The sequence below is a fragment of the Dipteris shenzhenensis genome, chromosome 7, assembly GCF_047967505.1.
Source record: "Dipteris shenzhenensis isolate YYH24624 ecotype China chromosome 7, Dip_SZ_1.0, whole genome shotgun sequence".
NCBI classification, from domain to species: domain Eukaryota; kingdom Viridiplantae; phylum Streptophyta; class Polypodiopsida; order Gleicheniales; family Dipteridaceae; genus Dipteris; species Dipteris shenzhenensis.
The window spans coordinates 30,060,345-30,132,433 of record NC_141602.1 but is presented as its reverse complement, the minus strand read 5'-3'; the positions used below and the strand labels follow the sequence as shown (position 1 = coordinate 30,132,433).

The window sequence follows — 72,089 nt, the reverse complement described above, 5'->3', positions numbered from 1 at the left end:
TTGGCATGCAGGTATGACCTTTGTGCGTGTTTGTGAGATCCTTTTTTTTAATTATACATGCTTTGAGAGTGTGGAATGAAAGTGTGTGGCACAATTATTCATGCAATCATCTATGTGTCTAAGCGAAAGCGTGTGAGTCCACGTGACCTAGTAGCTAGGTAGGGACTAACTATATGCTTTTTGTTTTTGCTAGGATTTCATAGGGTAGCTAGAACTCAGGCATCACTTCTGAGCCCCAAGTTAAAATCGATTGATGCTACCTATATGTACGAAGACGTACATATGCAAGTGAGTGCTGTAGGAACAAAATGGAGACACGTTGTGAACACAAGTGAGCAAGAGTGCACACACAAGAAAGCTCCAATAGAAATGTTCAAATGAAACAATACAAGTACTTAGTATATATAGTACCCAAGTACCATAGGGTTGACTTTATTCCTACAACACCATATCTTTGTAATCTCTTACAAATCCCCCCTCAAAGATATGGCTGAAAGTACCCTGGAAACATCTCAGGTGTACCCTGCAGTACCTAAATTACCATGGTCGCACAAATTCATCCAAATGGATATGCAACCTATGGGAGTACATGAAAACAATGTCATTGTGAATCACTTCACAACCCCCCTTGACATTGTGAGAATGTCTCTGATCCCCAAGCCATGTCGATGTCGTAAGAAAAGATCTGTTAACAGGACTTTGGTGAAGATATCCACCACATTGTCCTCAAATGGACAATAGTAGATGAGATCAATGAAGCCATCAAAAATACAATCCCATACATAATGATAATGATTTTCAATGTGTTTCATGCAAGCATGAAAGACAGGATTGTTGGCTATGGCAATGCAACTCTAGCTATCACAAAAGATAGAATTTGCTCTGCCATCCTGTGCGCATGATGCAAGTCATGCAAAAGCTTTCTTAACCACATTAACTCCGTAGTGGCTAAATTTGCAGCTTTGTACTCTGCTTCACTAGAGGAAAGAGAGACTCACTCTTGCTTCTTACTGAGCCATGAGATACAGGCTGAACCCAATGAGAAGCAATACCCAGTAGTGGACCGTCTGTTGTCAATGTCCCCTGACCAATCTGAGTCGGTGAAACCACTGAGCTTTAGATCACAATCTAAAGCATAATGCAAGCCAAGAGAGTGTGTTCCATGGACATATCTGAGAACCCTCTTTACTACATTCCAATGTGTGATCGTGGTGGGGGACAATGCATGAACTGGTGCAAAAGCCATGTGGCGTAGGCAATATCAGGCCATGTGGAGCATAGATATATCAAACTACCAACCAACTACCTATACAAAGTGCCATCAAACTTTTCAGCAGCATCATGCTTACTAAGCTTGAGTCCCTTTTCCAATGGAGTAGCCACAGCTTACAATTCTCCATTTTAAATTTCTACAACCCCCAATGAAGGCTTCATTGGGGGTTGCAGGGTTTAGGAGGAGTTTAAGGGTTAGAAGAAGGTTCCAGAGTTTAGAAGGAGGTTCCAAGGTTTACAAGGAGGTTTCAAGGGTTAGAAGGAGATTCCAAGGTTTAGAGAGAGGTTCTAGAGTTTAGAAGAGGTTCAAGGGTTAGAAGGAGGTCCAAGGTTTAGACCCGGTTTAGAAGGAGGTTCCATAGTTTAGAAGGAGGTTCCAGAATTTAGAAGAGGTTCCCAGGTTCAAGGTAGAGTACATGGTGGAGAGAACTCATCTCCCTCGTAGATCATGCAAGTTAAGGGTTTAGGGGGAACATAGGAGTGGGAGAGGAAGAAGGTGTAAAAGCAAGGGAGGAGGAGAAGGGAGGAGGAGAAGGGAGGAGGAGGAGGGAGGAGGAGAAGGGAGGAGGAGAAGGGAGGAGGAGGGAGGAGGAGGAGGAGGAGATGGAGAGGATGGGTTACAAGGTTGGAGGAGAAGGGAGGAGGAGTTGCAAGGTTAGGACATGCTTTTGGACGTGGAGTGAGGCTGGCATTTCTTGCTATCTTGCATGCATGTTGGATGTGATTGCACCCGTATCATTGAGCTTGTAGAGATAAGTTTGTATGCAAGTCTGATATTTTTGCATTTAGGAGACGGATGTGATGTTTGGCAGGGGTCTTGTTGCTGAGGCTACATACTCTTTTGCCAATTCATCTTGAGTTTTGGCATAGCTTCTTGTCTTGCTTGTGAATTCATTGCATGCTTTAAGAGTATGGAATGAAAGTGTGTGATACTATTATTGATGCAAACTATTATGTGCCTATGCAAAATTGTGTGAATGCATGTGTTGATTAGGTAGGGACTAACTATATGCTTATTTGTGGGATTTAATAGGGAAACTAAGACTCAAAATTGATTAGGTCTTCCTAAATGTGCAAAAACATGCATATGCTAGTGAGTGTGTCTGTAATAATCTAGTGCAAACTATATGTGCAAAAACGTGCATATGCTAGTGAGTGCGCATGTAACAATCTAGTGCAAACTATATGTGCAAAAACGTGCATATGCTAGTGAGTGCACGTGTAAAAATCTAGTGCAAACTATTGAAGGCTTGAAGTTACCAAAACTTCATTATTGTCGGGGATGGCTTGCATGATGATGTTGTATCGCTTCAATCGGCTCCTGTTTATGGTTGTGTTGAATTGGACTCCGTCCAATGTTTCTAGCAGCACAGCTTGAACTTCAGATTCTTGTAGTAGTTTTGGCATTGCTATGGGAACACTGCCACTTGTGTAATTCTTGAAGTACTCCGACACTTCTTGAAGATCAGCCTTTGATGGTGTTGAACTAGCCTGACATGTGCCATGTGTATGGGGTGGCATAGTATTATAACCAATTTGTTTGGCTCTTGGAGACTTTTCTTTTCTTTTCTTTTTTTTCTTTTCTTTTTTTGGTGAATTCTCTTTATCGATTTTCATACGCACATGTGGCTTATGCTTTCTAAACTTCTTATGCTAGGAACTGTGGGGTAACTTTTCCACTGGTAAGGTGTTTCCCAATAAGGGTTCATTTGTTGCGCATGCTCCTTCCAGTCCCTCAGGGGACCATTCAAGAGGTGGTGGTTCTAATTTTAAGGGAGTTGGCTTTGCAAGATACATTTCAACGATCCTTGTTTGTACTCGTTTGAATTCATTGAAGTGTGCGGACTTGGCTTTTTTGCGATTTCCTCCAACTTTCTTGCGGGATCTTTAGCTGTTATTCAACTTTGGAGGTTCAATTTTTGGGAGCTCGATTGCCATTAGGGCATGCAAAATGGCTAAGTCATTATCAAAGATTTGATCTTCAGTTTCAGCATTCTCAGCCTCAGTTTCATGGTCCCAAGGAAAGTTTGAGTCATCATTGGTATGGGTACCTTCTTCAGGTTCATTATCCCACTCGAGGTCAGCCATAAAGAATGGCATCTCTAGATCGATTAGTTCTTCATGTGTGAGTGGAGGATCTACCTATAGCACCTTAGCATCTATATGTGAGAAGATGGGGTCTAATGAATGGCAGTTGTCGATGGTTGTTGCCAATGTTCGTATCCAGTTGTTGCCAATGTTTGTATCTAGTTATTGACATTGCTTTATGAATCGCCTGCTATGGCATGCTGTTGCAGGGGAGCTAGTTTGCTTGATATTGTCATTGAAGATATGTCATCCAACGCTCTAGGCACAATTGGTTTTATAGCTTCTATCCCCACATTCACCCTGACTGCGGTGTCGCGATTCTAGATTGCCAGTCTATCAGTTCCCCAGTCATGGAGGACTAATGCTTCCCGTAACCAAGGACATCCCAATAAGATTTGATAGGATTTTTTTGGGAGATCCAAGATTGTGAATTGAAGGGAAAAGCGAACTCTTGCGACCTTTGTGGACATGCTATTTACTATTCCCAAGGGTTTAGCCCATGAATCATCGGCAAGGTGTATGTTAAAATTAGACTTTTGCATTGGTGGGAGACCCCATTCATTGTAGAGATCCTTTGATATGACATTTACACCTACTCCACCATCCACTATGGCTTGGACTTCATTATATGCCTTGTGGATCAAAGGCACAGTAATGTTGCAGATGTTATCTCTCTCACCCATCCGCATGAGGATATCTTCAATGTCGTTCATAGGTGGAGAGGGATTTGTGAGTTTAATCCATCCTTTAAAACTCTCCCAGAGATTGGGACAATTCCGTAGGAGGATTCCGATGGGAATTGACACAGGGCAACTTAAAATGCTAGAGAGTGCGGCTCCTTCAAGTTGATGTGGCGGTACATTATGTTGTGGATTCTATTGTTGGAACAGAGGCTCGAGTACAATATCAATACTTTGTGGGGCCAAGTCATGGATTGGTTCTGAGCTTGTTTCTTAGCCTCAAATTGAGCTTGTTCCTTTTGTACCCATTGTTGAAGTGCCTAAAAATGAGCCTTCTCCACCTCTGCATTTGGGTATAGAGCTTCTTTTATTTGAGGCTCGGGAGTTGATGTGGAGAGACAGACTTTTGGGGAGATGTGATCTTGTATGTTTTCCAACATGACTCTATAAACTGATCTATTTGGTGGCAATTGCATTGGTGCTAGTATTGATAAGACAAACAAAATACAGCAACTACCTTATAGTCTTCTATGCAAGATGTTGGTTGTCTCAGCCAACTTAAGTATCCCATGAAGTAAATTACCATGTTGGATGGAAGCCCATTGCAAAGTGTGTGCCCATGGACCAAGATGCTAGTATAAATGAGGTGTTCAACTTGAAGTTTGAAAAATGATACCATGGTCCACCTTCAAACAAAAGGAGAAATACTTTCATTAAGAGAAATCCTAAGCAAAGAGAGCCTCAATCATCCATGTTCAAAATATCATAATATTGGAATGGTTCAACAAGTTTTCTCCATTGATTGTTCCAAGAGTAGAGGTGTTGCCAACATGCTAATTGATACATGTTGCTGAGAATAACAAAGAATGTTAGTAGTTGTATTCTTCCTATGAGGCTATGGAGAACGACACTAGTGCCATTCTCCCTATAAAGGCATGGATGGCACTACTTCAGTTCTCCATAATCTCATAGGGAGGATGACACTTGTGCCATTCTCCATAGGAATTCTCCATCACCTCATAGAGAGGATGGCAGTAGTGCCACTCTCATATCACAAGAGGATGGCACAAGTGCCATTTTCATATCACAAGGGATCTCTATGAAGCACTTAAACACACTCTTTGGAAGGCTATTTTAAGAATACATTGTAAAGCTCCTTGAAATAGTTGGCATTAGCCATGATATATAAAGGCAAGAAAGGTCCACAAAATATCTAGCACAAAGTACATATTCCTTTGACATATGGAAAATAGTTTTATTTTCCCTATGAGGTTATTGGTTATGGAGAATAAAATGCTATCATTATACCTATGAGGTTTTGGGTTATAGAAATATTTTCATTCTCCTCTTTGGATTATGGAGAATGGAAGTTGTACCATTCTTCCAATCCAAAAAGGAGATCAAAACCTATAGTGAAAGTGTGAACAGCCAAATTCCCCACATGAAGTTACGAAGGGTGGCGTTAGTATCACTTTTCATATCCCAAAGGGGAGCATCGAACTAGTGTCATTCCCCTCTTTGGGTCCATAACCCTTTAGAGAGAATGTCGCTAGTGCCACTTCCCTTGGGGATATAACCGAATGTCAATAATGGCACCTTTGCCATTATCCTAAAACCCAAAGAGGAGAATGGCTAATCCAATCCCTAAAGGGGAGAATGGCAGTATTGCCATTCTCTACTCCCCATTGTGGGTTAAGGAGAATGGTAGTTCTGCCATTCTCCATTACTCCAAGTGTGGGTTAAGGAGAATGGTAATTCCGCCATTCTCCATTACTCCAAATGTGAGAATGGCACTACTACCAGTCTCCATAACCCCATTGTTGAGAAGGAAACTAGTTTCATTTAACATATTCCGTCTAGTGTTATGGAGAATGACACAATTACCTTTATCCTTGGGAGCATGACACGCTATACTTGTTTTTGTGTGTAAGGGTTTTGCACTTGTCTATTGAAACTCTTTGGGCTTGTCTAATGAAGTTCTTGGCACTAATCTTTTTGTAGCTTTATTTTCCAAAATTGAAAGGATAGGGATGGCCACTAGAGGTGGGGACAAGGTCAAGATGTTGGTGGGAAATGAAGTGGTTGCAATTGATGAAATTTTTGTAATAGACCTAGATGGCTATTGTAGTGGTATGAAGTTTGGGGTGTATCAATGGTAGTGGAGAAGTTTATCAATAATGACATGATCCTCCCATTATGGGATTCAATGAATATTGGTGAAGCACTTTGGAGTGTTGTTAGGTGGCCTAAGACCTCTATAACATGTTGGTGTTGCTTTAAAAGAGCCAATAGCTCAAGGGCTACACCAAGTGAGCTTGACCAACCTTATGTTTGAGGCAATGCTAGCTTCTTCATTGGAAAATAACAACCGTAATTGTGAATCTTGAAAGGAGGAAATGGTTATCTTGTGGGATGAGGTCATGAGACAAACTTTTGGGGAGATGTGATCTTGTATGTTTTCCAACATGACTCTATAGACTAATCTATTTGGTGACAATTGCATTGGCACCAGTATTGATAAGACAAACAAAATACAGCAACTACCTTATAGTCTTCTATGCAAGATGTTGGTTGTCTCAGCCAACTTAAGTATCCCATGAAGTAAATTACCATGTTGGATGGAAGCCCATTACAAAAGTGTGTGCCCATGCACCAAGATGCTAGTATAAATGAGGTGTTCAACTTGAAGTTTGAAAAATGATGCCACGGTCCACCTTCAAACAAAAGGAGAAACACTTTCATCATTAAGAGAAATCCTAAGCAAAGAGAGCCTCAAACATCCTTGTTCAAAATATCATAATATTGGAATGGGTTCAACAAGTTTTCTCCATTGATCGTTCTAAAACTAGGTGTTGCCAACATGCTAATTGAGACATGTTAATGAGAATAAGGAAGAATGTTTTAGGAAGCTCCTTGGGATCTCGTACAAACTTTATATGTGATATATTTTAATGTCTTAGAATCATGACCTAGCTAGGAGGGTATTCTACAACTTCAGGGTGAATGAAGTGGTGATAGTGTGTTGTAGCTCATGGTATAAGATACCCAAAATACCCAAAAATTCATTTTATCTATATAGAGAGAAGTTATAAAATGGTATGCATGTATAGCAATATGTCTATGGGAATACAAGGATTGTGAGGAGTAGGCTGTAGACAAGTGTGGGTAGGGCCCCTATGCAAGACTTTGTGGATAATAATGTATAACATATACTTCATAAGAGTAGAACAAATACCTCACAAGAGTAGAATATATGCCTCACAAGAGTAGATCCATGTTGGATTGTTTTAGAGATGCACAATTGGTCATACTAGAAGTCCATAAGTAGATAGACATTTTATGGAAGGTCAAAACTTTGCTTAACCCCAATAGGACTATGAGAGCCTATCCACATTTACGCTTGGTAGCATTTGAATCACTGACTTTAAGCATGTATCCCTTGCCAAGACTAGCAAGTTCTCTAAATGAAGTTTGTGCAATGGGATCAAGGCTCAATTTGGTAGCCACAAAAAGTGAAGAAGAGGGAAATATGTTGATAGAGGAAACAAAGAAGCATATGATATAGCAGTAGAGTTGCAAAAACTTATATTATGCATGGCATAGGTACTCTGAGATGGATCTAGGTAAATACCCATGCCTAATCCATGATAAGATGGACCAGAAGAAGACAACGATCATGAGACTTTGGATTGAGCTCAAAAGACACCAATTCCCCATGGCAATTACAAGTATCACTCACTGGAATGGTCCTTATGGGCGCTTCACCCTCCATTGTTTAGGGCCATCTTATCCCAACCTCACAATTAGATCACTCTCATTTTGTTTACGTAACTTGAAGAAAATGGAAAATACATGACTTGGAGACCTTTCTTCTATTGATGGGATTCCAAGAAGCAATGTAGGGATACCATGCCATCACATCAAAGTGAAAAATAAACGACTGCCTCGACACCTTCTCTAGCAGTGCCACAAATGACCTCCACCATATGGGCAGCTCAAGCTCCACGACCCTTCTCCTAAACGAGCTCAAGGGCTCACATGCAATCCGAAATGCCACCATAGCTCCTCCACCCAGCAGACGGCCAAGCCACACATCTTTGAGTGAAACGACCTACTCCTCACAAGACCCCATTGAAAGATTGTAGCTCCCTCCGCCTTCAACAACCATCGACGATCAACGGCTTCAATGATAACCACTTCCATGTCCAATGACTTCACCATAGCAACCACAACAGCTCCCATCTTCTCCATCAACTTGGCCAAAACCGAGCTTCTAGGCCTCCACACAACAGTATAGCGAGTGTATGGCTTTGAAAGTTGGGGCTAGAGGCCTACAACAACCTGCACTGGTGGCACTGGCAAATGAATTTGCAAGCGGATGCTCAGTTTGAATAGCCCAAGAAGACAAATGGGATGATAGCTGGGGAGTCTAATTGATAATCGAGCTGATGGCAGAAGTTTTTAAGCTGCCATTGTTTCCAGATGCCTCAAAAAAGCCAAGTTTTAAATGTAGCACACCTATGCTTTTAGCTGAATTTGGAATGCCGCAAACATCTCATGCCTATTTTATGCTGAAGAAATGCAAGAGCGAAACCCGATAGGGAAAATTTCTTTGCTTTATGGAAAGAATCTTGTTTTAAACAAAATATGGGAAGAATCTTGTTTTTAACCAAAGAATCTTCTTTGGTTTATGGAAAGAATCTTATTTTTAACAAAATATGACTACATGTCATATACCAACTACTCAACATTGTATTTAGTAGAGAGAGGGTACAAGTATAATTGGGCTCAGATCATATGTAATAGAATTTATGACAAGATAACATGAAAATACAAGAGGAGGAGTGTAACTCAATCTAAACTCTGACAGATTTTGGTAGCCCTATTCTCAAATGCCAATGTGTTGCTAGCATGGAGACTAGTTATGGAAGCATAGCAGAAAGCTCAAGAGGAGCTAAGGATGCCTTTGTTAGATGAAGATCTCCTCAAGGTCCCCTCACAGGTAGTGAGTGTTCTTGATGAGGTAATTAATCTTGCATCTCTAGAGGAATGAAGTAGGGTATGCTACCTGGACTACAAGAGAAGCTTGGTACTACTGATGTCCAAAGTCCTATTTTTCAAAGCCCTGATGATTCAAAGGTGACAGTATCCTAAGCTAACTATGCCTTATCTATGTTATTCAAGTATATTAAGCAACAGGGCAAGCATCAAGCAGAATTAGATCAATTGTGGGATCAACATTCTGGTAAGAGAGAGGTCCATAAAACCCATATACATTCATATGTGAAGTTTAGAAATCATAGGCATAGAAGGCACAGTGGGAGTAGGAACATGCTAGTTTGATCAAAGAAAGTGAGTTAATTAAAAAGGAATCTCAGAAGACCATGAACAAAGCTAAAGGAGAGGTACAGGAAACAGAAGAGAAGCAACAACATATGGAGGACAAGACCAAGCAACTGCAGGAAGTTCTCGCAGCCCTAATAGCACTATGGTGGATGATGTTAGATCTTGGTTGTCAAACCTCATTAATGCAATATCACTGATAGGGTGAATACATTAAGAGCTGTGGAGAATCAGATAGAATCTATGGTTGAAGAAGACACGGTTGAGATTGAGGGAAAATTTGTAAGTGGTATGGACTTTCAAGAAATGCAAGATCAACTGAAGCTCTATATGAGAACAATGTGGACTGACATAAAAATGTAAATTTCATGAAGTATTGCATATACTTTCTAGCATTACCTTACACTATTGTAGGAGTAGTTGGAAACTCTACAAATAGAATTTTACAAGAATAAAATGATTAAAGAAGCTATTAGAATGGGGGGAGACTCCACATATAGAGGATGAGCAACTTGACATTGTAAGTACCCCACCTGCTGAAATTATTACTCTTGAATTTAGTGTTTTTATTCTTGTAGAATAGAGGGTACAAGAGAAGAGCATAGAAGGATATACTGATGTAGAGAATAGACTTGTGAAAAAGGAAGACACTACAGAAAAAGTTGCTACTGAAGAGATTTTATAGACAGCCAACTAGAAATGCATACTTGATGAGGAGGGTACCTCTGTGGATTTGAGAGCATCTAAGCAAGTATTAACCCATCAGATTGATAAACTCTATCATGATTATCAGGAGCACTTAGAAAAAGATACCCAAGCTACTAGTCCCATTAAGGTAGCAGTTGATAAAGAAAACAATTCTACAATTGTACATGTTCCAAAATCAAATGATGAGTTATTAAAAGCAAAAGACAATCAAGGAATAATTCTTGTTCCTAAAACATAGTTCTCTTTATTTGTTGAGCACAACCTTTGAGTCACACCACATATACTGACTTCAAACTATGTTTTTCAACAATCACTCATCTTATCATAATAACAGTTCTTAGTTTTCTTTTTACTAGTTATAATGATAATAAATGTTGGGTTTGGGAGTCTCTGATGAAAGGTGGTATCAATGTGTGATTGCTACAGTTTACCCTTAACCCGTGTACTTCTTCCAACCCCCATCTCTCTCCCTATCCTCGAACACCCCACCCTACTTCTCAAATCTACTCTCACCCTTGTCTCTAAGGCCCATTCTACTTATATAATCCTTCTATCCCATGCCCAATTCACCCTTGCAACCCTAAAACTTTTAGATTGAACTTCTCCATTCTTTGTCCCCTCTGATCTATGAAGAAGACTATCAACTTTGGCCCAAGGCCCATTCTACTTATACAATCCTTCTATCCCATGCCCAATTCACCCTTGCAACCCTGGACTTGTCCATTCTTTGTCCCCTCTGATGTGTGAAGAAGACTAGCTCTCCCATTTCTCAACCTTGTCCCCTTTTTGAATCTTGCAGCTTTTTCTTGAACCCTACAACTTTTTCTTACCTTAATACTCTTGAAGGAGGTGAAAACCTCCATCAATCTCCATGAACATTCTTATGTACCAAAGTTGATGCTTGAGCCTACATCTCTTATGATCCAAGGCCCATGCTATAGCTATGATCAATTTACGATAAGAAACAACTAAACATATTTGTAGGTGACCAAGTCCTTGAAATTTAGAAATAAAAATAATGGCAACACTTTGGCCTTATTTTAGCACCTTTTTTAGGAGACTCGTAGCTTAAGAGAAAGTAGGTGATGCATAAGCATGCATGAGGAAGAGATGTCTATGAAAACATCACTGAACAAGTCACTCAAGGGCAAGGAGTAGGTATTGCTAGATTTGGTGTAATTCTAGCATAAACACTTACTAGAATCCTTATAACACCATAATATTACTTCAAGCAATACCTTTAGGCCAAGGCTTGGGTATAGCATGGAAGAGCTCAAAATTTGAAGATATCAAATTTATTGGCCAAGCAATCACCTTGTTCTTGAGGTTCTGCCTCTAGCAAATCCCTTTCCCATAGATTGTGTGCTTCCAAGGAGTGTTGACACCCAATGTTTATGTTGAATTATCTTTCTAGCTCACATGCTTGAAAGCTTGCGTATGAAGAATATGTATACACCATATCATACAATGAGAACTCAAGAAAAGGGTATGTTCACCATGAAGTGTTCCTTGTTGCCCACTTGCATACGTTCCTCAGCTCTATCTTTTGGTGTAAGGAGATGGCTCTTGCAATTTGCCTTACATGCTTGGAACCATAAGTTTGATTGAGTTCTTGGTGTAAATCGAGCATCATCTTTCTTATTACATCCTTCAACCTCCCACTTTAGCACAAGGTGAGGTTTGTTGGTGAGCATGACCTCTTTATCGTAGCCATCCTTAGAGATACTCTCATCCACTAAGGTCCTACGTGCAATTTGTGGAAGCTTAAAAAACGAGGAGATCTGACAAGAGACTCCAAGTTTCACCTCCCACCACCAACAAATAGCTTGTGCGTGCGGCCCAGAGCACTGCACCGTGGGACTGATGAACCGGCAATTTGCTCATCGAAGAGCCGGCAATGCTGCACGAAGAGCTCACACACACCGCTCCTTTAACGGTGGAGATAGGAAGGAGCATGGTGCTACTAGAGTGCATACACACCTATCCTCGCAACGGTGCACAGGCTATAGAAGAGCATAACGGTGCTAGTGCTCTTCCCCTCTATAGAAGAGCAACTCTTCCCCGCGATCGAAGAGCCACGAAGAGCGGATACACACGTGTCCTCGCAAAGGGGCACAGACTATGGAAGAGGAGAGAGGAGGGCTAGTGGTAGGGATGTTCCCAATGGTGTCAAATGTGGAATCGGGAGAAGTGAGTGTGGTAAGGTGGTGGTTGACCGAAAGGAAGGCAGTGTGAACCAAGGTTTGAACTTTGACCGTGAGAGTGAGAAAAAGTTAAAGCCAACTACTGAAGCGCGTTGTTCTACTGTAGAATAGGCCGCTCTTCTAAAACATTTCTTCTCCTCTTCCTTCTTCATCCATCGATCGATCGAGTCTCCTCCCCATCGATCTCCATCTCCTCTCCTACCCCCCCTTCTCCCACCATGCTTCCTTCCACCCGCAACGATCTCGTCTATGATAACAATAAAGTTCGGCGCCGTTCCCATCTCCAGGTACCCTTCCTTCCTTTGCTCCTTTCATTTCCCCGCCAAATCGGCCCTTTTCGTTTGGATCAGACTTTACTTTCGCGCATCTTGCAGCTAAATTTTCTGTCGTCTGCTCTCCGGGATAGGCACGCGTCGTGAGAAAAGACTGTTCTGCTGTGACAGAGTGACTTGCCTATCGTCGCATACCCGAAATAAAATCTGATGATTTGTGGGTAAACAAAATAAAGTCTTGCTGTCAGAATGCCGGTGTTATTGGCTTAGAGGACTGCTTCTTGACGGTTCTCTGTAAAAAAAAGGATGACCGTGTTAAGTAGCGAGGGTGGGCAAGCATACATTAGGGCTGGTCATCCATAACTTCACGCGTAGGAACGAAGGGTTAGCTGTGTGAACTAGAAGGGGGCATGATTTTATTCTGTAAATCTTGCTGCAGATGATGATTCGATCAGTGCTTACCAGCGGCATTCGATGGAAATGCGGATCTTTTGGTGTTGGACAGATTTTGGCACTTCTAATGGTAGTGGGATTGCTCTATCTCACGTATTTGCATTCCTCAGCTTCAACAAAAACGTTCAAAGCGTTGCCAAATCGCGGTTTGCACGGATCAGATGGGAAGGAGAGTTTGATCACAGAGGGAATCCAGGAGAAGCCATCATTGTTAAGTTCCTTAAGGAAACCACCCCGGCTTCCTCCGCGCTGGAAGTTTTTTGATGGCGATTCTTCTCTGAAAGCGTCATCAAATAAGACTCTTGGCATAGATCATACGGATATTATAAAAAAGAGAATACCGGAAGATTTTTTGTGGGAGAACAGGCAAGTCAAGGTGGCTGAGGCTTTTAGACACGCTTGGAATGGCTATAAAAAGTTTGCGATGGGTCATGATGAGCTGATGCCAGTCAGACAGGCAGGAAGAGACGATTTGGGGGGCTTGGGTGCCACAATTGTTGATGCACTTGATACGGCTATGATAATGGGTCTTGATGATGTGGTAGATGAGGCCAGAGACTGGATAGAGAAAGAACTACCTGCTCGCATTAAGACAAAAGGCCAAGTAAATCTCTTTGAGACCACAATTCGTGTTTTAGGTGGGCTGTTGAGCGCTTATCATTTGAGTGGTGGCAATGGAACAAATACTGAGCGGGAGGAGAACATCAAGCTACAAGTGGCCGGTGTTCACAATTCCGGAGTATACTTAGAGATAGCAAAAGATCTTGCTGATCGCCTTATGTCTGCCTTCACATCCAGCCCTACCGCAATTCCTTACTCAGATGTAGTGCTCAGCTCAGCGACAGCTCACCCTGCGGGCAGTGACGGAGGGGCAAGTAGCACATCAGAGGTCACGACGTTGCAACTGGAATTCGGTTATCTGAGTGAGGTTTCTGGTGATCCCAAGTATGGAGCTGCAGCCATGCATGTGCTGGAGCATTTTAAAGACCTACCTAAAACTGATGGGCTGGTTCCCATCTACATAAGGTATATGGAGGGACTTTTTGGCTTTGATATTATGTGCTTGTCCAGTCTGAGATTCTGTGCTTTGTTAACTTTTGAAAAGAATTGGTTTCAGGTCTTATCTTGCCAGCCAGAGATTAGACCCATGTGACCGTAATGTTTTGCCCCCTTTATGATTAGAGTTAGCTCTACAAACCTGGATAGGACTCTTAGCAAAGAGAGAAGTGGCCCCTTTTTGGCAAAAGGCCCTTAAAATTTGCAACATTTTTAAATTTGCAGAAAACCACTGCATTGAAAGTGCCTTAGACTCACACCATGTTTGAAATTGCAGGAAAACAAGCTTGGGTGGCACATCATGCCACAGTTCTGCATGACATGACCTCATACACGTGCCGTGGCACTGGGATTGCAATTTATTTTACTTCATTTGCTGGTCTAATGCCTTGCACTATCTCCCTTTTAAAGTACCCATTTCCCTGTCCCTGACTGTGGCCACCTGCTGAAGGCATACTAATTGCTGTTGCATCTACAGGGCTGTCAAATTGCGATATAGATTTGGGTCCCATTTAATGCTAATATTCTTTAAGACATCTGCCTAATGTCTCTAAATCCCACAGTTCATTGGCCTCATCCTTCCCAATTGTCATGCTTTCGCATAGTGGGTTCCACAAGGCCTACTTGCATCAGCTAGTAGTTTAGAGAGAGAGAGAGAGAGAGAGAGAGAGAGAGAGAGATGGGAGTTTTTTACTTCGTAGCAACAATGCCAGGAAGCCAATTTTGGCTTATCCAAAGCAATCCGTAGGGATCGAACACACACACACTTACGACACAAACCAGAGCCTCAACCACCAAGACCCACGCGTGTTTTACAAAACTTGGTGGGGAAGGATGGCTTATACAGAGAGGGAGATGGGAGTTTTTTACTTCGTAGCAACAATGCCAAGAAGCCAATTTTGGCTTATCCGAAGCGATCTGCACACACAGAGAGAGAGAGAGAGAGAGAGAGAGAGAGAGAGAGAGAGAGAGAGAGAGATGGCAAAGCTAGCCTGCAGGAGTGGATAATACTGAGCGTTGACGAGCAGTACACTACGGATCCTTGTTGGTTAGTCGACGACCGCAGTAAGCTTTCGCATGGCCGCTCAGCATAGCAGCACACGTGTGTGACAGCTGCTTTCACAATGACTCAGACCTCATAGTGGCTCCCTTCACAAGCGAGGAGGTCGGAGTTTATGACTGCATGCAGAGGGCTACTGTGCCGTCACGGGACTTGCGTGTGTTATTTGGAGGCCTTGGTTATTGGCGAGTGCTATGCAGATAGTAGACAATAACTTTTGAAGGCTTAGTCATAGGTATTGTGAACGCACGTAGGAATCATACGTTGACGTCTCATTGGAGAAAGCCTTGGAGTATAGAGCTCGTTCACTTTGATGGTGATATGAATGACGGTTGCAAGTAACGAGAAGATTGTACAAGGGTTACGTATAGGTTTACATGTGTTTCCTTGCTCACAGTTGGTTGGACCAAGAACTTAACTGGGTTTTGGAGAAGCACTGCGCGTGCTTTGTTTTGTTGGTGCGTGAGCTCGTGGGAAGGGGTAGACAATCCCGCATGTTCGTGGTCACAAGGCAGGTCATAAATACGTATTGGTGTGGCTTGTAGGGACAAATTGATCTCTCCATGCAACATGAATCACCAGGGAGTTTTCTATGCTTTTTAATATCAGTTTTGGTATATGTTAATTCATTTTGCCTTAGGATTTGAGGTTTCTGAGATTGCAGGAGTTTCCCTAGCATAGGGAAAAGCGGTTTTGGTTTGTAGTTTGATATATGCCTGACTAGCTGTACTTTTGGGAGTTGGACTTTCGATTGTAGATACAATTCAGGTGTGTTAAAAAAAAAACAAACCAATTGACCTAAATGTTAGTTAAAGAAGAAGCTTCTAGGGTGGATCCCGTAGAGTTGGGAGTTCGGCTGACCCTGCAGGTGTCGTGCCTAGCAAACTATACACTGTTTGGTAGAATTGCATTATTGAAAGATGCCTTGCAACAAATTTAGGCGCAACAACTGCAAGCAAATGAAGGGCAATCCGAGCTTGGGAAAAATGGTTCACAGTATGTCTACTAGACAATCTCATGAGAAGAAAGGTAAAGCTCTAATGGAGCTTGAAACCAGTGTTCATACGGTCGAGCCTCGGAGGGCTAAGGTGCCTAATATTGCCAATTATAGGCAATAAAAGTATTCTGGTCGGATGTCTGACCGTAGTTACGATATCATAGAGACTTGGTTACACAAATGGGATGAGGCTTTCGTCATTTGTGAAATTAGGAATGATATGAAGAAAATCTGTGAGGCCACCGACATGTTTAACGAGACATCAGATAGATGGTGGAAAAAACAGTAGAAGGATGGAGTAGCATCCACTACTTGGGAGGGGTTCAAGCAAGGATTTAGAAAACACTTTTTGCCTTGTGATGAAGCATTCTGAGCTTGGGATCAATATAGAAACCTTCGTCAGAGAAATTTTTCAGTGGCTGAATACACTGATAAGTTTAGAGAAAGTGTAATGAAAGTTTATGAACCTCTACCTCAGTCGGTACAGGTAAAATAATTTATCTTCGGACTGAACGATTGGATGAAGATGGAATTTGGGCTAAGTATGCGAACATGTTAGATGAAGCCATTGCCATAGCCTTGAACTATGAGGATGCCAAAGGAAACAACCCTAGTGGGTTTGTGTAGGTTGGGACTCGGCATGAGTACTCGAAGAAACCTGGGTTTAAGAAGAAATGGGTTAGTCACAACCTAGTGGCCAAGCTAAGCAGGCGAAGCCAGTTGAGACTCCTTCTAAACCAAGTACCACCATTGGAGTGAAAGAAAAGTAACACCAATGACAGCCTGGGCTTGGTCAAAATCTTCTTTGACCCTAGAGCAAAAGTTTGTGTTTTGTATGCCTTCAGTATCATCAGTGGAAAGATTGTCCACGAAACAAGGATTGTCGGATGGTTGAGATGGTGATCTTAGAATGCGACATGGAGATGGAGGAAAGTCCCAGAGTATAACATATGCAAATTCAGCTAGTGGGATCTTCTCAAAGGTCAGTACATGTTTTGTTATGTGTGTTTGTTGCTAGACTAGTAAACAGTGCACTTAATAATATCTTATCAAAGCCCATAGCAACAGGGTATATAGCCTTTAACGACATGGAGTTAATTAAGATGAAGGGACAAGTAGCCAATCATGACGCCATTGTGTTTTTTGACTCAGTGTCAACGCACAATGTAATTAACTCGAAGCTTGTTAAGAGGCTGAAATTAAATTCTAGCCCATCTGACTATGCATATACAGTCAAGATTGAAACTATCGTGAGATTGAATATGCACTATGTTGTGTTTTTAGAGGATGAGTTTGGGAATGTTCCTGGATTCATCTAGGTATATACAGTCAGGATGACAGATAGAAGTTCAACTGAAATATTTGACCAAACGGTTACCCAATTGGATATTCGAATTCAAGACTATGCGGAGAAGCTTGATTTCGAAATGACAAGGCTTGCTCACGTAGATATAGCCCTGGGTAAGGCTTGACATTCTAGTAAGAATCCAGCCATGGATTGGAAAAAGCACATTTATCAGTTCAAGATGAATGATGTGCTGTATGTTTTATGAGGTGAAAGGGATTCTCAGGGACTGTTAGTTTCCGTAACGGAAGTTCGAAAAACTCAAGAAGAGTTTTTGTTTCTTTGTACAGCGTCGGTAGAGCCGATTGATGGTCATCGGCTAGCACTGATGTTACCCAAGATGGGGAGATGGCCAAATTGGTTGGTCAAATGGCAGAGGAGTTCTCTGACTGTTTTAGGGATGAGTTGCCTTATGGGTTATCTCCAGAGCAGAATGTTCAACATAAGATTGAACTTTCTTGTTTTCAGCAAAAGTATTGCTGAGCATCACAAATACTTGAGAATAGTGTTCAGTACTTTGAGGAAAGCCAGTCTGTATGTAAATAAAAAGAAAACTGTGCTGTGCATGGTGAGACTTGAATATTTAGAAATCATTATTACTCTCGAGGGGGTGGAAATGGTTCCAAAGAAAGTGGCCGATGATACTGACTTGGCCTATGCCTTAGCGTTTGACCACTTTGCGATCATTTTTAGGATTTGTCCAATTTTATGGAAGGCAAATCAAAGGATATTCCAAGATAGTATCGCGATTGATTGATTTGACCTCAGATAAAGTACCTTTTATATGGGGACAGAGCTGAGGTTAGAGTCAACAAGGACGTTTTAACACCATAAAACAAGCTGTGGTCTCCGGACCAGTGTTAAAAATAGTCGATCCTTAGAAACCGTTTTTCATAGAAACCGACGCGAGTGGCATTGCAATAGGAGTAGTTCTCCTCCAAGAGGGAAGGCCGGTAGCCTTTGAAAGCAAGAAGCTTTCTCTCTTTTAACGAAATTGGCAAACTCATGAATTAGAGTTGTATGCCGTTGCCCATGCTTTGAAAACATGGAGACATTATTTGTATGGATCAAAGTTTTATGTTGATCTTGATCATGATACTTTGAAACATTTTTGCAAACAACCTGACTTGAGAGGCCGCCAAGCTAGGTAGGAGAACTCGTGCAGGAGTTTAACTTAACGATTCGGTACCAAAGAGGGAAGGAGAACAAAGTTGCTGATGCGTTGTCATGCATTATGCATAATATGAGTTTCACGGTATTAGAAAGTGCTCGCAATTGATAGATACCCACGGTGTTGGTTGCATGGCATGGTTTACCTCTATCTGAGGCTACTTGGGAATACGTGTACCAAATGCGGAGAGCATTCCCAGTTTTTATCATCGAGGACGCTGATGCCTGAAGAGGGAAGGAATGTTATGCTCAAGTTGAGATAACTTGACCTCGGAGGGGTTAGTGGACATTTTCCTTTAGAGGACTAATTGTTGTATTAGCGTTTCATGCATATGGTCAAAGAAATTAATGTCAAGGTCCTTGATGAGGGTGACATGGCACGGACTAGATGGGTCTAAGGCTATGGGTCTTAAATGCATTAAATGACTCATAAGGTTGAAAACCATAAACCCCATCACGCATAGCAAGGACTAGCTACTATAGCATCCCCATTGACGTCATCAACGCCCAACAGTCTGCACTCACACATACAAATCTACACACCCACACATCCATTTATACAAAGTCTTCGTACTCAGTTTCTATCAGCACTCCGGAGGTGAAGGGCAAACTCAACCATGACGAAGGCTAGCACTAAAGGAGAAAGGCTAATCAAAAGGTAGTCCAAAATCTCTTCGTTCAAGCTACAAATGCTTGTGGAGATTAAGATGGTCAAATGGTTAGATGACAAATTGGCACACTAATTACGATCTGTTAGAAAAGTCACTGCCCCACCTGTGAGCCTACGTTTTGAGGGGACAAGGGGACAAGAGACTATAGGGGGATAGGGGAAGAAAAGGGTAGAGAACCACCTAGCTGGAGCCCGGGCAGCACGGAAGATTGGCGCGGCCTTCTACACGACTCATGGAGCAAGTATTGGCAGGGCCTACGGTCTGCATCAGCAGCCCATGTTCTGGGCACATGGGCCTATTTATAGGCCTAGCTCAAGCCAACCAGCCAGCCTAGTCGGTGGAGGGGCCCTTGAAGTCGGTGCTGCAAGCAAGGGGCCGACCCCCTGCTGGTTGGTTTTCTTCAGCCCAGCAATGAGCCTATAAAAGGCCCCCTCTCCCCCCCTCATTTCTCATCACCTGCACAAAAAGCCTTGCATAGGCAAGCACGCAAGGAGAGGAGTAGGCTCAGCATCTTGGACAGCTTCACTTGGCTATTGTATACGCTCATCTTTTGAGCTTTTTTCTACCGACTATTGTGGAGGAATATATCTGAGTTTTTGCTATCTCTCTATCCGTCTCTTTGAGTGTTGTATGAGCTAGATTGAGAGTGAGGTGTGAGTGATTCTATCCTCTAATTCCAACATGGTATCAAAGCAAGGTTTACAGATCTAGATCACCGTACCTCAGCAAGTAGGCGACTCCAATCAACACTCAGGTTTGATGCGTGGTCAAGTTCTCCACTGCAAATTCAGTTTACAGTTTGTTGTTCTTTGTTACAGCAAGGATGGAGGACAAGGATTCTAATGTTGCCTCTTCAGCCCCTTCTCTTCCTTCCTCCTCCTCCAGATTCCTCTCATTCACCATCCCAAACTTCGAAGAGTCAGGGAAACTAGACGGGTCGAACTACCCAATCTGGAAGGTGAAGGCTCAGATGTTGTGCAAGTTGACAACAGGGGTGGAGGCAAAGCCAGAACATATGCTGGACAGCAAGGGGAAGATTTTCATTCCAATAGATGGAGAAGAGCTTGAGAATTGGGAAGAGAAAGATACCCACTCCCTAGCATTAATCATTGGGATCACGGCGGACTCTGTTTTTCCGCACATCCAGATGACTGAGACGTCTATAGAGGCGTGGGCTATCCTGTTTTGATGCTCCAACATTAACTGTACAATCTAGACATGATTGACAATGTTCATGACCATCTGACAAAAGTCAAGGTGGTAAGGGACCAGCTCTGGCAGTTGGTCAGAAGGTAGACTCAAGTCATCTAGCATTGTTGACTTTACACAAGCTACCTCGCAATTTTAAGAGTTTCGTGACGGTCACTATTAGAAATGACCCGACAGAGGATACACACAACGGAAGACTTATAGTAATGCCCAGGAGCTCACACAACGTGGTGTGAGATGTGGAATCACAAACTTCTTAACTTATGTGCATAAAATAGATGTGTAGACTCATCAATAGACAATGAACCAGCCACATAGAGAAACCACCAAAATAATATATTTCCGTCCAAAACTATGGACACAATACAAAAGAGATAGATCCAGAGTCCCACCAATGGTGTGGTCCTCTGATCTTACCACAAGGTCCTTCTCCTGTCAGCCAGTTATCTCTAGACTCGAGCCCGTGTGCTCCACCTCGAGCTTAAGTAGACTTTCCGTCCAGTGTGTTCTTCTCCACCTTACTGCCTGTGAATCAGCCTAGGTGGGCAGCCCCTGCCAAGATTTGTCTGCAGCACACAAGTCCCTGTTCCACTGCTCCAACCTGCTTGTGAATGGCTGCTCCAGAAGGTATGATGATCTCAGCACCTTGCTGCCCTAGAAGACCGCCAAGGTCCAGCCTCTCCCTAGAGCTAAGTCTGCAGCACCTGTTGCACTCTCTCACCTCTTGTAGATAGGCCCAGAGAGTAGGCTTCCTGCTGCTCCTTTCTGCCCTGGAACTGCTGGCTGCTGGATAATGAATGAGGCCAAGAGCCTCTCCTTATATAGGCCCTCAGGCCTGCTGAGAAAACTGACCAGTCTGTCCCAATCTGGGCCAACTGGACAGACCAGGTTGGCTGGCCCAACCCACCTGGTTGGCTCAGCCCAACCAGCCCCAATAGGGCCCTTTACTGGCCCCACAAAATCGCCCTCCTGGGCTCTCTTTTCCAGGGCTTGTTGGCCCTCGATTCTATGCAGGGGCTGAGCCCTTGGCCAGCCCTAGATAGGGCCTGGTTGGCTGTCTTTGCCAGCCAACCAGCCATCCATATGGACTGCCATGTACTGCCCCATCCCCCGCCATGTCAGCACCTGTTCTCCCTGCTGGTTCTGCCCTCTGCCAGGCTCTCTACAGCCATGTATGCAGCGCCATACTGTTCCATACATTACTGATGTCATCGCACCTTTTACCTGGGACACCCTGCCAACCATGAATGCTCCAGATCTGTCCCAGATCCACACATCCAGGTAATCTCTCTTTGGGCAACTTCTGCCGTAGGTCTCCCTCCCCCATGCTCTCCTCATTTGGGGGCTTACAGATGGGGAGGTGACCTTTTCAACACCCCCTCTCACCAACACATCTCAGCCCAATGCCAACACGTCGATGAAGATGCTCCAGTAACTCCATAATCGTAGTCCTCTTGAACCTTTCGGTGTCGAAATCTTTTCCTAACTTTTCATCCAGTGGCTCCTACTCCACCAGGTCCGGTTCCGCTTCCGCACACCATCCTGGTACACAGGTCCATCTCTAGTAGCACCTCCTAACACCACCTCCTTCAGTCACGTTCCCACCTTCGAACTCGAGCAATCCAGCCGTCACAATATTCTAGTTGTCCCCCTCATAATGAGTGAACAACCTGGAGTCTTCCAGGCACCATGCTCTGAGGGTTTGTTTCAACCCATCCTTCCTTTGGCAAGGTCTGTAACAAAAGTACATCTCCAGATAACCTGGACTGCGAACTTTAAACGCTCCTGACTAAACCTAACCTGAGTCACCCTCTTTCTCGCAAGGGCACAATCCTCCAGTCGTGGAAGTCGATTCCCAAGAGCTTCTGAATCAGGGTTGTCCTTCAGCAAGGTCCGTGCCTCCAGGCTCCCACACCTGTGAGCCTCCTACTTGGGCTCTGATACCATGTTAGAAATGACCCAACAGAGGGTACACCCAGCGGAAGACTTATAGTAATGCCCAGGAGCTCACACAGTGTGGTGTGGGATGTGGAATCACAAACTTCTTAACTTATGTGCATAAAATAGATGTGCAGACTCATCAATAGACAATGAACCAGCCAGATAGAGAAACCACCAAAATAATATATTTCCGTCCAAAACTATGGACACGATACAAAAGAGATAGATCCAGAGTCCCACCAATGGTGTGGTCCTCTAATCTTACCACAAGGTCCTTCTCCTATCATCCAGTTATCTCTACGACTAGGAGACGTGCCAGGACCGCACCTTCGAGTGGCCGACAACACTCTATTGCCGACGTCATGCCTCCACTGCCTCATCCATCCTGATATCTTGCTATTGCTGGGGATGATGATGATATTGATGATAATGCTGAGATTGATATATATAGCCAACCATCGACATGGCTATGTTGTACTTAGGACTTAGTACTGCCATTCTGCATTTTTGCATTTTGCATTGATATGGACGCTCGTTTAGTAGCTCCACTACCACAGCTCGTTGTATCAGGATTTTCACAGTCTCATAGACCCATCGGTCTTCCGAAGACTTTAATAACCTTTCTTTCTTTCTTTCTTTCTAGACTCGAGGCCGGGTGCTCCACCTTGAACGTAAGTAGACTTTCCGTCCAGTGTGTTCTTCTCCACCTTACTGCCTGTGAATCAGCCTAGGTGGGCAGCCCCTGCCAAGCTTTGTCTGCAGCACACAGGTCCCTGTTCCACTGCTCCAACCTGCTTGTGAATGGCTGCTCCAGAAGGTATGATGATCTCAGCACCTTGCTGCCCTAGAAGACAGCCACAGCCTCTCCCTAGCGGTAAATCTGCAGCACCTGTTGCACTCTCTCACCTCCTGTAGATAGGCCCAGAGAGTAGGCTTCCTGCTGCTCCTTTCTGCCCTGGAACTGCTGGCTGCTGGATAATGAATGAGGCCAAGAGCCTCTCCTTAGATAGGCCCTCAGGCCTGCTGAGAAAACCGACCAGTCTGTCCCAATCTGGGCCGACTGGACAGACCAGGTTGGCTGGCCCAACCCACCTGGTTGGCTCAGCCCAACCAGCCCCAATAGGGCCCTTTACTGGCCCCACAAAATCGCCCTCCTGGGCTCTCTTTTCCAGGGCTTGCTGGCCCTTGATTCTATGCAGGGGCTGAGCCCTTGGCCAGCCCTAGATAGGGCCTGGTTGGCTGGCTTTGCCCAGCCCAACCAGCCCTCCATATGGACTGCCATGTACTGCCCCATCCCCCGCCATGTCAGCGCCTGTTCTCCCTGCTGGTTCTGCCCTCTGCCAGGCTCTCTCCAGCCACGTATGCAGCGCCGTACTGTTCCGTACTCCGTACATTGTTGATCTCTTTGGGCAACTTCTGCCCTAGGTCTCCCTCCCCCATGCTCTCCTCATTTGGGGGCTTATAGATGGGGAGGTGACCTTTCCAACAGTCACTGCACGACAGGACCAAGTCTCTCACCTTCAAGGAGCTTGGCCCTTCACCATTGCAAGAAGAGGCTCGAGAAAAACTAGTTACTCAATCGGACGAGACCCCAAATGAAGTGCTTCTACTGTGAGAAGCTTAGTCATTCTGCTAAAGAGTGCCGCAAGAAAAAGGCGGATCTCAAGGAGGAGTCCAAGTCCAAGGAGGAGCCAAAGACCAAATTGGTAAACGTCACGACCTAGCTCTCTTCATCATCACTGAGTGCCGCTCCGCTTACACAGTCAGTGAAGGAGAGGAAGGTTGGTATGTGGACAATGGAGCTTCAAAGCACATGTCCAACAAGGAGTGGTTCAAACCCATAGGTACGCATCCCAATTCCAAGGTCACTGTGGGGGATAATCGGTCATGCCCTGTGAAGGGTGTTGGTAGTATTCCCTTCATCACGACTGCAGAAACAAGGAGCTGATTTCCGGTGTACTATATGTGCTAAATTTGTGCAAAAACCTTTTGTTTGTCAATCAGATGGACAAGCACAATATGTCGGTCTTATTCGACAACGGCAAAGTCACTGTCACATCCAAGGCAAATGGACAGGTGGTGGCTCAAGGTGTCCAGGAGCACGGGCTATATCACCTCAACGCTCTGTTGGTGAACGGGGACCATGGCAGATCCAACTTGTGACATGAGCAGTTCGGTCACGTCAACTATGGCACTCTTGCCGAGATGCAAAAGACAAAGATGGTGGATGGACTTCCACCGATTGCAGGCAATGATCATGTTTGCAGGGCTTGCGTGGAAGGCAAGCAACACAGGGACAAGTTTCCACAGGAGGCCTCATCACGGGCCAAGAAGCCGCTCGAGTTGGTTCACGCCGACATCTGCGGCCCAATATCGACAAATTCATTTGCAAGTTCGTAGTATTCTCTTTCATTAGTGGATAATTTCAGTCGCATGATGTGGGTATTCTGCCTGGCTAAGAAGTCTCAGGCTTATGAGAAATTCAAAGATTGGAAGGCCCAGGTAGAGAAGGAGAGCGGGGAGGTAATCAAAGCCTTCTGCACGGACAAAGGGGGGGAGTTCACTTCTACTGAGTTCAATGGATTTTGCAAGAAGCACGGGATCAAGAGACAGCTCGCACATCTCAACAGAATGGAGTTGCTCAGAGGAAGCACAGGACCATCACAGAGATAGGGTTAACCATGTTGCGAGGGAGGAATATCTCGAAAGCCTACTAGGGTGAAGCCGTGAACACTACCGTTCACATCCTCAACAGAACCAAGACCAAGGCTGTTGATGACAACACTCCATATGAAGCTTACTATGGTAAGAAGCCCACAATATCTCATTTACGCGTTTTCGGTTCTAAAGCATATGTGCATGTGCATAAAGATGAGCGGACAAAGCTTGATCCCCATAGCCAAAGATGTGTCTTTGTGGGATACACTAAAGGATCCAAGGCATATCACCTTTTTGACCCGGAAAAGAAGAAGATCCCTCCCCCTCCTCTGGTGCTTTCGTTTTGGTTCTCACACGGATAGTCTTGAGTCTTTTGTGTGCTCTCCCATGGAGACAGCGCGATATATTTATCTCTATTGATATTCTCATCTGGAACGTCAGCACTAGGTGTGCATGCCCGCTTTTGTGGCCCCACCCCTTAGCTTCTATTGTATCACGTTTTTCTTCAGTATCATAGACCCTTTGGTCTTTCACAGATGCTAATTCTCTCTCTCTCTCTCTCTCCATCCCCCCCGCCCCCTCCCTTCCTAACCTGCCCCCCCCCTTCCTCTCTCTCTCTGATGGCGATTTGGACTGCACCAACAGCTCCGAATGGAGGGTAAAACCCCAACGCGGTTGACCGTCAGGATCCTTCTGCGTCCCCCATCTCTAGCCCTGCTGTGTACCCGGTGGCTCCTGTTATTTGCCGCGCGCGGCGATCGCGAAAGAAGTTCCAGGTAGTTGCTCAATTCAGATCAAAAATCTGAGGCCACCATCAGCGCCGAAAGGGGGTAAAACTCCAACGCGGTTGGCCGTCAAGATCCCTTTACGCCCCAGCACATAGCATGCTGTTGTGATATCAGGTGCACCTGTTTTCTATCGCGCGCGTCGCCAGTCTTCATCCTGGCGTCCAACACTCTCAACAAAAGAGTCAACAGGAGTGGTTTGGCAGCAGCCTCCACTCCAATGACGAAGAGCTCTGCAGGAAGTACAAGTATGAAAAACTCTTTTTCTCTAACACCAACTAAAACAGGTACTCTGCAAATGACAGTCGGAGATGAGCCACCCCCCACCATTTTAGATGGACAAGCAGTCCCTTTTATTCCTGTTCAAGGAAACATTTTAGCAGCCCCGCTCATGTCAGTGCAAGGAGCTACAATAGACAATTTTCCTAATGAATCTGGAATTTGGGCGTTTCTAACAGCTTTGCAAAGCACATTGGATCGCCAACAGCAAGAGATACATGCACTCTCTTTGAAGTGCCAACACTTACAGTACAGAAATAAAGATTTGGAGCAAAAGGTGGCCATGCAAGAGAGCTCCATAAACAGTTTGGAGGAAAAAAATATCAGTCAAGAGGAAAAATTATGTGAGCTGGAACAGACTTTGGAAAAGATGAAAGAAAATACGGCACCACAGCCTCAAATAGAATGCAAGCCACAGACAAACACCTCAGTGACATGGGCAAATATAGTAAATGGACATGCCTCGCCAGATGCACATCTAGACAAGGGGAAAAAATCAGAAGATAAGATAGATGTTGATGAGTATAGAGAGAGAGAAAAAAGATCACAGAACATTGTCATACGAGGTCTAGTAGAAAAAGAAAAGGAAACACCCCTCTCACTTGCAAAGGATGTAGGGGACTTTTTTGTGGAGCACTTTGCCATGCAAGAGGTTGTGGTCTTTGGGGCACACAGAGTAGGGAGAAAGAGAGATGAAAATTCGAGTCAGCGAGCAATTGTTTGCACCATGCTTGACCCGTGCAAGAGAGAAATCATTTTGGACAGCAGCAAGATTTACTTAAAGGGAACATCTTTCTACGTGACAGAAGACCGCACCCCCAAGCAGCAAGAAGAAAGGAGACGTATGTATGAGGCCCGAATAAAAAAAAAAGAGCAAGGAGCTGAACAGGCCCTCTAGGAACACGCGGCCTATGGAACCCAAAAGAAGTTGAAGATCATGTTTTGGAATTGTAGAGGTTTCCCTTGGCATAAAGGGGCTGGATTGAATGAAGTTATGCATGATGCAGACATTATTTTTCTCGCAGAGACTTGGGAAAGGGACATATGCAGAATTCCTAAAATTAATGGATACGTGGTGCACTCCATCTGGCAAAAGCAAGTTGGCCTACGAGGGCAAGGAGGGGTAGCATGCATATACAAGGAGCATATACAAGACATGATTTCCATAGCCAAAGATGACATCCACAAACGCTTCATATGGATCATGGTAAAAGGAATGCACTCACCACTTTACATTGCAGGGTGCTACATTCCTCATAGAGAATCTCCCCTCTACCAAAGACATGAGGTTGACCCAACCCAGCCACTTGGAGACCTGTGCTTGGATATAGCTATGTTCAACAAAAAAGGAAATGTTTTGCTCATTGGTGATTTCAATGCACGGATAGGAGATCTACAGTTTCACTATCCCACTCAGCAAGAATACATCAAGGAACATGAGATAGACATTGACCCCATTTGGTGTAGATGCTCGAAGGATAAGGAAGTGAATGCACATGGTAGGGCATTGGAGCAATTGATGAATGGAATGCACATGTTGGTGGTGAATGGCACAGCCCTTTTCCCAAAATCAAATACCCCTACTTGTTTCCCTGCCAGTGGAGGGGCTAGTGTGATCGACTATGCATTGATTGGTTTGGAAGCTTGCCATCTCATTCACAATTTCTCACTTGGCTCAAAGTCCCCTGATTCAGATCACACACCACTATATGTGGAGCTTAATATATTACTTGCCAAGGCAACTTTAGAAGAGCGCAAAACAGTTGAAGGCAACTATCATATAAATGAGGCAAAGAAGGTGGAGTACGCTGAAACTCTAGAGACGTGTCTGCTGGGAAAACAGAAAATTGGGTGGACAGAATTGAAAAATGCTATTCTCACTACAGCCAAGTCAGTTTTGGGGTACAAAAAGAGCAATAAAGAATGCAAGAAAGGGCTACCATACAATGTTTGGTTTGATGCTGAGTGCAAGGCAGCTAGGAATGCACTAAAGGGGATCCCAATGGGGGATGAGAAAAGAGCAGCTGAGAAACAGCTCCATGCACTTACACGTAAAAAAAGACGTGCACATATTGTGAACAAGGAATGGACTGATGCAATTGATTTTATCAAGCATCCTAGAAGAGCATGGAAAGGAATTAAACAAAGGTCAAATGACATTATGGGAGATTTTACAGAAACACAGATGCTGGAATATGCTCAACAGCTCTACACACATCCCAAGGCTCGGCCCATGGTGAGCATACCTCTCAGCAGTAATACTCAGGGTCTTTTCTCATTGAAAGATGTACAAGATGGCCTCAAGAAAATGGTAAATGGAAAGGCAGCAGACACTCTACACCTAGTGGCTGAACTCATTAAGTGGACCAATGAGCACACGCAAAGGCACATAGCAATGGCACTAAATCAGGCTTTGATGAATGGTTTCCCAACAGAATGGCAAGAGAATTGGATCAAACCAATCTACAAAGGGGGTGACCGCAATCAATTAACAAATTACAGAACAATTATGGTATGTTCCACTCTAGCCAAACTATATAGCACAATAGTAGAGGCAAAATTGAGTGCTTGGGCAGAGAAAGAAAATAAAAGAGCAATGGGACAAGCTGGTTTCAGACCAAAACACTGTACAGTGGATCACCTAGTCACTCTTCGAGTTTTGATGGAGGAAAGCCGCCTCAAGGGGAAGCCACTCTTCTGTTGTTTCATTGACTTTAAGAAGGCATTTGATACAGTGCCTAGGGATGTGCTATGGGAGAGAATGGAATGCATAGGGGTGCCCGAGGAAATAAGGTTTGCTGTCTTTAGACTTTATGAGAAAGTAAAATGTCAACTAAAATGTAAGGATGGGATGTCACAAGAGTTCTATAGTAATATGGGGGTAAAACAAGGATGTCCGCTCTCACCCACTTTGTTCGGCCTATGCATTGATAGACTTGAGGAGTTGGTGAATGAAGAAGCATGTAAAGATGAGTTATACAGCCCTCATCTAGCAGGTCTCGTGATTTGGTTGCTTCTTTACGCAGATGATGTGGTTGTTTTCACTGATAGTGAAAGTAAGATGCAAAAAATGATGGATATCTTCAGCATATTTTGTGCAGAGAGTGGGATGGCTATTAATGTCAACAAAACTAAACTCATGATAGTCAAGACTATACAGCCAAGCAGCCCCCTCCAAATCTTATATAAAGGACAACCCATTGAGACAGTGCACTCATTCAAATACTTGGGTATTGAAATCCCCGCCAATAATAGATGGAACAGCTGTGTGCAACGGAGACTTGATGCAGGATGGGCAAAATACTTCCAATTTGAAAATGAGTGCAACAATAGCAATACGAGAAGGTGGCAAGTACGAAATATGATCTTTGGGGCATATGTGATACAGACAGTACTCTACGGAGTAGAGGTATGGGGTGGGAGTATATCTCCATCAACGTGGAATGAGATAGAGAAAATGCAAAAGTCTTTCATTAGGAGGCACCTGGGCATCAAGGCTACTACACCATACTCTTTGTTACTCCTAGAGACAGGATGTATACCCATAGAGCTACATGCTCTGAAGAGAGTACTCAGATACATCACAAAGGTCAAGTGCATGGATAATGAAAGGCTACCAAAGAGAGCATGGAATGAAAGTCAGAAGCTTCAAAAGACAAACAAGGGCAAGATTTTGACATCCGGATGGGCACAGGACCTAAAAAAATGGTTCAAGAAGTGGGAAGTAGAAGAGTATTTAAACTACTCTTCAGAGGAGATTGATGAAGAGGCTTTTCATTATGACCTGCTGAATGCACTACACAGGAAATGGCAAACAGCAGAAAACAAAGATAAATTTGAGTACTATCGCACATATATCAACCCCGAATATTGGTCAATTTATACAGGAAGGGAGACAACAACGCAGAAGTACATATGTACACCTATAGCAGTGCATAAACGGAGGGCTTTAGCCTCACTTCGCACCCGATCACACCAGCTGCAAATAGAAACAGGGGGATGGAAAAAGATGCCAAGGGAGAGTAGAATATGCCAACTATGTGATCAAGGTATGGTTGAAACAGAAGAACACATGGTAATGATATGCCCTCACTATGCACACATTAGGGAAGAGTTCAATCACCTCCTTGAGGGACATAACAAACTGGCTGATTTGCTGCATAAAGGGTCACCTTCAGCTTTAGGAACATTTGTGTATAAGCTCTTCAAGCATAGGAATCCACCTGAATCCTAGAAGGTGGTTTCTCTTTCCACCCTCCCATCTTCGGGAGGAGCTTTCATGTACTTGTGATATTGTATTGCTCAGGTCCCATAGGCCGGTTTTGGTCTTCAGAGGACGATAATATATTCTTCTTCTTCTTCTTCTCCCCCCCCCACCTATGAGCCCCCATATGGGGAGGACATGGGGGGCATATGACTGGGGGGACTAATATTGGGGACCACTTCTGCGCTGCAGGACAGCAGCAAATAGGGACTGGAGAAAGGCCAGAGAAGGCAGGGCAGCAAGCCCTAGTGAACCCCCTAAGGACCAGCTCTTCAATATGAGCATGGATGAGGGAGAGTCAGTATACATACCTAGATGAGTCCAGGAACATGCCCAAACTCATCCTCTAAAAACACAACATAGTGCAGTTGCAATCTCATGATAGTCACTCATAAGGTTGAAAGCGATAAACTCCATCACGCACAGCAAGGACTAGCTACTATGACATCCAGAAGCATATACCTAGATAAGTCCAGAAGCATATACCTAGATAAGTCCATGAACATGCCCAACTCATTCTCTAAAAACACAACATAGTGCAGCTTCAATCTCATGATAGTCTATCACTCGACCATCCTAGTGAAGGGCAGCTCCTACACACTCTCCACATGCATCACAATCCACATCAAACTACTTGTGTAGATCTGGAACAACTAGAATCGGCTTGGTTGTTAGCTTCTCTTAAGGGTATTGAAAGCTATTCTTTGCCGTTCTCCCCATATGAAGACTACCGGTTTTTTGGTCAAACCATGTAACGGGGCTCTATGATAGAAGGAGAAACCAAGGAAGCTATGTACTTCATGTATCGAGGTAAAGCTCTAGCCATTCTTATATGGTCAAATCATGTAACAAGGCTCTGTAATAGAAGCAAAGACCAAGGAAGCTATGTACTTCATGTACCGAGGTAAGCTCTGGCCATTCTTGTATGGCTTTTATCTTTGTAGGATTCATCCGAATCCCTTCTTTAGAGGTAATGTGCCCGAGGTAGTGGATCTCATCAAGGAAAAACTCGCTCTTCTTGCCATTTATAAAAAGCTTGTGATTTGAAGTCCTTGGAACATGGTGGCCAAGTTAAAGACCAAGATATCATCGAAGAAAGTACCTATGAAATGTTTGTATGGTCCAAAAATCCTATCCATCTTGTAATTGAAAATGGTTGGTGCCCTTTGGTTAACCCAAAGGGCATCACCAAGAACTCGCACAATCCGGAAGTGGTATGAAAAGATGTCTTATGAGCATCCTAAGGATGGATCCTTATCTCATGGTACCCACTTTTCAAATCAATGCGACTAATGATCGTGGCCCCTTTTGATCTGTCCAAGATATCATCTATGTGAGGGATCGGAAACCTAATCTTGACTGTCATTTTGTTGAGGGCTCCATAATCCACACACATACGATAGGAGCCATCTTTCTTTTGAATTAGGGGCACAAGTGAACAGAAGGGTGAGGAACTGGGTGTGATGAGTCCTTTAGAAAGTAAATCATGTACCTGTGTCATGATTTCTTTGTTATGTGCTGCTCTCAGTGCTCACGCGATAAAGTGGCCAATTCGGAGGCTCACTTCTTGGAAGGAGCTCTTTGAAATGATCTTCTCGCCGCTCAGGAGGAAGCTAGAGGATCTAGAAAACAGTCTTTAAAAGAATCAAGAAACTAAAAAATTTCTTTCTCGATAGGATTCACTTCCACTTCGGGTTCACCCCCTCTCTCTCTCTCTCTCTCAAACAAAATATGCCCTCCTTTTAAAAGGCCTTTGTTTGCTCTAGTGAAAACTTTGACTTCCCTTTGTAGGGTTTCAAATGACCCCTCGGCTTTTGAAACTGGAGCCGTCTTTGTCCTTGAAATGCCAGGGTCATGTTCCTTTTGAAGGTGTCTCCATCGTTGCTTTTTGAGGCAACTATTGTCCGTAGCAAATCTTTCTTCGTTTCCTCAAGTACTAGGGCTGAGTGCATCGAATCTCGCAGCTTTGTCTTGCATTCAATGCTCACTTGAGTGTGAATACTTGGATGCAGACCAGCCCGGTATATTTGCATCTTTGCCTATTCTGAAATTTCCTTGAAGGGAGTAATCTGGAGGTAGGCTGAAAAGAACTTCTGGTTTAAGTCTCAACTGTATCTGTAGCTGTCATGGATACACACTCCCAAGTTGTATGAACATCATCATAAAAATTATTTGGCAAAAATTGTTCGAAAAAATGCTTCTTGAAACATAGATGAGGACGTCTTTTCAAAATATCCTCAAGTTTTACACTTGTATCAGGAAGCTTTTCAGTTGGGAGCAACTGATTAAAAGCCGAGGGGATGTCACCATTTGGTGCTTCTCTCAAGAAATAAAGTATAATCTTTATTATTATTAACTTCAGTCAAAGAATGTTGACTTTGGTTAACTAAGAATAAGTTTTTTGTTTTACTTTTGCTTTGCATTGGTAAAAGAGAACTGTGAGGACGCCCACAAGGGACTACGATTAGTCCAAGAACTAGGAATGCATGCATTTTGCTAACCCCTGATGGGTTAAAGTGTTGGAGCTTGTTTGTGCAATGTGTAGGACCTAAGAGACTGCAAAAAGGATCCAAGAGTGGGGAGAAAAGCATATAGCAAGTCCCACAAGGTCTAACAGCATGGACAAGAGAGCGCCTTATAAAAGGAGGGCCCACGAGATTTAAAAAAAGGCACGAAAAGCACCACATTAAAAAAGAAAGCCTAAAAAGCTAGGCTTTTATGTAAAAGTTGTTAGAAATGACCCAACAGAGGGTACACATAGCAGAAGATTGATAGTAATGCCCAGGAGCTCACACAGTGTGATGTGGCATGTGGAATCACAAACTTCTTAACTTATGTGCATAAAATAGATGTCTGACTCATCAATAGATAATGAACCAGCCAGATAGAGAAACCACCAAAACAATATATTTCCGTCCAAAGCTATGGACACAATACAAAAGAGAGAGATCCAGAGTCCCACCAATGGTGGTGTGGTCCTCTAATCTTACCACAAGGTACTTCTCCTATCTGCTGGCTATCTCTAGACTCGAGCCCGTGTGCTCCACCTCGAGCTTCTATAGACTATCCGTCCAGAACGATCCTCTCCACCTTGCTGTCTGGAAACCAGCCTAGGTGGGCTGCCACTCAAGCTCAGCTCCTTCAGGGTCACCTTCACCTCCTGTGGATAGGCCCAAGGCTTGCCTTCTTGCTGCTCCTGTCTTTTGTCAGAGGGCTGCTTCAGAGAATGAGATGTGAGGGCACAAAGGCCCTCCTTATATAGGGCACAAGGCCCTCCAGAACCAACCAACCAGCAGCCTCAAACTGGCTGACCCAAACAGGCCGGCCAGGCTGCTATAAAACTGCCCTAAAAGGGCCCTCATAACTAGGGCCTCTGGCCCACAAAACTAGGGCTTTGGCCCTCACTTCAAGGCAGGGTCCCAACCCCTATGCAGGCCTGCCTGGCTGTCGGATATGGGCTATAAATATGCCCTCCCAGGGTCAGTCCCTTGCAGCCCTATTTGCTGCTGCTCCTGACCTCCTGGGTGCCCATTCTCCAGCCCCGTACTGCTCCGTACAGTTGCACGCCACCAGTCCCGGGTCTGCACACCCTCCGTACTCTGCCCTGCAGCAGCCCCTACTGATCCATACAGTGGCTATCCCCTTTCTCTGGGCATACCTTGCCCTAGGTCACCCTCCCCCATGCTCTCCTCATTTGGGGGCTTACAGATGGGGAGGTGACCTATCCAACAAAAGTAGCTTTTAGAAAGCAGGTCATAGCTTTTTATTGGGCCTAGTCTATAAAAGAAAGGCCCCAGGCCTCTTAGACGAATTGAAAAAAGTTGTACTCAGCTTCGTGCTCTTCTCAGAGCCAGTTGTTCAAAGTATTTTCTATTGCAATAAAGACCTTCCGGGGAGTCCAGCCCTTATTTATGGGCCCTAGTGCTGTACACTAGGATTGAGTTAGGTAGATTCTATGACTTGGATTGGGCAGGTGACAGCAACACCAAGCGTTCGACCTCAGGGTACTGTTTTGTGCTTGCAGCAAGCGCCATTTCTTGGCTGACCAAGAAACAACCCTCAATTGCCCTCAATTGCCCTTTCTTCCACAGAGACGTAGTACCAAGCTGCTTGCATTGCAGCATGTGAGGCGTTATGGCTTAGGTGGATACTTGAGGATATGGATGTGACTCAAGAGGAGGCAACGGTGGTCATGTGCAACAACTAGAGTTGCATAGCCATTGCGAAGAATGATGTCTTTCATGCACGGATGAAGCACATCAAAGTCCATTACCACTTCGTACGGGAGCTCATCATCAACGACATCATGAGCTGATGTACTATCCAACAACCTTTCTGATGTCTTCATGAAGGCTCTCCCAAGGGAGCAAAAGGAACACCTCATTCGACGCAGGGGGATCAGCCTACAGTGGCGTCATTAACAGGCCCATATGAAGAGGACATGGGGGGGAAGGGATATTGGGGACCAGTTATGGGCTGTAGGATAGGTGCAGGAGTGTAACATACGGAGACTTGCTGGGCGGAAAATAGACAAATATAAAAGGCTAACTCAAGCATGAGAGACACAAGAGATTTACCTAACTATAGTACACTGCTCTATTTATACATGGTTGCAAAATCGGCATACAAAACCCCCTAACTATGACATGCAGGAGATGGAACTATGCTGCAAAAATAGCACACCCAAACCTCGCACATATGCTGGCTGGAAGCGCTGCTGGAGGCTAGGAGCGGAGTCCTGAACTGAGGAAGGCTGAGTGAGTGAAAAGGGGGGCTGAAGGCCCCTTATATAGGTCTGGGAACCAGCAAACCTTGGTCCAGCACAACCGACTGGCTGGTCGGTTTTGGCTGACCAGGCTGCTAGCCCTTTCCTAAGCAGGCCCTCTTGGGCCATTTCAGGAAGGCTGGACAGCCAATTGTCACTCCACCTGGGCTTGACCTTGGTGCATGTGAAATTCCCCTCTTCTGAACTTGTTGCTGGGTGGAGACCTTGCAACGCTTTGTCTTGGTGACCCGAACTGCTCCGCCATGGCTTGTGACTATGGGAACTAGGAACAGACCCCTGTAGCTCGTGCCGGTGTACGACAAATGGGTCAGACTGCGTCACCATGCTCCCTAGTGTAGGGTGCATGTGACATTCCCTCCTACTTAAATTCTGGATGATGATAGCTACTGAGGGACTGAGTGAATCTGTGAAGCAAATGTGATCGTGCTGACCAACAACTGCTGCTCAAAACTTGACTGTCCTCCCAAAGAACTGAGGAATAACAGTCTCGCACTGGGACTGATCTGGTACCACTCCAAAAGGCTGAGGAACGAATGTTTTGTTATGATAACACCGAGGCTCAATAAAAACTCCTAAGAACCCATATTGCCGTGAAGTTTGGAAGCCGAACTGTTGAGGCCAATCATCCCACCACACTACTACTGCGAACTCTTGATCCTTGGGTGGTATGGCACTCTGATAGACTCCTGGACATAGGAACTGCCTGTTGTCCTCGTGACCTGCTGAGGACTGATTGAGCTGTTGATGTGGAAGGACTGCACTCCAGAAGTCCAATGGCATGAAACTGGCTACCAACTGTTGGCATGCATTCTCCCCATTGCAGAAGATCCACCAACATATAGAAATGCTAGTGCTACTCCAAGAACTGCTGGGGTGATGAGAAAGCCATTGAAGCTAGGCAACCAAAACTGAAAACCTGGGAACTCTATCATACTCACATGCACTCCTAGAAAGTGTGGTACTATTGTCTGCATGACTGCAGTGAGGGAAAGCTGGAATGAACCTGCCTCCTCTGCTGGTGTGATAACTGCTGAGGGTAAAAACTGTGCCACCCTCCTGGAATCTAGAACTATGGATGGAAATGTCTCCCGAAGAACTTGCATGATGCCAGGAGCTGTGGAAACTGTAGCTGTCTCTCTGAGAAACTCCAAGAGAGATGGAACTGTGGCTGTCTCTCCAAGGAGCTGAGCTGAGTGGCGACTAGCACTGGGAGCACGCCTCCAAGGAGTAGACTGTATTGGATGCTCTCCGAAGGAACGGAGGAGATGCTGGGGCACCCCTCTAATGACTCAACTGACTAGGATGCTACCTGAAAGAACTGTGATACGTCCAGAACTGCTGAGAACACCTCGTCTACCCCAGGGATGAAAGACCCCTGAGAGCATGCTGTGGAAATGGCTGCACTACCCCCATGGGTGGAAAACCCTAAGGCACTGACTGTGGAAATTAAATGATCCCCTGGCTTAGTAGACCCAAGGGAAACCATTGTTTGAGCTGCTGCAAAATAGTCCATTGAACTATGCTCGGAGATGGAAGACTCCAATGCAGATAAAGGACTTCCAACTGATGCGCGGTCTGTGGGTACTGCTGTTGAGGAGAGGAACTGTGAGCAGGCCATGAGAAACTGTTGGTGTTATACAAGCATCTGCTCTCGGTCTCGCCTGCATTAGAGTCTAGACCTCATATGCTGCCAAGTCGGCACGACATCTAGATCATTGCGCGGCCGCCTCAAGGATTTCCTGTTCCAATAGAAGCCGAAAACAATCCAATGTCATTGCTTCCTCCTTTGTCTTCTTGTCCTGCTCGGGCAGCTCAGAAAAGAGCATATTCTTCTCAAGGAAATGATCCTGCTCCCTGAACGCTTGCCTGAGAGCTGCTCTGCTAGACGGGCCCATGATGGAAGGCTGGAAGACCCATCAACTGCTGCAATAATAACTCTAGAGGAAAAAAAATTCCCCCCTAACCTTGCCCCGCAATTTGTAAATGCATTCGGGTGAAGACGGAAGCCGGCCCGATGCACGTTGAAGGTTGGGAGGGAGAGGCTAATGGAGTATGGTAGTCCGAGGTAGGGACCAAATACAAAACTAGATAATATCCCAGACATGCTCCCTCCTCTGCTAGCTGAGTCCCCATAACTAAGCTTTGCTGCCAAGACTCCCTACCTAACCCAAATCACAAGGAACCATACTGCTCTGATACCAATGAAACATGCAGAGACTTGCTGTGCGGAAAATCGAATAATATAAAACGCTAACTCAAGCATGAGAGACGCAAGAGATTCACCTAACTATAGCACACTGCTTCATTTATACATGGTTGCCAAATCGGCATACAAAACTGTGCTGAGACCTCTCCCCTAATTGCGACATGCGGGAGATGGAACTATGCTGCAGAAATAGGACACCCAAACCTCGCACATATGCTGGCTGGAAGCGCTGCTGGAGACTGGGAGCTGAGTCCTGAACTGAGGAAGCTGAGTGAGTGAAAAGGGGGGCTGAAGGCCCTTGTATAGGGCTGGGAACCAGCCAACCTTGGGCCAGCACAACCGATTGTGTTACAGCATAATCTAAATTACAAAGTCTAAAAGATTTTCAATCATAGCAATCACGGGCGATGGCACAGTATTGATCCACCCAGCCGATCTCTGTGTAGCATGAATACATGATCGTCACTCACGTTCAGGCTGCTGCATGCTAATCCACAAAGCCCACAGTACCCTAGATGGATCTAGTTTGCCACATGTCATCATTCTAGGATACCTCTTAAATGCATCGTTTACCCCTCTCTTGGGATCACATTAAATCATTTGCCCCTAGGCATATTTACAGACTATCATGAGATTGAAATTGCACCATGTTGTGTTTTTAGAGGATGAGTCTGGGCATGTGCCTAGACTCATCTAGGTATATGCATCTGTCATATTAGCAGACATGCAAATTCACCTTGTGAAGTTTTCGTCCATCTTGCGGCTTGTTGGTTTGCGATAATTCTTTCTATCTTAAGTGGTGCGTTGCCCTATCTGCTAGATTCACATGCTCGTCTGGAGACTAGGAGAGACTAAAATGAAGTTGTTTAGTCTTGACAAGTAGTTGGAGCTTGAATGAAAGAGATTATGGACTACCTTTTGATTAGCCTTCTCCTTTAGTGCTAGCCTTCGTCATGGCTGTATGTTTATACTATGGTCTACACCCACTGTTGGGCGCTGATGACGTCAGTGGGGATGTCATAGTAGCTAGTCTCTGCTATGCGTGATGGAGCTTATGGTTTTCAACCTTACGAGTGACTTCACCTGGACTCATCTAGGTATATGTTGTCTAGGGGACCAACTCCGTTGACGATAGAAGAGATGGTCGCTCTGGCTCTGGTGAATGCTGTTGAGGAAGGAAATCAATAATAGAGTGCTAATCCGTTTGTGTGGACCCTTCTTTCCTCCTTTGTGATCTCTAAGAGGTAGCTTGTCATCTAATGAGCACTGCGCCACTCACTGGTCTGTCTCCTCAAGTCAAATAGTAAAGAGGATATATGGACTGTCCTCATGTGTGTTTCAACTTGAGGGCAAGTTTGCCGTGTCGTACTCTAGGCTGCGTCATGTCCCTTTTTGATACCTTTGGCTTGGGTCACCAGGATTGAGGAAATCTGTGATTGTCCTTTGGCTGGGCTTCGGGGACGAGTTTGTCTTATATAAATCTGTTGCCTAGGAAGGACTGCCACACATCCCAGTTGGGCAAACAAGGGAGTCGAATAGGAGAGACTTGGTCCTAGCGTCTTGAAAATGAGACTGAAAGCATTGACACTAAGTTTACAAATGCGATATACTTTTGCTCAACTGGCCTGCATAGCTGGCGTGATCGTGAAGATTGGCCTTGAAAAGAGAACCCCCAAGTATGTATGAGACACAACAATCTCAACTGGTATCCTGCCAAAGGTGAACTGCTCTCAAGCTTTTGATGTGTTGAAGAACATGACCTTGGTTTTACGAAGGTTGACGTTCAAATCATGTGTCTCACAGAAAGTGTGAAGTGCATCTAGGTGTCGTTGGATATCTTGGGTTGAGGAGGATAGTAAAACCACATCGTCTGCAGAGGGTAGAATTGGGATCAAAGATGTAGCTAAGGGGAAGCCTACTGTGGCTAGTGTCATGATGAATGATTCGAGCTCATCAATGTATAGGCCAAATAAGGTTGGTGATAAAGAACAACCCCAATCGTGTTCACGTCCTCTTGTGTCCATTGTCTTGACCTGGCTTGATACCCGCTCATAGTGTCCTTATTGCCCAACCGATTGTATCCTACATCATGTAGTTGCCTAAGTAGTAGCTTGTGGGACCCAAATGAGGAGCCAGGATACAGACTCCCTCCAACGAAACTGATCTATAATACCATGTTAGATTTGAGGGCCTTGGTGATGTCTCTCACACGGTTGGTGCACATTCACACACACACAAACCTTACATTGTGATATTCCAACAAAGTATGGCTAGTCAAATAGGTGTTTTAGTGATTGCTTATGTAGGCCTCTTTCCTTCAGACGGAGAGCCCTTGCTGAATTAGTTTTTGAAAAGGGTTCCCCCAGTTCTAGGGCGAGCCATTGAATTTTTGGCCAGCTTACAAATAAGGGCCTTCAATTATGTTGCTCTTTAGTCCTTGTCTGTATGTGGATTCTTTGGTCTCAAAGTTTGCAAAGCATTGGCGTATTAGCGGACATGCAAATTTCACCTTGTGAAGTTTTCGTCCAAGTTGCGGCCTGTTGGTATTGTGATAATTCTTTCTATCTTAAATGGTGCGTTGCCCTATCAGCTAGATTTAGATTTAGATGCTTGTTGGGGGGAGACTAAAATGAAAATGTTTAGAGTTCACAAGCAGTTGTAGCTTGAATGAAGAGATTTTGGACTACCTTTTGATTAAGCCTTCTCCTTTAGTGCTAGCCTTCATCATGGCTGAGTTTGCCCTTCACCTCCGGAGTACCGACTGAAACTCAGTCTTTGTATAAATGGATGCTCAAGTATGTGTGGGTGTGTGGATTTGTATGTGTGAGGGCATATTTTTATACTATGGTCCACACCCACTGTTGGGCGTTGATGACGTCAGTGGGGATGTCATAGTAGCTAGTCCCTGCTATGCATGATGGAGTTTATGGTTTTCAACCTTGTGAGTGACTATCATGAGATTGAAACTGCACTATGTTGTGTTTTTAGAGGATGAGTTTGGGAATGTTCCTGGATTCATCTAGGTATTTGCAAAGCATTGGGTTCTTCCAACCCAAACCTGTTTGTCATAACTTTGTTACTTGGTAAAAAGTTCTTGGATACAAGGGGACCCCGTCTTTGCCGTCATTGCGTAAGAATATATCATGAATGCATTAGCTTTCCTACTAAGATTTTGGTTTTGAGTTGTACTCTTCTACGACAAAATTATTCCGAGTCCCAATTTGTGATATTCCTGACGCCTACGGATCGAGAGATGCCAAAAAGAATGTTGTGAGATGGTTGAGGTTGATGGTGCAATCATTCGTGGGTTGTCATAGCATATGGCATCTTGATGCATGGCTAGAAATAAAGTGTGCATGAGCATGTCATCTCATAGAGCGTTCCATGTTATTCCCTCATGAAGGTTCTTCTTGATCTCCATCACCCTCGTTGAACTTCCTCTCTTAACGGACTCTCCCAACCAAATGGTTTCTGTCTTCTTTTATCTTCTGATCCGCTTTTTGTGGATGCTCATCATGTTTTAGCCTTCACTTATACCACCCTTCTCATCTTTCATTGGCTTGGCATGTGGGCATCAAGTTGTTAGCTTAGCTATCCCCTATAAGACACATAGATAAGATAAGAGAAACTTCGAATCAATCTTTTAATTACATGAGAGATACATTTTGCATTCTTTGTAGTAGTTGATCATGGAGCAGTAGGAAGGGGACAATATAATAGGATGGAGTAGGACGGGAACTGAATCATATGTCCTTGCATGCATGTGAGTGAAGAATGCAAGAGAGCATCACTGAACACAACTGCCCCCCCGCGCCACCCGACCCCCCCCAACAATATGTTTGTTAATTTGAAAAAGTGAAAAGCCTGATGTATGTAAGGCTGTGGCCTTTCTGTAATGATTGAGTGGAGAGGGGAGACATTGCACTCCCTACAAGTGAGCTATGAGGGACTGTTTTGATGGTCCTCCTAGAATCTAATGAGGCTGAAGGCTGTTGCGGCTGTTGATGCTTTAGAATGAGGGGGAGGGATGCCTTTTATAGGCCCATAACCCACCTATGGAAATGACCAATCTAGCCTGCTGTTGGAGTGTCCTTTGCATGGCATTGCAACTTTTATGTGTGTGTGTGTGTGTGTGTGTCTGAGAGAGAGAGAGAGAGAGAGAGAGAGAGAGAGAGAGAGAGAAAGAAAGAAATAAAAGAAAGAAATTTTATTAGAGTCTTTGGAAGACCGATGGGTCTATGAGACTGAAAGAAAACCTGATACAAATCACAGTAAGGGTGGAGCTACTGAAACAAGCATCATCACACGTGCTGAATCCTAAGTCTGATCATACATAATCAAATACATCTGGATGTAACAATGAAAAGAAAAGGACTGGAGCGGAGCGGAATCCTCCGTATGTCATGTCCCCCTGCCTGGTGCATAGCGAGTGATGGGACGCTGGTGCCCGTCAAGGGGTGCCGTGCATCTCGGTCTCCTGGACGAGGCTCGACGCAAGACCAGAGCCACCGTGACTCCCGTGGGACGTATCCCGGGTCCAAACAATGACGGGAGGTCCCCTAGAGTGATCTGTGTGTCCCCTCGATGTCTCGTGTGTCGTGCTGTGATCGTCGGGTCGGGGTCTCTGTCACGTTGGCGGCTAGAGACTGGGCGATCAATGTTACTCGATGGGAAGAACTCTGTGATCTTGCTCTGAGAGGTGTCTGATGATGTGGCCAAGCCCCGTCGCGTGAGTAAGTACTCTATGTCGGATTCCCTCGTGAATGAAGGCCGCGAGGCATCTCTGATCTGGGTAGGCGAGGAGTCTGGAAAGGAGCCTGGAGTTGCCTCTGAAGAGGCAGTGGTAGCGACCTCGGATCTCGTAGTACACTGGGCACCTGAAAATAAAATGCTCCTCCGACTCAACCTCCTGATAGTCGCACAATATGCATAAGCGATGCTCCCTAGGAATCCCCTCTACTCTGCCGCTCTCTATGCGGAGGCGGTGTGATGATACCCGAAATTGTCCGATGGAGTTCCATAGTGAGTGAGGCATATGAAGCTTAGTGTACCCTGGTGGTGTGATGAATCCCTCCTCCGAAATGCGAAGATAGTAATCTCTGTAGAAACTCAGCTTCACTGGAAGCTCCCTCGGCTCCAACCAGGTCCTAAAGGTGTGTAGCTGCAGGAGATCCTGTTGAATGACCTGGTTGGTATGTGGCCCAATCGGGATGGTGGGTGGGAGTACCGGAGGGGCATCTAAACTGTACCGAAAAGGAGGTATCCTATCAATGTGGAACCCTAGTACCGGAGAGAGACTATATGTGGCTGGGTGCATCCGTGATGATGCTGTGACCTGCTGTCAGATAGGCAGCCATGAAGCATGCTCATGACAACCCCTTCTGCTGAAGCTGAAACTAGGGAAATTGAAAGCCTCCTTATATGCTGCAAGGAGGTGAGGATAATCTGAGAGAAAAACATTGTCAACCTGTGGTGCTCATGAGAGCCCCAATGCTTGAACTTGATTGTGTACAGGCGCTGGCAGTTGCTGGTACTCCTCTCTTGGACTTGTGAAACAAAACCTGCTCTGGCTTAACCACCTCTACATTGTTGATGAACTCAGGCCTGGTCATGTGTGGAATCTTCAACTTGGTCAATGCTGGTCGCACACATGGCACCCTTTGCATTTTTTGCCTACTGTCCTAAAGCAGCCTTTGACTGAAAAAGTACCTGTATTCCTCCCTGGCAACAACTGTGTGATCATGGCTATATACTGAGGAAGATTTTAGTAGGTTAAAATATTTAAGGTTTATTTTCTGCAAATATTGAGCTATGGAGGCGAGATCTCTTTCTGGTTGGGGCTTGTATTGTAGTCTTGAATTTATTCCTTTCATAATGTGCTGTATGTAGCATGTTGAAACCATGTATGCTAAATCTTTTTTTTTTGTGCAGTCCACATTCAGGACAATTTTATGGTAGTAACATTAGGCTTGGCTCTCGTGGTGATAGCTATTATGAATATCTACTGAAGGTATGGCTCCAGCAGGGAGGTGCCAAATTTGATGACAATCCAGTCAACTTTTTACGTGACATGTACAATGAGGCTATGGAGGGCGTGAAGCATCATTTAGTTCAGAGGTCAAAACCCAAGGGCTTGAGGTTCGTGGGTGAGCTGCCAAGTGGTGTGGAGGGAGGCTTTAGTCCTAAAATGGATCATCTGGTATGCTAACTCTGGAATTTTCAATCCTTCTGTGTGTGGTTGAAAACGGTGTTTGACTGTATGACAAAAGATTAAGATTTGGCTTGTACATTATCCATGCTCTTTTGCATATCTTACTCTGAAGTTCTGAGAATCTGACCTGACATATGCTCTGTTGTTCTTCTGCAATATTGTTTGGTCTGGTTGAAGTGTTACTCAATGCTGTCAATGTTTCTTCTCCCATAACTGTCAATTGTAGAAAAGGCGGTAGAAATATCGTGATCTGATTCTGGAGACAGTAAAATTGCTGACAAATGTCATCTACAATCAGTTTTCTGCAAAGTCATTAGTGTATGCTGAAGTTTACTTTAAGGTTAGATCCTTGTGATCATTTTCGTGTATTCTTGGAGGAAAATGGTGCTGAAGCTGGCGTCATGTTTTTGGATTTTAGCACATTGGCAATGTGTAGTCTTATGCCATGCCAGACTTTTGATGACATTGGCATTCTGAATTTGTTGGCCAAGCTGATTCGGGTGATCACACAGTCAGCCTGCAAACTTGTGAGGAAAGTTGTATTTTGAAGTCTGTTCTAGATCAACTTGTTTCTACGATGTGTAGCTCACTTAAAGCAGTGCTCCATCTATTAATTCCGTCTTAAACTGATCTGATTCAATCAAATAGACTGACTACTTATTTCCTGCTATATGTTTACTGACAGTGATGCAGAGCATGCTTTGTCTGATAAAGTCCTACCTTTTCTGTCGTTTTATTTGGGGGGGGGGGAGAGAGAGAGAGAGAGAGAGAGAGAGAGAGAGAGAGAGAAAGTCTATTAATGTCCACTGGAGACCAAAAAGTTTATGGGACAGCAAGAAACCCTCTAGTACATCTGCTTTAGGGAGGGCACATGGCAGCTCCCAAGGAGTGCAAAAAGCAACCCATATTATTGAGAGTACCTACATGATAGTCAGGAAGAGTAAACAGCCATACATCAGTTTAAGACTGAGAGTCTGATTAGTGCTACGCCTTCACCATAAACTGCCCATTTTCCATCCTTTCTGGCAGCCCTGACTTTAGCCAATTCAGTTGCCTTAATCTTGAGTTGAGCTTGTGTAAGCTCCTTTGCTATCCATACTTTGGTGCCCTTCAACTTGTAAGATTGTTGAAGAAGCTTGATCCGCATATCTTTTGATTTCAGTGTAAGGATTGCATGACCTTTATAGTGCAAAATAGAAGCTGGCCTGGAGTCGTCATCATCCTGCTTAGCATCATCCACCCAATCAATGTTGGGCAAGCTTGCTTTGATCTTGGCCAATATTTCACTATATGCGTCCTCCTCTTTGTACCAACCTTCTGGGAGTCCCCCAATTCTAACCTTCAGCGCATTATCACATCTAGCTTCGTGTTCTTTAATCTCTGCTTGAATATCAGACTTGCTTGCTTTGTTGTTCACTAATCTTCAGCGCATTATCACATCTAGCTTCGTGTTCTTTAATCTCTGCTTGAATATCAGACTTGCTTGCTTTGTTGTTCACTTCCACAATCACTTCCTTCTTAGCAGTTTGTACTTCAGTGTGAACAAGATCTTTGACTGTAGAGACTAGCTGTAGGGTAGGGGGGGAATCCTTACAAGATTTTACAGCCTCATCAATTATTGCATGCTTACGAGGCCCTTCCAGAATGTGAAGTCGGGCCTTTGCTTCTGTCAGTTCCAATCGTAGCGCTCTCATTGCCTGCTGCAGATAAAAAATCTGATCCTGTTGCCCGAGGATGGGTCGTTTTGAGCTTTCTTTTTGGTAATTCCGTGCATATGGAGAGGGTGTCATGGCTGCAACTGTAGAGTACCGAGTCCTGATGGATGTTGAAGGAGTTAAGGGAGTTGAGGGGGACTTGGAAGAGAGGGTAGGCCAATCCATAATTGGCTGTCTGTTGAACCTCCTAGCTTAACCTAACTTGTGGGTTGGGTTGGGGGTTTAGCCCAACTCGGGTTAGGGTTTATTTGGTTGCTTCTAATGGGTACAGAGGGAGAGGTACGGTTGGAGAGGTACGTGCTGCTACTACTGACGGATTGTACGGGCTTTTGCTAACGGCTGTACGGACGGGGGGAGAAGTACGGATGGGAGGACTAGGACTAGGTACGGAAGAGAGGTACAGAGAGCTATTGACGGGGGATGTACGGACGTACGGCTCCACGTTGTGGTATGCGGGGAGGTATGATGAAGGTGCGGACGGACTGTACGAGAGCGGTTGTATGTATGGAGAGCTGTACGGGGAGCGGTTGTATGGTGTAGAGAGGCTGTATGGTACGGGAGCGGTTGTACGAGAGAGCTGTATGGGGAGGAGGGAGAGAGAGGGAGGGAGAGAGAGAGAGAGAGAGAGAGAGAGAGAGAGAGAGAGAGAGAGTTTATTGTAGTCTTCGGAAGACCGATGGGTCTATGAGACTGTGAAAACTTGGTACAAACGAGCTGTGGTGGTGGAGCTAGTAAACGAGCATCCACACCAATGCGAAATGCAGAATGATAGTACTAAGTCCTAAGTACAACATAGTCACGTCGGTGGTCGACTATATGTCAATCTCATCATCATCATCATCATCATCATCATTAGGACATCAGGGTGGATGAGGCAATGGAGGCATGAAATTGGAGATAGAGTGCTGTCGGCCACTCACGGGTGCAGCCTTGGCACGTCTCTTGGTCATAGCTCTGCGTCTAACCAGGGCTACCGTGATCCTTGTCGGTCGGGCTCCGACTCTAAACAGGGAGGGGATGTCCCCAAGTGTGATCTGTGTCTCAACCCTCTGTCTAAGCTGTCGAGTCACTGGCTCCGGGTCATGGTTATGTCGAGGCCTCGTCTCGTGGGGATCCATGTGATTTGGCTGAAAAAACTTCGTGATAGAGCTTTGAGAGGGATCAGCGAAGGAAAAAGTCTGCTGTTGTCTTTGTGCTCAAAGTATCATCTCGCGGTGTCTAAGTACCTCATGAATGAAACTTGCTAAACATCGTTGGTTTGGGTAGGAGGGGAACTGGGCCAAAATCCCATAGTTATAACTTATCTTTGAAGAGATAGTAGAAATGCCCTGGGATCTCTTGAAGATGAAGTGCTCCTCTGTCTCAACCTCTTGCATGTCACATAATGTGCATATGCGCCTCTCCCTGGGTAGTCGCTCTGTTTTGCCGCTCTCGATACGAAGTCTATGTAAAGAGACTCGGAACTGTCCAATAGAGATCCTCAGTGAGGGGGGTAACTAGATCTGTGTGTATCCTGGGGGTCAACGAAACCCTCTATGATATGTCAGCAATGATCTTTGTAGAAGCTAAGCTTCACTAGGAGTTCACCTTTCCAACCAAGCTCGAAATGTGTGTAGCTGTAAGATATCCTCACGGATAACTTGGTTGACCTCGTGTGATAGGAGGGGAGAAACGGAGCATCCATGCTGTATTGGAAGGGAGGTCGTTTGTCCATGTGGAGCCCCAGTCGCTTAAACCATCTCTTTGTGTGTGCATAGCAGCCATAGAAGAGGACAGTACTAGCCATGGTAGCTTGCTATGCCCAGAGGTGTAATTCCCATACTCCTTGACACGTGATGACCTGAAATGCAACATTTGGAAGACAAAAGAGCCACGTCATCTTCGTAAAGAAATATCCGGATCAACGTGCCCGCAAGAGAGCCTGTGTTTGCATCACTGTCTCAAGCTCGTCAATGTAGAGGCCAAACAAGGTGGGTGATAATGGACACCCTTGTTTGACCCCAACAGTGCTCATAATCTCGTCTGTTCACTCAGATCCTATCCGAACTTTGCCAGAAACTCTGTCGTAAAGTGCCATGATAGCCCAAATGATCTCTTGGTCATAACCCAAATCCTGTAGGCACTATATGAAGCGGGCTCTCGGAACCGTGTCAAATGCCTTATGGAAATCCACAAAGCAACAATAAACCCTGTGCTTGCGTGCCCTTGCCTCCCCGATGATACATCTGAGTGTGAGAATGTGGTCCATGGTTCCATGATCACGTTGGAATCCGGCATGTCCTGTTGCTCTAAGTCCTCAACACTCCACAAATGTGCTGACCTCAGAATCAAGTATTGATGCATAAATCTTGGACATGACATGTCCAATCATAATGGTCCTGTAGTTCTCTGGACTCATGGGATCCCCTGTCTAGTGGATGGGTGAGATAGTGTCAATGGTCTAGGTGCGTGGAAACCCTAAACAAACAGCTTTATTAAAGAGCTTTTTTAAGATCGGGGCTAGGAGGTTAATCCCATATGCAATGAACTCTTCATGATCCTTCGCTCGGCCATTATGAAGTTTCATTACGGCATCCTCCCCCCCCCCCCCCCCCCCCTAGTGAAGAGGGTGCAGGATGTGGGGTGTGGCATATGTGAGAGGTTAGGGATTGGCTGATTTGGGATGTCATAAAGTGTGCGTGCATAATCATACCAAACCTGAGTATTAGTGAGTGGTGAGGGGGACCGTCTCTCTAGAAATCTTCGCCAAAAGTCCTTAGAAGTTGTTACTAAACAAAATGTTCAGTAGCTCCTCCTCGTTCTAACGAACGAAGTCTAGTTTCTTTCTAACATACAAGTCGACGATACTCGCGTAGTGTCTCTGGTTCGCTTGGAAGACTGTTTTTGGTGTTGATGGAGTAAAGCCTTACACTCATCATTGTACCAGCTATTACAGGGTACGGTCCCAGGGGGTGGTCGGCGGGTGGAGTGGGTGGTATGAGGGAAAGCGTGAAGAGCAGCCTCGTGTAGTGAGCAGTGGAACAGGGCAGCATGATTCTCTAATAGGGGTATGAAGTCTATATAAGTGAAGTATGTACAGACGGTTAGAGTAAGTAGGTGAGTGATCGCGGTCAAGTCGTATATCATGATAGGTGGAATAAGAACTTAGTGGGGTGGAGGGTGCTGTGCGACGGGGAGTGGAAATGCTAAAGAAAAGATAGGTATGATCAGCGCTTGGAGAGAGAGGTGCTATGGTAAAATCAGTGATGCGAGATGTGAAGGCAGGTGATCCCATGATGTAATTAACAACGCTGGAGCCTCCCCCATGTGGAAAGCACGTGAAACCACTTGAGGCGGGCCATCTGTCAAGACCATTATAAATAATGAGATCATGCATCCTGCCGAGGTCTAATAGGGCTTGCCCATAAGATGTGATCAGACCTCGTCTATCAGCCGAAACCCGTAGCATACCAACATCCTCAAGGTCAATGTTTGGTAGTAGAGTGGAATCATCCTTGAAGTCGAGGAGTGGTATCTGACGGGTGCCTGTCCTCGCGTTGAAGTCCCCAACTAGAAGGACTTTTCCGTGGCTAGAAAAGTCAACGATGAACTGATAAAGAGCAGCAAATGGAGATGTCTCATCCTCACCTTGAGTATCTCTAGCTAGGAGGTCTCAGGGGGGAAGTAGCAAACTGCAACAAACATATCTCGGCTGTCCAGTTGTCGGATCCGGATATAAAGAAATTTGGAATGTGCATCTCTCTGCTCTATTGAAATGGTCCCCAAAAGTGTGGATATGTAAAAGACTGCTACTCCACTTGACCCTTGAACTCCCCATGTATTCCTTGTCTCATCTTTGTAAGCAAACTACCATGTGTACCCGTTGACTACTGGTAGTGGGCGATGTGGACTTTGATGTGTCTCTGCGTAAAAGGCTGTCGTGACCTATATAGGATTTCGAGAAGTTTCTTGGTTCTGACCATAAGGTACCATTATAGTTCCAAATCGTGCAGGATAGGGTCTCGGATATTTGAGTCTCATAGACCCCGTTTCCCTATGTAGGGAAGGGGGCTGGTGCCCTATGGGGCCCTGTAAGAAGTTGTCCCTCCCGTATCACTCCCCAGTTCTCTTTTCGGACCTGATCCCGCTGTTGCAACAAGGAGCGTCTCTCCTCAACCTGTAGAGAGATGAGGTCCTCATCCATGGAGATCGTTGGCTGATCTCGGAGGACTGACGTGCGTTGTAAAGCTGAAAAGTCGTGCTTGAGTGTCATGGAACCGTATGATCAAGGATTGCTCTCGGTTGGGGTCTCTCCCCACCCGCCATTTCCAAGTCAACCCATCTGGATGTCTCCTCAATAACAGATTGCATGCTTGCAATCTGTGCCTCGACAACCAGGGTACTCCCTGGGATTGTGTGTATGGCTATGACCTTGTGCCGGAGCTGCGAGATATCCTGTCCGAGTCCCTTGAATGAGACCAGCCTGCTCCTGAATGGCGCAAGCCTGTTCCTATATAATGTGGCTCTGCTCCTTGTTGAAGCGAATTTGCTCTTGTGCGAAGCGTGTCAGCTCCATCTCGCGCTCACAGATATCGTGTACCTCCATGAGCAAGGTCTCCCAGGCCTCTAGTGTGTCAGCCTGCCCGTGTCCTAGCTGAGATTGGAATGGCTGTGACATGAAAGTATGGGGATGAGTCCGGAAGCCGAGTGGTGACTGGGGGAGCTGGGTGAGGTACGGAGATGACAGTGGCATGGATGAGGCAGTCCCAATGGGATGTGGGAGTGTGGGCTGACTGAAAGGGAGAGGGGAGAGAAAGGTCGAGGTGTAATGCGGAGCACTGTATGAGACCTCCGAGGTAGGTGTCATAATCGGTGCGAAAGCTGTAACAAGAGAGGAGGGGATAGATGAGGTATCCGAGAGGAAAGGGAGGAGGCCGATGTGATGGGTATGTCACTGTTTGTCATGGGTATGGCGCTGATAGTAACTGTGGCTAGGGACGTAGAGGCTGGAGCTGAAGCTAACTTGGGTCCTGCCTTTGCATTGCTGTCAACCCCAAGTCCACTTTGGTTGTAGCGTGTGTTCACATCCTTGAGTTTCAATTGTGTTTGCTGTTTTTTTTTTTTTTTTGGGTGTGGTCTTTCTTGGATATGTCCCGCCTTGCATTGCTGTCAACCCTTAGTCCACTTTGGTTGTAGCGTGTGTTCACATCCTCGAGTTTCAATTGTGTTTGCTGTTTTTTTTTTTTTTTGGGTCGTCTTTCTTGGATATGTCCGTCTCTTTATCGCTTTTGCCCATTTTCTTGGACTGACTTCGATTCCTTTTGCACAACTCCTAGTGCGGGAGATGAAGTGGAAGCAAGAGTATGAGCCAGCATCCCCCCCCCCCCCATGGTCCTTTTGCACAACTCCTAGTGCGGGAGATGAAGTGGAAGCAAGAGTATGAGCCAGCATCCTTCCCCCCCCCCCCCCCATGGTGGGAGGCACCCACATTACGGGGAAAGGGTGGTGCTTCAGGGGGGGAAGAGACCTGGCGGGAGGAGCGCAGCTGCGGGTGGGGAAGGTGGAAGAGAGCTGGCAGGTGGGAGCGTAGACAGGGGCAGCGCCAAGGAGCAGTGCCAAGGAGGGAGCGGGTCGGAGCAGCCCCAAGCGGGAGGTAGGAACGGGAGGGGCAGGAGCGGGAGGGCCAGAACAGCCGGAGGAGGGTTTGGTGTAGCAGCGGAATGGAGGGGCTGCAAGGGTGGAGCGGGCAGCCATGCGAAGGGGAAGGGGCTGCAAGGCGGAGCTGCAGCGGGAGGACGGAGCAAGGAGGCGGGAGGATGGAGCAGGGAGGCGGGAGGGTGGAGTGGTGTGGCGAGTAGGAGAGGCAGGAGGAGGCCTAGGCGCAGGCGGAGAGCTTGGGCGGAGGGGTGGAGCAGGGAGGCGGGAGAGCGGCAAGGAGGCGGGAGGGTCGAGCAGGCAGGCTGAGGCGGAGAGGCCTAGGCGGGAGGGTCGAGCAGGCCTAGGCGGAGGGTCGAGCAGGCAGGCTGAGGCGGAGGGGCGGAGCAAGGAGGCGGGAGGCGGAAGAGCCTAGCAGGGAAGAGCAGCGGGAGGAGCAGAGAGAGAGAGAGAGAGAGAGAGAGAGAGAGAGAGAGAGAGAGAGGCCTCACGGGCGTATCAGACAAAGTACAGAATCAAATGTGACACATACTCATACAAGCCACAAAGGGCTGAGGCAAAGGGCACACTAAGACCCTTTGCTGGTACTATACTAAAAATCAGAGATACAAAACATGTAAACTCCAAATCTAGAAGTAATGACAAGTAGCTGTACTCAATCAATCTCAAATAGGGACTCAAAAGACATCCAGATGCCATAATGCCTCTCCTGTGAGCTGCAACGATGTTTCGTATCTCTGTTTGTCTTGCCAAAAGGTCTATGAGACTGAAAATAAACAGAACAATGAAAGCTAAGGGTGGTGCCACTAAATGGGCACCCATATGCAAGGCTGATGTCTGTGACGAGGAAAAAAGTAATACATTGCATTGTCATTGCGAGAGAAACCTAAAAGGGGAACACCAAGGGCCTACCAATCGGTCAATTGTCGAACTGAGTGGCAAGACCTTGTCTATGCCGTCTATGGCACTCCAATTCCACTGGACGATTGAGGAGAGACAAGAGGAGCTCGTCTGATAGTGGCTCTGGATCTGGTGAGGGCTGGTGTCGGAGGAAGTAAGTGATAGATTGCTGTTGATGCTCGGCCTCCCAAGTCTATCCTCTCTAGTCTCTATGAGGTAGGCCGCTGTCTGACAAGTGCTATTGTCACTCTAGTAGTCTGTCTGTCTGCAGTCCTCAGGTGAGTGTCCACCTAGGGTTAGGTTTGTCGGGTCGTGCACTCTGGCTCTCTGCTATGTCCCCTATTGTCCCTAGCACTCAGGCTTTCTGCTACGTCTCGTGTTGTTCCTAGCCTGGGTCACTGGAGAAAAAATCCGTGATCGTGCCATAGCTGGGCTCAGCCGGTCCCTCTTATGGGCTGATCTCTCTGTCTCTGGACCTCAAGAAGAAAGTGGCCATGTGTCACTTATCAAGCGGTGCCAGGAAATCTCTGAGTGGGCCAAAAAACGCTACTGAAAAGACAATGATGTCGTCGACAGATCTCATAGTATACAGGGCATCTGAATGCAAAGTGATCCCCTGTATTGGTCTCCTGCATATCACACAAAGTACATACAGGACTAATTGGCAAGCAGATTGGGTGGACAGACTGAGGTCTCTATGCCTTTAGGCACTTGCAGGTCACTGAAGCTCATTGAGGAGCACACAACCTGCAGAGTGCCAGGGCAGACTTAGGAGCAGTACATGTGCTCACCACAGACCATCCAGGGCAGCGAAGTCCTGCATGGTGACGGATCTTTGTGGGAGCTATTTGTAAGAGATTTTTTGGCTCAGTTTTGGAGCAATACATCTTGAGATATATTGGTTATTCTACTGCTGTCTGATACACAGATCTGAGTGCTTGTGAGTTGTTTCTTGTGTGCACATATTGCCTAAAGCTGGATTACAGCAATCCCTCATGGTCTCGAGGTTCTTCTGTGGCATACACCATAGACTTTACATATTTTCGCTGTGTGCATTCTCTAACACAGTAGTGGTACATGTTGAGATTCTCTATTTAGTTGTTGCTCCTTCCACATGTGCATTTCGTGTTTTTTCCCCAGTTCTGTTTTTAATGGTATGCTTTTAACATGGGTTCCCTTACTTTTTCTCTAGGTGTGTTTCTTAGCAGGAAACCTTGCTTTGGGTGCAACAAGGGGCTTAACCAAACAACAGGCCATGGATAGGGAAATCTTCAATGTGCATGATGAAGAAAATTTTCAGCTTGCTGAAGACTTAGCTAAGACTTGCTATGAGATGTATTCTGTGACTGCCACTGGCCTGGCCCCTGAAATTGCATATTTTCGTATGGATGTAAGTACCTGCCATGTTCCAAACCAAACGGAAACATCATTTTTGAAGGTCTGACTTGAGTGAATGTAAATCATAGCTACTAGTGACAAAGTATTGGTGCATGCAGGATGCGTCTTCTGAGGGAATAAGCGGAGGAAATTTAAATGCTGAGTATAAGGATGATATTATTATCCATCCTCTTGATCGCCACAACCTTCTGAGACCGGAGACTGTGGAGGCTTTACTCATTCTGTATCGAACCACCAAAGATTCCAAGTATGCTTCCAGAAGTTTGGTATCATCTATTCAGATACATGTGAAATTAGAAAATATTCATATTCACCTTGAAGACTACCGCTTACGCTTTTTTTTTGTGTAATCATAGCTGTCTGCTGCTTTGTTGGCTCTTGAATTGTACTCTAGCGATCTCAGAATTTCTCAGGATTTATTGCGGGATTCAGTAGCTCGATAGGGTTCTTTCAATTAGTACCCTTTTGTTTGTGCATCTCTTTTTGGTCCTATTGGTTTAGGTCACTTGAGTAGGCGTTCTTTAGAGAACGATGTTGGAGTGACACTGAATTGCAGAGCATACTTGTTTGCAGGTATCGGGAGTGGGGATGGAAAATATTTCAGGCCTTTGAGACCCATGCTAAAGTGGATACTGGAGGGTATTCGTCCCTCAATGATGTGACTGTAATCCCTGCTCCAAAAAGAGACAAGATGGAAACATTCTTTTTAGGCGAAACTTTGAAGTATCTATACCTTCTATTCGGAGACAGCTCTGTCCTGCCTTTGGATAAATTTGTATTTAATACAGAAGCTCACCCCTTGCCAATCACTTCATCACGTCCTTCACAGGTTCAATAAAGCAGAAGGCAGCGTTGGAGTCGAAAGGCTATTTTTCCCCCCCAATTGGATGCCTGCAGGGAGTTTTGAGGATGGTGCAGGATTTATTCCCAAGTATAGATGTCCCAATCAGGCATGCTGAAAGCAAGTTTTCAGATACACCGATTTGTCCCAACATCTGAAGGGGGGCTCTAGGGTACAGAATCTCAATACTTAACTGTTATTTGAGGTTGGAGGACAAAGTTGTGCCTTTACAACCTGCTAGTCACAGGATGGGTGCTGCCTCAAATTTTTACAGCATCCATAATAGCTTAAACGAAAACTGATCTTGTGAAGATGAGTGAAATGGGGGACAGCCCGTTTATCAATCACTAGTGGAAAATGACTGATTTAAACATTAATCGCTGTCAGTGAAGGATCTTGAAGATGTAATGAGAGGACTTTAAGAAATAATGAACTCCTGGATGGAAATTGTAGACAGTTGTGCAAGATCAGATTAGAGCGCCCTGCAAGTGTAATTCTCTATGCATAAGGTACCCCAATTAATAACCTTGTCAATCTGAGACTTTGTAATTATATCATGATTTATAGCTTATACATATTGTATGGGTATGTCCTGGAATCGGTGTCCCAGTCAAGGATCTAAAGTATGAACTCATCTTCCTCATATTTTTTGAGTTTGGAGGTGTCTCTTGGTCTTGGATGCTATATCCGCAATCAATTCAAGCATTGATGTAATTTTTGGATATTTCATTATTAAACATATATTTCCTCTTGCAAGGACATATCAATCTCTTCGATTTATTTTTTGTTGAGCATGTAATCATGCACATTTCTACATTTTTAACTCTTGCTGATTAGCTCGTAATGTAATGAGGATTTCTAATTTCTATTCATTATTGAAGCTTTGAGATTTGTCATCGTTGAGCTTGGTTACGCTAAAGTTCCATTTGTGCTGAGGGCTTTCTTCTACTGGACAGTTCTTCATGAGGGAAAGATCTGATCTTGAAGATTTGTACAATAAAGATTGTGATTGGAATTTTTTATTAGTAGTCCTGTTTGGAGGTAACCCCCTGCCTGCCTCCTAAAAACAGAAGTAATCATGTACACACACAAAAAATAGCCTCGTAGCAATTACTGTTGTAGGTTCCAACAACACGCCTTTCTAATTTGTACAAATTATACACTTTCTTTTTGAATGCAAAGAGGTACGGTTATAACTAACTTGTGGCTATCATCATGCTGCAGGTCTAAAACTTTGATAAGCTCATTGACAAATATATGGAGTGCACAAAATTGAGAAATTTTGGTGTAGGCAACATTGTCCAAAATTTGGCTCTTTTGATCTCTTATTAGTGGCATCGTGCATAACCTTGATGCGTCATTGATACAATGGCTAATACATTGGTTGTTGGTCAGCCAATGATTAAATGACTGATTGCAAGATTTTTGGTGACTTACAAGGCATGGGGAAGAAGAGCAAGCATCAATGTGCAGCATCATTTGAGGCCAAGTCTATCGAACCTGTTGTTCCCAAGATAGTTAAAGAAATAAATCATGGGATTCAAGAAATCACTCTAGGTAGACATGGTGATGGCGAGTGCATCGCACCTAGTGAAATTACATGGATGCAAATAAGATTTAGTTGGTAGCAAATCAAGGAGATGTAAGGATTATGGAAATCCATTTTCTTAAGCTAACCTAGCTACTACTAAAAGATCAATGGAGTTCAATGAGTCCCACCCACTAACTTGAAATTGAGTAAGAAGTTATCCCTCATGCGGATGTGAGTGTAGCTAGCCCCCTCTTGCATCTCACAATCGTTGGGGTTGTGTCCTTGTTGAACTACGTGGAACTCTCATGAGTGAGGTAAAAAGAACCTACAAATGAAAAAATTAGACGAGGTTGTGGCGAAGGCTGAGAGGTGTGCTACTAAAAAATCAACTATAGTGAAGGAGTTGGATACACTTTGTAAGTGATTGAAAGAGTTGCTAATGACAATGTTCATATGCATGCATCTACATCAATTGCAATGTCAAGGGTATCTTGTTTTTCTTTTTCTAAATGCAAAGTATATGATTTGAATATAGAGGAGGCTAGTTTTTTGGCATGGGATCAAAACAACAAAAAAGAATATTAGTAGGTAATGCAAGTCATATAGATAATTAGATTTTTAATCCACTAATGAATAGTTGAATTTTCTAATGATAATGCGATGCACTGATACTTACAGATGGGGTGTTTTCTTAAATTGAGAATGGGGCTTTGATGCCTTGATCACACAATCAATTCTTTCATAGGGTTGTTGATATCTTGACTTACAAGCTTCTTAAAAATATCATATGTTGGTTTAAACTAAAATCCAAAGATAGATTATGTAAAAGAAAGAAAAGGAAGAACCACAACTTACCTTCATTTTTTTTTGGATGAAATGAATAATGAATAAACATCAAGACAAGATATCAGGAAATGAGTAATGAATATGACTTTCAGAGGCTAAGCCACATATCAAGAATGATTAATAATCTCCTCAAAATTGTTCTATGTGAAAGCTAAGAAGGCCAATGTGTATGAAATAATTGATTGAAGAGCAAGATCCCGTCATTGTCTTTGCCCATTTTGGCTTGCCCTTTGGGGAAGGTCTTAGTGAAGGGTGCATTTCCTTTGAGATGGGAAAATGCTAATTTTGGAGTGGGTGCATGGTGTCGTTTGATTGTTTGGCTTGAGTGCAATTGCATAGTTCCACTTTTTTTGGGATTGGTCCATGTCCCAAGATTCTATTTTTAGTCCCTATTTTTTCTCCCTTCCATTCTACCTATTATTTTACTCATAGGGCAGGCCATTTGAATGACGAAAGTCAATCAACTTGTTGGTATCTATTAAACTTCGTAATGGAACTGTTATACTTGAGGATGCAAGAAGTGATGATGAGAAATATGGGGATGAGGCTATTAAAGGTGCTTTGGTGCCGTTGATCGTTTGAGGTCTTGCTTTATTGCATCCAAGAGGTTTGTAAATATCTTTATGCCTTTTGTGAGTCACATCAATCATTTAAAATATATATTAATTAAGATAAATGTTTCGTAATTATAGCATTTTTTTCTTCCTCTTAATTGAAGAAAACAAGAGAAAATTCAAATAGTTTCACAATAATAATCCCCATATCTCAATATGAAATTCATTCTTCATGTTTGCCTATGAAAAAGTATGGAATTGCCATTAGATATATCCCCATATCAATTATGTAGAGCACGCACGCACGCATGCATGTGTGTGTGTGTGTGTGTGTGTGTGTACATACATACCTACATAATACTTACATACATAGATACCATATTAAATAAAGTGGAAAAAGTCTCGCATTTTGGGAATTTGGAAATTGAATGAATTTCATTAATTTTGGAAACTTTCATTGGCTATGGGAAATTGCATTAATTGTCGGAAGGAAAATGCAATAGTGATGGTGCACGTGAAGGGTTTCTAGAGATTGAAAATCAAATACTTGGTGGTGTTAATTAACACCATTTGGGATGCAATGGATTGTTGGAAGTTGATAACTGTACAAGAGGGTGGTACAATAAGCACCATGTAAAGTGAATTGAGAGAAACAAAATTGGTCAGACTTTTGTAAACTATAATACTATGTAAATACACATTAATAAAGGTCACAACAAATGGGATACCTCACATGGGAGAACATATTACCCTGAGAGTTTGGGAGATCACCTAGGATAAAAGCATTACCCTTGTCCACTATCACAAAAGCCTTCTTGTACTTTGGTATGTACATGTTGTGGAATCTTTATCTTCTTGGGTGGATTTATGGCTTTTGACGTCCATGATCAAAACACCACATTAGCACATTCCCTTACTTGTGGATACGACCTATTCTTTGTCCACTACATGTTTCATTAATCAATATAGGCATCTACATTACTTAGACCTTCTTTTAATAGATAGAACCCAATATTGATTTAATACTTTCTTGAAGTTAGGAAATGTCACATCCATCTCAACACTTGATTGGGCAACTTGAAGCCATATGGGATATATAGTGTCAACTTGCCTCACCAAGACAAAGTCGCCTTGCTTAATGTCTACCACTGGTCTAAAATCCTCCTTAGCTTACCTCTTGCTGGACCACAATACCTTTTTGTGTTTCGTTTGGTGCATATGATAGCATCCAAAACTTAAAAAAAAAACTGAAAAAGAAATCAGAGTAGTATGTGCATATGTGAGCACAATGACTACATAGCGAAAGCATGTACAATAAGTACAGCTTACGATCATAAACCCCCCTTGTAAGTTGTGTCATCTTTAGCCTTTGGTAATAAAGCCCATAAGATAGGCTGACGGGAAGAGGAAGGAAATATGCAAAAAGTCAAGTCCACCTGGATCAAAGATTAGTCGATTGAAAGGTGACTGTGTAAACAACAGTGTGTATGGCTGCGTGTTGAACATGTCATAACTCGCCGTGGACTGTGCAGCTGCTTCGTGGAAGAGGCATCCGGATGTGAGGCTAGTCCATGTAGCGATGGAGAAAGAATCTGGTAGGTTGTGACATACGAGGGTGTCACCAACCTAAAAGAACTAACAACAATGTCGGATGTATGCTGCAATAGTGTAATCTTGTCGAATGATGCGAGGTCGAAGAAGACTGCATAGTCGGTGTGGGTAGAGTGATCTAGGGTTGCATAAAGCTAGGGTCGAAGGTGCAGGTGTGATACTCTACTCTGTTGAAGAAGAGACCCGTACAACTAACAAGGTCCGGCAAACTGTCAAACTTGTATGCTCAACTTTCATAAGCTAAAGGTCGTCTGATGTGTGCATGGCTAAACATCCATGGGCATGGGATGTAGCATCTATCATAGGCTCAAGGTGGAGCTAATGGTGTAAAGGCCTAGAAGCTTGAAATACAACTGAGAATGCATAAGATGTCCCTGAGGCATATGAGGTGCCAAATGCTGATGTAGGGACCGATATGAAGCTATGAATCCAAACACTGATCTGTATCAAGTATGGAATGTATACAATAGCCATAAGTGCATGATAAAACACTGAGTCTCCCTAGGTTGCTTTATGGCTGAACCTGATGATGTTCACTGCACTGGGGTAGGATTGCACTGACGCTGAGGTATCCTCATGCTGAGGGATGATCTACTGATCGGAGGTGGTGATGATAACTGGATCACAGGGTGGTGCAATGTAGCATGACTAATCCGATGCTAAAATATCCTGAAGACTGATTTGCTGATCTGTATTGCTCATGGAAATCGTGTCCAAGGAGACGATATGCTCCATATCAGAGGTGAAAGCATCCGTGATGGATGCTGGAATGGAATCACCTGAAGAGTTGAATGCATTGTCGCATGTATCTCTACATGCGGCTAGAGATGTGAGTGCCTCATACTGAGGACTTACGTGCTGAATAACTACATGATCTCACTGATGAACTCCTACTAAGTATCTGCACCTGTGGTGGCAATAGATGGAGTCGGATCCATGCATGATGATGATGGTTGTGCATCATAAGAATTAGTCTGTGTTGATGTAGATGGGACTGCCTTGTACCGAGGACTTATTGTCGAATGTGCCTCATGTTGAGGGATTACCGAGAAGTGTGCCTGATGCTAAGGGCTTACCAAGAAATGCGCATGATTAGAAACTATAAGCTGATCCATGGTAACATCTAAAGCATCTGCATCTGATCTCTCGAGATGAATGAGACTTGAGTCAGTGTCATAAACTAGTACATACCTTGTGGCAATAAATAATCGAAGAAGGTTCTCTTTCCACTCATCGATCTCGTATGGAGTCATGAATTGTGTATTATCACCTGTGTGATGTGAATAAATCCATGTTGGAGGCGGTCTGGTGCTCTATACTAAAGGCTTACCCATGTACCAATGAGAGTGTCTACCCATGAGAACACTGTATAAGAATTGCCACTATGGGCTTATGCTAAACGGTCAAAACCAAACCATGTGAGAACTGTGTGTATGCCAAGGATCAAGCATGTAAAAATGATGATGACAACTGAGTGTCGGGCGTAGCCAAGAGGTTCTACAAGGCTAATGTGTATGCATGTACGAACCAATGCCAAAAAATGATCAATGAAAATGACTGTACATGGGTGGTATATGTGTGTGCAAGAAGAATGCAACAATCCTGAATTTGAGAAGGAGAACTCTGCCAAGTGTCACGCTGGTGTGGTGAATTGCCGAGTGCCAAGGGACTGAGCTGGTGTCAGTGTGTGAAATTCATGTACACTGATGATAGAACCAAAGGGACTAATGCCGGTGGTAACTAATTGGATAATGTGGCAATGGCTGACTTGGATTGGTGTAGTTGGATATCCTTTGAAGCTGAGCTAGTCTACAACTAGACTACACATCGAGGTGCAAAATGCAACAAATGAATTCTATCTTGATTCATTTTAAGTGTTGGGTATGTTGTAGCGGATCAAGATGTGGTTTTGATGATGAGGATTGGATGATTCTAACTTGTGGAAGTGTTAGATGGAAGATATGAGATTCTCAACTGCACAGAGTGTGATTTGGCAATCATTTTTTCTTTTTGGATCACCGCAAAATTCCCCCTGGATCAAAAGTTATGGCTCTCGGAAAGATGGCCAATTTTTGATCCCAAGAGGGTGATCAAAATGATGAGATGGCATGGAGGGTGATGTGGCAGTGATGTTTACATGTTGTTCCAAAAATGTGCCAATGTGACTGTGCCTAGGAAGCACTGATAACATGGCACCTATGGATAAGGCTACCATGTGGCACAATCTTAACCAACTACCCTAACTCATGGTTAAATAAACTTGATCATGGTTAAATTATATTTGATCCCACTAGATTAAAGCCGGGCTAACCAAGGTTAGCTTAGTAACTAAACCTGATCGAGGTAACTTAACTTGACCAACCTTATCTCTTCAGGGTTGGCTTAAGTCGTGCCATGTGTCATTTCCTGTGAACCTTGGAGAAGGAGAAGAAGAGCGACAGAATGGAAATGGTTGTCAGTTGAGTCGTGGAGACATGAGACTGCTAATATGGCTCTATTTGGTCGATGGAGAGCATGGCGTGGAGGCGCATAGGCTAAGGGCTGTTGGCAATTGTTGGAGTAGTTAGAAGTAGAGGCTGTGTGACACTGCAAATGCAAACGTTTTTTGCATGGTTTTCTTGAGTAATCCATGGCCATCACCACATACTTATTTCTTGTATATTGCACTGCTAGCCTAAACGGGCCCATAAAGTCAAGGCCCCATTTCTAAATGGAAGAGTCGATTCAACGACATCTTGTCCACATTTATCGAATGTCCATCTCTTTGACAATACCAATAGCGCTTTGCAAATTCATGCGCATCTTTGATGACAGTTGGCCACTATAATCCAGCTTGATAAACCTTCTTCACCCCATGATTTCTCCAAAAAAGTGGCCACCAAATACTCCTTGATGTGCCTCAATCAACGTGGTGTTCTGTTCATGTTCTGACACAAATCTTCAAAGCACTTGATCAGCTCCTCTTTGATACATCATTCTAGAAATTACCATGAAATGTTTGCTCTTCAATGCCATCCATTTTCTTTGATCAAGGGACATTTCTTTCATAAAGATGTCGTTTGTCAGAAACAACACTATCCTATCATACCAATATGTACCATGAAAGGGTTCTACTTCAAACAAGGCCGCATTAGGCAAATCAGTCGGAATGCACTCCAAGGGAATCTCCCTTGAATCCAATCGATTCATATAGTCTGCCACCAACTCCCTAGTGTATGCACTATTGTATAATCAAATTCTTGTATCAATAGAATCCATCTTGCCAACTTGCCCATCGGCTCTGACTTTTTCACTAAATACAGTGCCTGGTGATCCATGTGAAACACTATTTTGTTGCCCAGTACACAATGACAGAATTTTCCCAATTGCCCAAGCATTCCCTCTCAGTTATGGAATAATTCCTTTCTGTGCTGGTGAGTTTATGGCTTGCATAATATGCCGGTTGATACCAACCTTTTTGCCTTTTTTGCGTCACTATCGCACGAATGGTAATATCAGAGGCATTTACAAATACATGAAAATCTAGGTTGCAATCTAGCAGTTGTAACACTGGGGCTACTACCAAATCTTTTTTAGCAGTGGCCAAAATGCATTTCCCTACTTCTCTACCCAAATAAATGGGACATCCTTCTTAGTCAACCTTGTGAGGGGCTGACAAACATATGCCAGATGGCAAAAAACCTGGTTATGCCACTTTATCTAGCCTACAAACCTCTACAACTCCTTAGCATTCCAAGGACCTCAGCATTCAAGATGGCCTCAACTTTATGGTGGGGATCAATAGCCATCCCTTCTTAAAATATAATATTACCCAAAAATTGTTAGATGCAACCTCTTGGGGAGAACACGTGATTGGTTTGGCTATTTTGATTGGACCATATAGGCTGGTCATTACATGGCACTACGTAGTGGCCACTTGGCGATCTACTGTTGGTGGATCTCTGCTGGCAGATCTGGAGGCTTCGATGCATGGTGGCTCTTGGCAACTTGGCGATGCTTGGTAATCTCCACGAGGTGTTTGGTGGTGATCTATGATCGGTGGCTCACATCTTATAGTCTATGATCGGTGTTTGGCAGTGATCTATGATCGATGGCTCACGTGTGGTCTATGGAGTTGATGAGCTCCATCTTTTTGTCCAAGCCCACGTGCCTTTGTCTGTGTACTACTCATATTAGGGTTTGTAGTAATAAATTTGTGTCTTTTGTACTAGCAAAAAGCCTCATAGGGATGAGCCACAGTCTTGGTCATGAGCAGACAGTTCGATTGTAATAGCTTCATAATTCTATGAGTTTTATCTGAGTCAATTGAGCCTTAGTCGCACATTATTTACATAGATTCTTATAAGAAAATCTTGTAATAACGTCTTGATATCGACTGTTCAATCTTTCACGTAAAGAAGAAGAGGCTCTAAAACCATCAGTGGTATCAGAGCAAGGTGGTGGAGACTTAGAGGAAGAAGAACACATAAGTTGGGTTAGCAGATCTAGCTCAAAGTAGTCTTGAGATCAACGGACGAGTGTTGGTGTGGAAGACAAAGAGACCATTCATTTTAGACAACATGCCTGATCACGATTGGGCTTTCTAAGCCATGCTATATGCTTATGAAAATGATTAAGTGTTTTGGCTTTGATGCTAGTGTCTAACTCTGATGCTAGACAGAGTTCTTTGATAGGCTGTGATGGCTATGTTTCTTCTGGACTATGATGTCCATAATTTTTTGGGGTGTTCTCCCATTTCAGTCCAGGGAGGGCATGTTAGATGTGACCTCTTGGGGAGAACACGTGATTGGTTTGGCTGTTTTGATTGGACCATATAGGCTGGTCATTGCATGGCACTACGTATTGGCCACTTGGCGATCTATTGTTGGTGGATCTTTGCTCTGGCTAATTTGGAAGCTTCGGTGCATGGTGGCTCTTGGTGACTTGGCGATGCTTGGTAATCTCCACAAGGTGTTTGGTGGTGATCTATGATCGGTGGCTCACATGTTATAGTCTATGGAGTTTACGAGCTCCATTTTGTCCAAGCCCTCGCGGCTTTGTCTGTGTATTGCTCATATTAGGGTCCGTAGTAAAGTCGTGTCTTTTATACTGGCAAAAAGCCCTGTAGGGATGAGCCACAGTCCTAGTTGTGAGTAGACAATTCGGTTGTAATAGCTTCATAATTCTATGAGTTTTATCTGAGTCAATTGAGCCTTAGTTCATATTATTTACATAGATTCTTATAAGAAAATCTTGTAATAACATCTTGATATCAACTGTTCAATCTTTCATGTAAAGAAGAAGAGGCTCTAAAACCGTCAACAATATTTCCCCCTTTACACAAAGACGTACTTATTCGAGTTCAGGCTTAAGTGGACTGTTTGATCTAGAAACACTTGCATGAAGCCGGTAAAGTAAGGCTCAAATACCTGTTGTATGAAATGTTGGTGGTGCATTTTTTCAGCCCAAACATCATCGTGTTACTTGAATAGACACCCATTCCATAACAAATGTCATCTTATCTTCATCATCTTCAGCCATTGGATCTGATTGTACTCGCTAAATCCATCTAAGAAACTATACATCTCATGCACATCAACAGCATCCAGCAGAGTACCACAAAATGGAACAGTGATTGTTGCAGCGGCATTTAACTTCCGATAGTCCACACAAATTCTCAGTTCACCATTTTTCTTCGGAACAATAACTATCAATGATAGCCAAGTCACATTATCCATTGGGTAGATGAACCCCACCATCAATAGCTTGTCAATCTCCTTCTTGACTAGTTTAGCAAATTTTAAATTCATACAGTAGCACTCTTGAATTACAGGTTTGACATGTTTCTTCAAATTTATCTTTGTGTACACATAGAGTGGGATCCAGTCCCTTCATATTCATATACTCCCATGCAAAGATATCTTTGTAATCTTGCAATAGCTCGACCAAATCCACCCGGAATTGTCCTGCAACATGCACATTGATTTTCACCGATTTTTGGGTCTTCTAGAGTTTCCAAATTGAGTTCTTCCAAGTCATCTTCTTTGATGCAGGATGTCCTCTGCATCTGGTCTTCATAGGCCAATGCAGCCTTCAAAATCAGTTCTTCTCCATACTTTTGATATAAGGTCTCATCCGATTCTAGATCCAGCATGGCAAGTTGCATGTCATCTTGGTTGACTTGCTCATTCATCAGTGTATTTTCAATAGTTACTATACAAACATTAGTGGTGGGCTGCTTCCTCAAAATAACTACTTAAAGATGTCAGCCACAACTATTTTAAAAACTGGAACCACGGATGGGTTGGCATCTGGGAACTTTTGTTCTTCATCATCATAAAGTTCAGTGCCCATTTTCACCCCTTGTGCCATAACTGGTCACTCCCTTTTCTTCAAGACTGTATTTAGGGTCATCTACATCTTCTTCATCTTCTTTTTTCTTCTCCTTACTATGATAGTTGAGGAACCCTAGCCTTGTTTCACTCTAGCGACTTTGAACCATGGCCTTCCCAATAGCATAGGATACCGCACATTTTTTTTCCATCTGTAGAACCACAAAATTGATGTGGAACACCATTCCTTGAATACAGATCAACTAATTTTGTACGATGCCTATCAGTTGAATCCTTCTTTGATCCACTATGTAGACTTGAAATGGTGATGGTTCCAAACCCAAAAAACCCAACCTTTTGAACATATATTGGGGAAAAATGTTCACTTTGGAACCTCCATCGAGCAATACCCCTACCAAATTATGGCCGTGGTACTACCCCTTCGGCGCTGGTACCCTATAACCATCATCCTCGGTTCGGCACAACATGCAATTGGTTCGCCTTTCCCTGGTGGTATGAACTCCTTGGGTCTATATTGGAAGTGTGGCCACATCAGTTCTCCTAGCAACCTCCTTTTGACCTCAGGGACCATTCGTAGCAACTGCTATATCGAAATTTTCACTTCCACCTTCAAAAATGCCATTAGAAGTCCATTTGAAAAATTTTCCATTTTGGGGCCTTTATCACATCAACATGAGTTGTGGGGCTCACCTCTAGATGCTCTCATGGGGCTGCATGCATTGCAAGAGGATACAATGTGTGTTTCTATAATACATGCATAACTAGTCGACATTCCTACTTTTGCTTGTTGCTAGATTCTTGCTTCTTTTCATCTTCTTCAAAGCTATCATGCAAACTTCTTCCAAGTCCGTCCAGCACAGTCGCTTATCCTTTCGTGGTGGTGCCTACAAAAAGGATCTTTGGCTGAGCCTTTGGATCTCATTACAATGTATACATTAATATTCTTTGGGATTCTTGTGCTGCACTTCTTCATTTAGTTAAACAATCGCATTGATGTACTTCATACATATTAGCTATTGGCTTGGTTTGACATATTGTTGTATCACCAAATTCTTCAATTAGCACTACATTGGCTTGTCCCAGTGGCTACTCTTGATGAGGTGGTCCATCCCACTTGCATTGATCCTCACGCATCATAGCCTCTCTGTAGCAAGAAGGCTCCCCGCAATCAGTAAGCATCACATAGTCTACCCCTGGAACAAACCTATCAGGCGGTCTAGACACTCTAGATGATCTTCTCAAGGGCATTTCAGCTTGCTGTCCCACTTGCATATCAGCCACATTTGGCTCATCATTTCCACCAATAGATGATCCATCATCTACCCTTGATTGTATACCTGTGGGAGTACTTGGTGGTACCATTTCTTGCACATTTGGTGCATGGACAGCTTGTTGTCTATTAACATATGTAGGTGGATTCACATCCTAGAAAGTGATTCTCCTCATTTCCACATCCCTCATGGGTGCCTTATGCATCTTCTTCTCATTGAAGACTACATCATGGCTATGTATGATCTTCTTTGCTTCTGGATCCCAGAGACAATAGCCCATCTCTCCACTTTCACCATAACACAGAAAGATGCATTTCCTAGACTTAGGATCTAGCTTCTTTCGAAGCTCTTTTAGCACATGTGCATATGCCTCGCACCCAAATATACGCAAATGAGAGTAAGAGGGCTTCTTGCCACTCCATGCTTCTTCAAGAATACCACCATCCAAACTCTTACTAGGTGATCTATTGATGACATGCATTGCAGTCTTCATTGCCTCAGCCCAAAAACCACCAGAAAGACTTGTATTGGAAAGCATGCATTGCAACCTTTCTTGAATGGTATGGTTCATCTTTTCTGCAACTTGATTTTGCTCTGGAGTACGAGGGGATGTGAGCTCCCTCTTAATCCCACGTGTATCACAGAAATGCTGAAAGTCATGAGAGAGATACTCTCCACCATTGTCAGTCTGTAGGCATTTAAGCATTCTACCTGATTGATTCTCAACCAAGGCCAGCCGTTTCTGAAATACCTGGAACACATCACTCTTCCGAGCTATAGCATAAGCCCACACTTTCTTAGTTGCATCATCAATGAATGTCACATAATATTCAGCCCCGCCTAAAGACCGTGTAGGCATGGGACCACATACGTCTGAATGCACCAAATCAAGCATTTCAAACTCTTTCTTTCCCCTTCTTTTATGGGCTGATTTAGTCTGTTTCCCATAAGGAAGGGGTCTCCATTGCTTCTCACTTAAATGAATTAAATATTATTTTCAGCTAGCTTCAGGCTCAGAAGATGAATTTTGATGCGGAGACTAAGGCAATATTTCTCTTATGTTCATTGCCATCCTCATGGGATACCTTCCGTACAGCTGTCAGTAACTCTGCACCTGGTGGAGTACTGAAATTTGATGATGTTGTGGGTAGCTTATTGGCCGAGGAGATTAGACGGAAGTCTATGGATGGCAACAAGTAGGATGTAGCCTTAAATGTGCAAAGGGGCAAATCACAGTTCAGGGGGAAGTCCCAAGAAAGAGGAAAGTCACGTAGCAAATCCAACAGGGCACGGAACATTGAGTGTCACCACTATGGCAAGAAGGGCCATATGAAAAAGGATTGCTACAAGCTAAAAAGAGAGCAAAAGGATAAGAAAAAGAATGCAAATTGGGGTGCAAATCAAAAGGAAGAGAGTCCAATGGAGGACAAAGGAAAAGTGAAGATCGAGGAGATCAATGCAGTCACACATGATAGTGACAATGACGTTCTCTTCATGTCTAGTTTATCTGCAGAGTTGCTTACCACTTCATATGATGCATATTCCCAGGATTGGATTTTGGATTCTGGTGCTTCATTCCATGTTACTCCCCATAGGGAATGGTTCTCCACTTATGATAGTGGAAAGACAAGTTGTGTGCATCTTGGAAATGACTATGCATGTGACATAGTGGGAGCAGGTGACATAAAGTTTTCTTTTGCAAATGGGTTTGCATTTGTTTTGAAACATGTGAGACATGTGCCTAAGCTGACCAAGAGTCTTATTTCAGTGGGTCAGCTAGATGATGCTGGTTTTCACACCACTTTTGGCTTTCAGAGTTGGAAAATTCAGAAGGGCTCTATGCTTTTGGCCAGGGGTGCCAAGTGTGGGACTTTGTATCCCTTACATGTATCAGGGGTATTTGATCATGTTGTTGCAATAACCGAGCAGCCAAGCACTTCTTTGTGGCATTGCAGGTTGGGGCACATGAGCCAGAATGGAATGATACTCTTATGTCGTTTCGGTTATGTACCGCATTTGAGTTTCTTTGATTTTGAATTTTGTGAGCACTGTCTCCATCTGCAGCTCAAACAACCTCTTCATGAGGTAAACTTTATTAGAGGCAGTTTCCTTCTCATAAGTGGCACACAGTTTCTTCCACAAATCTTCTGTAGTCTGCTCATTTACTACTGTGAAATAAACTGACTCTGCAAGATGAAGTCTAATAGTAGACTTTGCTAATGCATCCAACTCATTCCAATCATCCTCAGACATACTTGCAGGCTTAGCTTCAATCCCTGCCAAGGGTTTAATCTGCTTCTTTTGAATAAGCACATCCCTTATTTGTTCTTTCCACAAAGAAAAGTTTGTCCCATCAAACTTTTTAATGCTGAAAAACTCCTTTTCAGACATGGAAGAGGATGCCATGATGCAAATGAAACAAAATCCCAAATGCTAGTGCCTGCAAGAGAGAATCACACCAAATACCAGGTGCACCCAAATGTCTATGCCACAATAGAGTGAAATATCACCAAAACTCAAAGCTCAAAGCATCAAAAGATGCATCTGACTCATGTGCATATATTATGCATCCATATGAGCAAATCTGGCCCAAAAGAAAATGCCAATAAGTGCCAAATGAATCAAGCATAAACACCATCCACTGGCATATGCATTAATAATATCTCATCCAAGAGAGCATAGCACTATCAGTGCATCAGCTGCAATGTGTTAAAGCTGTCCCTCAACATAAAATAGCATCCATGTGCAAAGCGTCCATAAAAATAGCATCCCACAAGGCAATTTGGGCCTATTAGCGCATCCAATAAGGACCGCAATGCATCCAAATGGCCTATAAATCATCCACCACTGCAACCAAATGCACACCACGAATGAGCGCACATTGCTCAAACTGCAATCAGAGTGATCTGCATAAGGTATGCTCAAGAAATCATGGTCCCACGGTAATGACCGCTACTGAAAATAGAACCTGAGATGCCTCAAAACATGGGCGCTATTGCATAATTGGACTCAACAAGAAAATCTGCAAATATCTCTCTTGTGCCAGAACTCCAAAATCCCAACCGATGAGTGACAAATGGGAGTCAACACTTATCCACTGCCATGTGGCATAAATCTAAGGTTTCAAAACCTTAGAATGAAAAATGCATAACAGAGAGATGAAATCGAATACACAGAGATCTATAACTCTGAAAATCCTCCACCGAATCGCACAAGAACTGATAGGTAGGGGTTTTTGGGCGTCCGGAACGCAATGGGACAAATGGTGGTCTCAATCACTGGGTCCAACACACGGACTAAAAAACATTTTTGGAAACAGAGCTATTTGTAAACTCCACCAGAGTGCGAATGATGAGCAACATAGAAGTTTTAGGACCTCCTGAGTCCACCAGAACTGACAGATCTGCAATGTTTGCTCCAAATTTGAGTTCCAACACCCAGGCAAAAAACGCAGAAACTGACACAGTGAGTCAGAAATCCAATGAAATGATCCCAGATTCAAGAATGAAGGTGTTTCCAAGCTCCTAAAGTGAAGTGGACACCAAAAGCAAGCAATAGTTGCCTCTATAAGTCAATACGGAGTCTCGGTCATTGAATGGAACAAGGAAAAGCTCAAAAAACGACTTTTTCTTTGAAACCACTTAACAGGCTCTCAAAACCACTTCACAAAGCCAAAGTGACTTTTCCAAAGGTTCCTCCAAGGTCTTTGCACACTCGGATGCAAGTAAAGTCACCCACAAAGCTTCCCACAGAGCTTCTCCTTCTTCCCACAGAGTTGCTGAGCTTCAAGCATTCACGCACGCTCAGCTAGATCACTCCGGCTCTGATACCAGTTGAGAGTGCTCTCAACGGAAGCAAGAACGAAAGAAGGAGAGAGAGAGAGATAGAGAGCCACACAAGTTTGGTGGGTGCAGAACCACCCTAATCTTCTTTTTCATTCATTTATATATGTGTTTGAGTATTGTACATAACCGGGGTAAAGGCACAGTGACCTTTAACCCCCACACAACACACTTCTATTTCTTTTCGCAAGCCTGACAAAATACTCTACCAACTTCTCAGTTGTGAGTCTTTTAGCTGCATCTAACTATGCATTAAGATTATGAAACTATTGTGCATAATTTTCCACCAGCAACTTTTTATGGTGCAACTCTTGTAACTTCTTATGAATGTCATTCGAAGTCTTCTACTTCCGGAACTAGTGCAACAATGCCATCCTCAGTTCTAGGTAATCAATGAACTGAGCTATTCCATATGGGCTAAACCAATAACTCATGGCCTTACCACTCAGGCTACCTGCAAATTGCTATAGTTTTTGCATCCCCAAACATGGCATCGAAGCCACTCACCTGCCATTGTATTTCAAATTGCATGACATGGCCATTTGGATTGTCCTTGCGACCCTTGAACTCATTGAACTTACACTTCAACCTACATACGTTCGGATTCATTGGATTTTCTAGTCAAATTGGATTTGGTTATTCAACTATATTCTTTTGGTTTGATGGATTTGCTTGTCCAGTTGGATTTGGTTGAATTACCACATTCTTTTGGATTGCTAGATTTGCTTGTACTCTTGGATTTGGTTGAATTATCAAATTCTTTTGGATTTTGGGATTTTCTTGTATTGTCAGATTTTGTTGTCCATATAGAATCTATTGACCCAATCAATTCTGCTGACCTAGAAGTCTAGAGTTCCTGTTCTTGGAGGACAATGTCCAGAAGACAAAGGGCTTTTTGAGCAGGTAGTGCTTGTTGATGGAGTGGTTCATTCCAAGCGCTTCTATATCCATTGTTGAGTAGTTCATCTCAGTCTTTGACAGTTGGTGGCTTGCATAGTACATTGGATAGAACTAGCTCTTTATCCTTTCCTGCATCTAAAGATTGTGCCAAGAGCTGTGTCAGAGGCATCAACAAATACATGAAAGGAAAGCTTCCAATTGGGTGGTTGAACAACTGAGGCTTTGGCCAACATCAGCTTGAGGAATAAAAAATCTGAATCACAATCTTGTGTCCAAATTAGCATTTGGTATTGAGGAGCATATTGAGAGGGGTAGCCACATTGCAAGGGACTGGAGCATGTGGCTATGCCACCATACTTTGCTAAGGAAATGGGCTAGTTGCTTGCTCATTGCGGGTCATTTTGCCTTTCCAATGCACTCAACCTTATTCAGATCCAAGGCGATGTCATCCTTTGAGATGATGTGTCCAAGCAAATGTCCACTGTTGACAGCAAAGGCACACTTTGCAAGATTGAGGGATAGCTGTGTAGCACAGCATTTGGTAAGGCACATTTGGAGGTGGCTGATATGCAGGCTTTGCTTCCCAAAGACACTGAAATCGTCCAAGATATGCTCATGAAGGAATTGAGATATTCATTAAACACTTCCTAGACCAAGCGTTGGAATGCCATTGGTGCATTTTTGAGGCCGAATGTCATGACGTTGGATGCAAAGATCGGTGATACATGCCATCTTTTCCTAGTCTTCCTTGACCATCCAAACCTGATTGTATCCATTGAACCCATCGAGGAATGAATACATCTCATGGACAGCAACAATGTCCAACATGGTATCCATAAAAGGAAGAGGGAAAGGATCAGTCATAGTTGCGACGTTGAGCTTGTGGGGTAATCTACGCACACTCACAACTTGTTCTTCTTTTTCAAGACAATTATGATTGGGAAGATCTAGGTTTCATGGTTGATTGGGTAGATGAATCCCACCTGCAAGAGTTTATTGATCTCCTCTTTCACCCACTTTGCATAATTCAAGTTCATCTGATTACATTGTTATCGG

At 44.1% G+C, this 72,089-nt stretch overlaps 1 protein-coding gene across 1 annotated transcript; it reads left to right on the top strand.

Moving 5' to 3' along the window:
* The first annotated feature begins 12,421 nt into the window (after positions 1-12,421).
* Positions 12,422-54,863, top strand: MNS3 (alpha-mannosidase 3). The gene is made up of 6 exons (XM_087377304.1): positions 12,422-12,582; positions 13,007-14,046; positions 43,379-43,646; positions 53,100-53,297; positions 53,404-53,552; positions 53,879-54,863. The coding sequence occupies exons 1-6, from the start codon at positions 12,514-12,516 to the stop codon at positions 54,141-54,143; spliced, it is 1,989 nt and encodes a 662-aa protein (XP_087233430.1). The 5' UTR covers positions 12,422-12,513; the 3' UTR covers positions 54,144-54,863.
* The last annotated feature ends 17,226 nt before the right edge of the window (positions 54,864-72,089 follow it).

What these genes read in the sequence shown, in the direction of transcription:
- MNS3 (XM_087377304.1), top strand. Translation starts at nt 12,514, where the DNA reads ATGCTTCCTTCCACCCGCAACGATCTCGTCTATGATAACAATAAAGTT. An exon ending in TTGCATATTTTCGTATGGAT is followed by an intron (nt 53,298 to 53,403) that starts GTAAGTACCTGC and finishes TGGTGCATGCAG; the next exon opens with GATGCGTCTTCTGAGGGAAT. An exon ending in CGAACCACCAAAGATTCCAA is followed by an intron (nt 53,553 to 53,878) that starts GTATGCTTCCAG and finishes ACTTGTTTGCAG; the next exon opens with GTATCGGGAGTGGGGATGGA.